Source organism: Ambystoma mexicanum, chromosome 10 (assembly GCF_040938575.1).
Source record: "Ambystoma mexicanum isolate Mex_15411 chromosome 10, UKY_AmexF1_1, whole genome shotgun sequence".
NCBI classification, from domain to species: Eukaryota; Metazoa; Chordata; class Amphibia; order Caudata; family Ambystomatidae; genus Ambystoma; species Ambystoma mexicanum.
Window position 1 is genome coordinate 1,462,823,000 of NC_090932.1, and position 72,089 is coordinate 1,462,895,088.

Sequence of the window (72,089 nt, forward strand, 5' to 3'; positions counted from 1 at the left end):
AGCAATCCACCATATGAGTCACCTACACAAAGGAGTGACAAAAACCTAGACAAGGATAAAGATAGAGATATCACCTCCAAAGTCCCGAGGGACAAGGAGAGATGCGAGAACGAGAGAAAAGACCAGGAACAAGCAAGTACATCTCTCGACACGGGGAGAGAGAAGGCAAAAGATGGAAAAGAAGTGAGGATAGAACTGATGAGATAGCATTCACACAGAACAAATGTATGGGAGGGCAGATTTTATTGAAACTTGATGGTTAAGGCATAGATGACGTGAAACAAAAAGAGAAGCTAGATGATTTACAGAGAAAAGAGAAGGAAAAAGAAAAAGGATTGAGAGATGAAAAAATAAGGAAACAAGATAGGCAAAGACGAGAACAGTTGTATCGCAAAGAGCAAGAAAGGCAACGCGATCGCAAACAGAGAGCAGCCAATGATCAGGACAGATAGGAGCAGCAAAGGATAGAAGAAGAGTAAAGGATATGGGAAAAAAGAACAAAGGGATGAAGGGATGAGGAAATCCGAAGGGCAAATGAACGTAGAGACGTAAAGAAAGAGGAAGAAGACAAGGTCAGAGAAGAAGCGAGGAAACGTAGAGAATTCGATGACGATGTAGAACGTAAGCGAAGACAGAGAGCACGCAATCTTGAATATCTGGAAAGGGAGGTTAAAAAACCTCAGCAGTAGTAAATTGGGAAGAAATAGAAGAATTATTTTCTGAGTGCGATTCAGCACCGGGCATGTCTAAGGCGAATATCGAGGATGACTTCAACACCAGAAGCATCGGAGAGACAATCGATAGAATATATGATAAAATGGGGCTAGAACAAGTACCCCAAGGGGAGGGGAAGACGAGTGCCTGGGGAGCACTCAGCTGTACGATGCTGAGGACGTCTTCCGAAGTAGTAGACATAGAGAACTGTCCCTAGATAGATTAGAAATCGGTAGGAACAAAGAGGATGCGAGAAGTTGCAGGAGTTGGGGACAGACAATGTCAGACACCGAAGGAGAGGAGCATGAGGAAAAGGAGGAAGAGAGAAGTCACGAAAAACGGCTCTCAGGAAGGAAAGGGATAAGATGGTCAGATTCTAGTGGGTCTACACCGAGGGCATCACAGTCAGCCACACAGTCAGACCGACACGAAGAAGTATCTCACGGTCAGAGGGGGGTGTTCTCACCACCCTATGTGAGCTGGCAAAGGAGATTGCCAGGTAAGTGGCGATGCAGGAATATTACTCCTGCAATAGAGAGAAGAACAATGAGAGAAGAGAGAGAAGGCCATGCATCCCAATTTCCGTTGCTCGAGAAAGGAGGAGTGAGACTACAGTATATTCCATGGGCACACATGGATCAGGAAAACCTGAAAAATAAGCTTCCAATGTTGACATCGGGAGCGGGAAAATGGATACACGAGCTAGAAAAAATGACGGGAGGGAACACGTTAGATATAGGGGATATCAAAGGTCTCTTAATCACTATACTCTGCGATAGAGCAGACGATGTGTGGACACGGGCAGGTTACCCTGGTGTGACCACAGTTAATACTGCGCATGACCGAGCTCCATTTAATAATTGCAGAGCCGAGGTATGGAAAGAATTGCGATTGCTATATCTGGATACTTCCGACATGGGAGCTATAATGACACGTAATATAAAGGAGTCAGAGGACCTGTTGCTTTACATCCAGAATTTCCAAGACGCATGGGTACTCGAGACTCGTGAATCTTAGGGGAAATCTATACCCGTGTTTTATCATATATTATGCCAAGGGCTGCCAGATCCGGTACAGAAACAGCTCAAGAAATTGGTAGGAATCGAGACCAAACCGTGGTCTGAAATACAGTTGACCATAGCACACTATTGCAGGCTGCTGCAAGAAAAGAATCACAAAAAAGAGTCTGCACCAATGGGTGAAGAGGCAAAATTAGTGCAGAAGAAATTGTCAAAATATGCCATTGAAGGGACAATGATAACTAGCACAGACGGGTCAAGCATGCAGCAAGTCAATAACCTACAACAGAATAATCAGGGCAATACTCGGTTTTATCCCGGGGGAAAAAGATTCAGAGGAAGAGGATGGCAGAGTAATCAGGGAGGTTTTCAGAGTAATCAACGAGGCTCTCAAAACATACAAAATTGAAATCAAGATATGTCAAATGGGCAAATAATTAGACCACTGCCAATATGTTGGTTGTGTGGGATGACAGGACATCTAGCACGCACATGCAGAAGTCAAGGCATGATGCAAACCGACCAAGGAACAAGAGCAAGTATGGTGAATCCACCTGTGTTTCTACAACAGGGAAGAAGTGGAGTTGCACAGAATCTGTCATGATCACTGCTTCCAAGGAGCCAGGACCAGCCCAACGTCCTTGGAAGCAGGCCCCTGACCCTAATCCTAGGCACCAGCCGGTCCCCACAGGGACCTTTTGGACCTTGTCCTGGCGCCGGTGGCACCAGGCTCATCAGAATCATCGGTCCCGGCACTGGAAGCGCCGGGCTCATCATTGGTGTGAAAGTGCTTGGGTGGACTTACCTGCGGCAGACCATACTGCTTACTTACCAGCCTCTTAGAAGCCCTCGGTGAACAGGGACTACTTTCTTACCTGGGTGGGGCCGCTCCACTCCCTGGATACAGCACTGAAACTCTTCTGGAAGCAGGAACTCTTTTCTTACCTAGGCGGGGCCGTGGAAGAAGACGCCTCATCACTCCAAGGCTATTCAAACCACACCCGATTGATGAAACATGCTTCGCGTTATTCTGCATCTGCAGCAGAACGCTCACCAAGTCTGTTCCAGCCCTTCTTCTTTTGATCCTGAACCTGCAAGAATTATACTTACCATTCCTGTACCCGATCAACATCAGCACCTGCAAAAGACCAGAAAACAACAGGTTAGCAAGACGAACTTTACACGCAGTGCTTACTCACCTGATCCATCGGCAGCGGCCGTGTCTCACGCTGCATCTTCACCTGCAAAGACAACAGCATAGTTATACTTACCGGCACGCTGTGCATTCCGGATTCTTCACGCTGCATCTTCACCTGCAAAGACAACAGCATTGTGACACTTACCGGCACGGGGCGAATTCCGGATTTCTTCATTCTGCATCGTCGCCTGTAAAGACAAAGAAAGAGACATTAAGCAGGTACTTACTCACGCCCTTCACGCTCGTCGCCATCAAATGCCTGCGAATACTCCGGCGTCTCTTCAACACGAACTAATCTGCAAGGAAAGAGACAGTTAGAGCGCTTGCCATACTTACGAATTTCCAGGCGCTTCACTGCCACGCATTAAAAGACTATAAAGACAAAAGGTGTCCAGAAACTTACCGGTCGTGCAGACAACGACGGTAACCATCCTGTGAAGTCAAGAGGCCAATGGCAACGGCACCCTGCACTAGACGCAGATGGAGAGCCCAGCATTCACCTATCTAAGGTGAGCACGTTGACCTGGGAGGGGGGCTCTACAGACAAGCTGGGAAGAGAGAGAGAGAGAGATAGGGACATTCAACAACCCAGACCTTTAATCCCCATATTCTTTCACCTGCAGAAACCTCACCCTTCGAGTTCGACACACAGTGCGAAGAGGTTCGACCCCAGAAGCCAATCGAGTCCTGCACATCACTTTTCGAGTCACAGACACCTTCCTGCCAAGACCCGCGCCTCCGTGGGAATCAGGTGAGCGTTACAGAATCACACAGTACAACAACAAATGCCAGGAGCACAGCAAAGCTTGCAACCTCAGAATTTGATGAGTTTTCCACAAGGACAGTCTCAACAGTCGCTATGCAACTGTCACAGACTGTAAGTACAGGACAGGCTGTGAACTCTGGAATGAGAGTCAAAACTGGTGATGGGGAGGTCCATTTGCACAAGGTGGGACAAAATTATACATGGACTAGGACAGCTCACTGGGAACCCTGATGTGTTCTATCCTATCAGTGACACCAGACCCTCACCAGGAACCAAGGGTGGATGTCGTTATAGGGGATAAAGAATATTCCTTCTTAGTTGACATGGATGCAACACGTTCGTGTATATGTGAAGGCAAGTTTTCCTTGTCCGGCGATGCTATAAATACTCAGAGTTTCATAGGAGCTACAAGTCGTGTTCCTTTGACAGACGCACTTCCAGCCTCTATAGGAGAATGTGATGTGAATGCACCGCTATTATATTTGCGACAAACCCCAGTAAACATCTTGGGTCGAGATCTAATGAGGAAGTTAAACATGACAATCTCGTTCAGGGAGGAGGGCATAGTATGTTCAACTCCAGGAATGCACTATTTGAATGTATGCGAAATGACTAGGGCAAACGCAGGACACACAGCTATGAGGGCTGTATCATTAGAGCCAGAAATATTTGCATATGGAGTACGCATGCTAATGGCAGGGCTGCCAGGCCTTGCTAAGAAAGCCATGAGGACCCCACACAAATTTCTATTTACGCCAATAAAACCTATGCACGAGGAAAAGGGACAAGTATTTCCCTTGATGATACACACAGCCACGATACGAGGGAAAATGGCTTTGATTGATGGTTGTGATGATGAAGGGCGACAATGGTGCACAGTAATCCCCATTGAAGAAGGGTACAGATTGACTGACGTCACTGATGACGATCTGTTTGACGAGCAAGCAGACAGTGGAGAAACATTAGTTGAGGTAAACCTCACTTTTTGGGTGAAAATTATGAAAAGAGAAGTGCCTCAGAGAGTGATGTTGGCACAGAACCATCCTGAATATTTTGAGGACGACATGGCCCAGGTACCTGTCTCAGTGTGGACCACAGGCCCCTATGACGTAGGCTTATTGAAAGGAGTTGGAGAAGTGAAAATTAAACTGAAGCCAGGAGCAATTCTACCAAAACCATGACAATATCCCATGTCCAGGGAGGCAGATGAAGGAATTTTTAAGACAATATCGGCTATGATGGAGCAGGGCATCTTAGTGACGTCAGATTCGTCTGCAACATTGTGGTTCACCCGATTAAAAAATCAAAGGGAGGATCCTGGCATTTAATTCAGGATTTACGCCCAATAAATGATATTGTTGAGGCCAAGTTCCCTTTAGTCCCTAACCCGGCTACAATCCTATGTAATATACCTGTTGAGGCAAAATATTTCACGGTGATTGACTTGAAAAATGCGTTTTTCTCAATCCCACTGCACCGAGATTCACAAGATATGACGTCCTTTACATTCAGACAAATGCATCTGAAAAGCACGAGGCTAGCCCAGGGGTACTGTGAGTCTCCTTCTGTTTTTAACAGGGTCCTGCAGATGGACCTAAGCAATATTGCATTGGAAAGTGTTGCCTTACAATATGTGGATGACATCTTAATTTGCAGTACGACAGAGGAGAGATGCAGACACGATTCTGTTCAGCTATTAACTATATTGGCTGAAAAAGGATATAAGGCTGACAAAGAAAAATTACAATATTTTCAACAAGAAGTGCTATACATAGGTCAGCTGATCTCACATGAGGGGAAAAGGGTTACCCTAGAAAGGGCTGAAGCCATTCTGAACACAGCTAAACCACACACGATAAAACAGATGCAGAGCTTTTTAGATCTTTGCAATTATGTCAGGGCATGGGTCTTCGACTACACCTCATATACCAAGCCCTTGTTACAGGCCCTAAAAAAGGCACAGGTGACGAAAGAAAAGATTGAATAGTCTGAGACCATGGAGGAAGGGTTTGCTGAACTCAAGAGAGCCATTTGCATGGCACCAGTTTTAGGGATTCCCAATTATGCAGAGGAATTCTACCTGTTTTCACACACAAATGGCAGCATTATGACGGCAGTGCTCACACAGAGAACCACATTGGCGTACACACCCCTGGCATATTATAGTGGAAATTTGGACCCAGTGATGAGAGGTCATGTCCGTTGTGAACAAAGTTTAGCTGCCGCAGCGTTCGCCATAGAGAAGGCTACAACTATTGTGATGGGATGCTCAATGACGTTGCACGTCAAGCACGCGCTATTTGCTATTCTGGAGAAACCAAAGGGTACATTGACATCCCAGAGAGCTTCGGCTTATGAAGTGATTATATCAAATCCATCGATTAAGATAATTTGATGCAAGATAGTGAACCCAGCTGTGTTCATAGCAGAACCAGTCACTGAAGGAGAGCCAATACATGACTGTGCAAATTATGAAGAATTCTATGATGAAATTCCCAGAGTAAAAGAAAATTTATTGGCAGAAGGGGAAATTGGGGGTCATTCCGAGGTTGGAGGTAAGGGAAAAATTATGCCGGTAAGTGATTACCGGCATCGTATACCGCTACGGCTCATTCCGACCAACCAGACCGCTATTTACGGCACCGCAAAGTACGATGCAGTAAATAGCGGTCTCGTGTCGCACACGCGACACACCGTGCCGATATTAGCGGCATGGCGTAAACTGGAGCTGATCACAAGGAATGCCCACACATAAATAACGGCCTCCTTAAGGCCGTTAAGTACCTTACCGGCATGGAGTACATTCAGGCATCGCAGAGAAGGAGTAAAGAACCCTGAGGAGTAGTCCCCAGAGCCACAGGTGCACATAAGCAGCACAGGTGTAGTCAATGGAGACTGCCACATCAGAAAAGGACGACACCCACACACCACACCCCCTCCCACACCAAGATGAGACCAATAGTGGTAGCAGTACATGAAGCAGGAGGCCCTGCTTGCAAGGGCACAACCACAAGAACAACACCACCAACACCAGGCCCCACCACAAAGGAGAGACAGGGGGAGAAGGAGGGTGAGACAGGCCCAGCATGCAGCACCAGTGCAGCCTCCATTACCACCCCAGCAGCCCCCATTCCCACGCATCAGGTCCGGTCCCTCAAGCGTGCCCCTCAGCAGATACACACCCTCTACCAGCTTGACTGTGACACCATCACCACTATAGTTGGCCTGACAAATTACGAGATAAGTGAGCATCATACAAATACACACTGTTATCCCTGCTCAACTGAAGGTGGTGCCTGTGCCCCACATCCATGCCAGAGGCACCTACCAGCACACAGTGGGGCCCATGCATGGCATATCACAACCGTCCATTTCACGGACGCAGAACCAAGTGCTGGGTCACCTCCTCAAGCACACAAGGGACTACACATCCCTACCATGGACTACCCAGGAGACATACGACACAAAAGTTGCTTCCCATGCATTGGCAGGCATGCCAAATTGCATGGGTGTCCCTGACTGGGTGTCCCTGACTGCACCCACGTGGATTAGGCGGACCCGCATGGCATGCAGATGGCGTATCGCAACCGCAAGCAATACCACTCCACCAACGTGCAGACGGAATGCAACGCAAGCAAGAACATCACACATGGGTGGGCCCGATATCCAAGACTAACTCATGACTGAATGGGCCAGCTGAACTCCACGCTTCCCTGCCGCATAGGGCGACATGCAGGACGACGTGCCTGGCTGCTTGGTGAGTCGACTGACGGTGTTATGCCAGTGCATTTGTGCCATGAGGTGGGTGCCTGCATAAGCAAACCGGGTTGAAATGATGACGCCAGTGCACAACGTTCACCCCACCAAACACTGTGCCACAGAGCCAGTGTAACATTAGTACAGATTCCCACATTGATGGAGTAAGGCACACACCTAACCTAAGGGCATATAGGGAGACACACTGCATATGCAGAATGTGGCTGCTTCCACCATGTGACCACACCAGAGAGTCATCCCTGGTAGTGGATCGAACTAAGGGCAGCAGGGATACCACACCACATCACCGGTTCGGCACACCCATAGGAGTGGTGGAAGTCACCATAGTACGGATCAGAGCAGTATGATGAATATGCCACTGACTACAGCCAACACACCCAATTACGGAATCACACAGTACACAGCACTTCATGGATCTAACCGCAAGACTGCTGCATGTATAAACGATGCATGTTCTACAAGATAGTTCATAGACCATCTCGAAGACGCTCCCCCCTACAGCATTCCATTGCACAGGACACATATCAGGGCCATGAATGGGGTAATACATCCATGGACATGTGCATATGGCCATTGACGACCTGCTGCCATGTAAGACAAGTTCAGTTCTCCACCATGACAGTCCAAACACTTACCTTCATTGGCTAGACATGCAGGTGTTGGTGGCTGTCCCTTGACACCATGGTATAGGACCCCTGTCAGAAACCCACAGAACAGGCCCAAGGAGCCTTACAATACTGCCCATACCTGTGCATGCGTGGAGATGAAGCAGCCACTTGGCTTGCATAAGGCACACATGAGTTGCATAAGCTGGTCTGGTGGGGGACCCATCTACTTCAATGTGTAGGTGTCCAATACCCCCATGTCATGTGTAATGCTGAACAAAATGTGCATCCCTTGGAACGTGGCCCTGTCCCCTGACATGGGACTGCCAACACCAGATGAAGATGGAGTGATGGAGGAGGAGGAAGTGGCAAGACAGCATCATGGAGCCGGTGCACGGGAGGGACATGTCGTGTGGCAAACATTGATTGGACATCAAAACGGAAACACAAGTCAGCAGAGGGTGGCATGACCTGGGCACACAGGGCACTGGGTGTGTGGATACCTGTACACCATGCACTGTCAGACATCATAATACACATGCTCAATGATGAATGTCCACACAGGTTTAACTTTGCGACACCAACGGTGTATTGTAAATTCAACTGCATAAGTGTAATCATTCCCTCCACCACCCAACCTCCCTCCCCCTACCCCCCAACTCCTCAACAAACCCTCACCCCCCTCCCCCCTCCCCAACTCCGCAACAAACCCTGCCCCCCCTCCTCACTCCACACCAACTGCAGCAAACCCTCACCCACCACCTCCCTCCCCCCCAACTCCGCACAGTAGTCCGATGGTGTCCATCAAGGCCACATGTGGCAGCTATGCCAACTACTCCATGCTCCCGGGGCCCGTGGGAGGCATGTCCCGACGGCACTGTGAACGCAGAGAACGTCGCACTGGGCTTGCCGGTGTAGGGCGACTGGATGAGGGGGTGTCCTCTTGCTGAGGCGGCTGAGTGGTATGCGCAGCATCAAGGGCATCTGCAATGCATCCAAGCACTTCGCAAAGCCGGTCGGTACCGTCCGTGACCACCTGACGCATTGCCCTCAGTTCGTCTAGCCACTCCACCCTGGCCTGGCGGTTGTCTTCAATGAACAGTGATGAGGCCAGTGAGCTGTGCCGCACGCAGAGCATCCTCTGATGTGGTTTCATCCCTGCAGGGGATGGGGCTTACATGCACTGACAGGGCCTCGACCGGGGGACTGGGCACAGGATTGGCGTCTCCCTGTGGTTTGCCACGTGTACCTCGGGCAGGTGTGTCAGGCTCCCCTGAGTCACTGCACCATACCTGGGGGACATTGCTTGGCTCTGGGGTGTGGACGGTGGGGTAGAACTCCTCCTCTGACGCCCCACGGATAGACAAGGGGCTGTCCATGGTTTCCCACCTCCCCAGCGATGCTCGACTCCTCTGACCTTGGGGTGGGCATTGTGGCAGGCGCCGATGCAGGGAGGGATGGGGGTGGTGCACCCTCCATGGGCCTTGGAGGAGCCGGGGTGGTTGTGTCCTTCGGGCTGGTATGCGGCGGACCCTGCCTTTGCCCCTGGAGGTGGTGGGATGGCTCGTCTCGGCCTCCTCATTCTCATGCGCACTGCCTGTGGGGGTAGAAGAGAGGGACGGCATGAGTGATTGTTTGAGACGCTAATTACATTAATGGCTGCATTCACATTTCAGTCATTTGGGGTTTGTGGCCTTTTGGGCGTAAAAAAATGTGTCTGATTTGTACGCAGGTGTCGGAGTCACTCATCCTGGCCTGGTACTGTGCAGTCTGACTCGCACACTGCCAACCCAGCTGCACAGTGTGCATCATGGGATGTGCCAGTTTGTGCACTATGTGTGATGTGCGTTATGTACTTGCACTTGTCACTTGCTTGGGTGGCACTTGGCTCAGCATGATTTGGATGGGGGGAGGGCACCCTGACAAGGTGCTTTGGACGGCTCTTGGGTGTGTATTTATCATGTAATTGCCATTGGCGGTGTTGACTTTGGACACTCACCTCCATCTGCAGACGACGGTGCCCCACACTCCATTTCGCCAACGCCCTCTAAGGATGCGGTCCCAATCAGTGCAGCGCATGTCTCCTCCCATTCCATGAATTTCGTGGGGGAACTTGGGCCCCCTCCGGTCTGCTGTGCCTGACTCCGGTTGGCAGAGAGGATGCTCCGCACCCTCATCCGCAAGTCATCCCACCGCTTGCGGCAGTCCCGGAGGGTGCGGGGGGTGGTGCCTCACCCTTTGGGCAACTAGTGCTCAGATGTCCTTTTTACGGAGCACCGCCTCCTGGCACATGTCCCCGCTGAACACGATGTCAGTGTGCTCCCCCAGGGTGTCGACCATGGCCTGCAGCTCTTCGGGGCTAAATCGCTGCTTGCACAGCCGGTCCTCTGACTTCTTCGGGGCTTTTGGCATTGCTACCGGGTGTGTAGGCCTTTTCCAAACTTCAGATTGCTCCCAAGGGTGCTGCCTGATGAGGATGGCAATGGATTGTGTTTTTAAAGATGGCCGCCGCGCTCCTTCCCATTCCTGTGCGATGCCGATATTTCCGGTTCCGTTATTTTGCAGTGACCGTAATTTACAGACGTCGCTGCTTCCGTGGCGGTGTTGTTAAGTACGTCTCGCATGTATGCCAGTAGAGGGTTTTACGGGCCATTTAGCGGCATGCCGGCATGGTGCAAAGCTCATGCCCGCGAGGTCGTAATGGGCCGCAATTAGCGGTCTGTCACCAGATCGGTCTCATTCTTTCCGCCATGTCAGTAAGTACCGGAACTTACCTCCAAGCTCGGAATGAGGGCCATTGGGCCTCATTACAACCTGTCAGGTTTGGACCGTGGTGATTCCGTGATGGCGGTAACAAAGTTTCCGTGTCCGCAAGGTTGCGGAAAGACCGTCCGATTACGTGCTGTCGGTAGCGCGCACCACACGGACACGGAAACGTTGTTACTGCCATCACGGAAAAAGCCACGGAAATGGACATAGCGCTGCCACAAGTAGCGCAAAACCTGTGTCCGCCTCCGTCGCCACGGACATGGAACCGGAAATACCATGATCGCCAAAACAGGAAACAGAGAGGCGGCCATCATATAAAGCAGAATCCATTGCCATCCAGAGTCAGCGCAAGCAGAATCCAGACTGTAAGAAGGCAAAAGGGACCACCAGCATGTCTGCCAGGATTCCAGCTCAGAGGCAGCGCAAACATCACTTTAGTGAGGCGGAGCTAACAGTTCTGGTGGAGCATATAAGGGAGCATGCAGAGATGCTGTTCAGTGCCGATCAACGGCGTGCCACACAGCAGCGGAGGAAGGAAGTGTGGGCGGAAGCAGCACGCAAGTGTACCGCTGTGGGCGTGACTGTGAGGAACGTCAAGGACTGCCACAAGCGGTGGGACGACCTCAGGCTGAGAGTTCGGAACCTGATCTCCACACACCGCCAACGCAGCAGTGGGACATGTGGAGGACCCCCTTCCCCACTGAGGCTGCAAGCATGGGAGGAGCGTTGCAGCAGTGTCCTCCACCTTGAGGGCATCCATGGGATCGGGGAGGCTGAGGCAGGAGTGAGCCCACCTGCAGATGCTGGTAAGTGGTGAAACATGAATGCCACATGAGAATATGTTAATGGCATGACTGGGCCAAAGGACCCATTAACACCCCCCCCAAGCAGTGCATGACTGGGCCAAAGGACCCATTAACAACCCCCCCCCCAAGCAGTGCATGACTGGGCCAAAGGACCCATTAACAACCCCCCCCCCCAAAGCAGTGCATGACTGGGCCAAAGGACCCATTAACACCCCCCCCCCCCCCAAGCAGTGCATGACTGGGCCAAAGGACCCATTAACAACCCCCTCCCCAAAGCAGTGCATGACTGGGCCAAAGGACCCATTAACAACCCCCCCCCCAAAGCAGTGCATGACTGGGCCAAAGGGCCCATTAACAACCCCCCCCCCCAAGCAGTGCATGACTGGGCCAAAGGACCCATCATGATCCGTATGGCAACCAATATCACAACAATGCATACCCCCAACAATCAGATGCATGTAACTAACACTATTGAATGATCAACCTGTATGATGCATGTGATGCACCAATCAGCCACCACCACAGCACTAATTGCATGCCCTCTGTGTCCCCACAGCCGTATCAAGTGACAGTGATACTGCACAACAGGCCAGGCAATCTGCACCGGCACATGTCCAAGCCACCGCCCCTGCACAAGAGGATGCTGCCAGCAGTTCGGCATCTCTGCCCCCAGTACCAACTGCAACAAATGTGCCGGCCACCACCACCGACATCCCCAGCGTCTCCACGCTGCCTGAGGCAACACAGGTGCCACGGGAACCCATCATGCTCACCCAAACCAACACAGAAGGCAGCTGCACTGCAGAGGAGGCGGCCTGTACCTGTAGTGACAACAGTGCCCCGGCAGAGCACTCTGATACTGGGCCACAGGGGGAGATGCCCACATTTGATGACCTGGGATCCTTCCATCAGCTGAAGTTTAGCCCCACATCACTCCGTAGTCCCATGAGGTCACCCACCCCATCTATGGCAGAGCTTAATTCCCGCATGCAGCGGATGGAGGAGCAGCAGGCTACCCTCACCCAGCTGGTGGAGAGGCAGCTCGAGGAATCTAGGCTGCAGAGGGAGTGCTACAGCACGTCAGTGCGTCGCCTATCAAGGTCCATTGGATGCTTTGCCAGCACTTTTGTCACCCTGGCACGCCATGTGCGGGAGGGTAATGACAACACCTCCAGGCTCATAGAGTCCATGTTGATTGGGCAACAGGCAAATATTGAACGTATGCCATCTACACCTGATTCTGTGCCATCTAATACCACCACCCCATCCAGCTCCACTACTGCCAGTCCAAGGAGGCGCTCGAGTCGGCTTACGGGGCTCTCGGGCAAGGATGCACAGGCACAGAAGCGCACACGGAAGTGATGGCATGTGTGTGGGGCACTGCAGGACACACATGCACTTGAAGGGTGTGAGGGGTGGGTACGTTTGGGTGGTGGGGGAGGTTGTTTTGGGTGTTTGAACATTGGGGCCTGGGTGGGGGTGGGTACATTTGGCTGGTGGGTGGGCACGGGTGTACAGCTTCCCTAACCATTGCACCTCCTTCCCTGTTGTTAATTCATCAATATATCATCATTTGAAATCAAAACATACATGTGTGGACATCTATCATTTCATTTGCAGTACAACAAATCATTTATTGTCATCACCATGTCCATGCATTGCTGTGAATGTGCTGTGTCTCAAAAGTAAATGTGAATCAGTTCATCTCGTGCTCTTTGGCCATCAAGTGGACCCTCAGGGGGAGGTGGTGCCATCCCATCCCCATCTCCATTTCCATCCTCATCCCCATATCCATCCCCATCTTCTTCATCTGCGTCTGGGGGCATTGGGATGTTCCTGCGCAGGCAGAGATTGTGCATCGTGGCACATACGAGCGTGACTTTACCCGTCTTCACTGGGCTCTACAGCAGTGATCCGCCCGATCTGCTCAAACAGCAGAACCGGGCCTTGAGCAGTCCGAATGTCCTCTCAATCATTCCACGTGTGCGGACATGTGCCCCATTGTACGCCTCTTCATGCCTGTTCCTTGGTCTCCGTACAGGTGTCATCATCCATGGCGTGAGTGCATATCCAGCATCACCTACATGGGATGTATATGGGGGGACGTGTCTATCTGTGCTATCTTGTATCATTGTTCATTCATGCATGTGTGCCATGCAGTGGTTGGAAGTGTTTATTGGCCATCACAGTGGATGTAGCCAAATGGATATTGACCTACACATTTACGTGCATGTGTACTCTGCCCTGCGGGTGACATTTGATTGTGAGTATGGCATAGTGCAGTGATGTGCACACATGGCAGAGTCACTCCACTGTAATGAAGTAGTTAATGCAGGACGTCTCATTTACAGGCATCATGTGCATTGGGAGGGCAGTGTTCCATTTGTGGGTGGGTGTTTGCAGTGGCACAAGGTGTATGGGACAGTGACAGTATCGGATGAGTGTGTCATGTGGCAGGGTGTGTACGGGCACACTGTGTTGACCTGTCATGTCTTCCTTTGTGATGTTTGGGATCCGCTGTCTATTTGGTTGATGGCAGGGGGGGTGATGCATGTGCGGTCACAGCGGCACACTCACATTGCTCATTGGCCTGGAGACACACACACCACTTCAACAAGGTTGGAGCATTGTCAGCTGTACTCACCTAATAGCCATGTGGTTTGTCCAGCATAGCGTTCCATGTACCGTGGCAACGTGGAATTCCGCAGTACCATTGGGTCATGGGTTGAGCCTGGGAAACGTGCGCAGCAGTGTGTAATCAGTAGCGTGGCATCACATACCATCTGTACATTCAACGAGTGATACTGTTTCCTATTGCGGAACACCATCTCAATTGCACGTGGTACTGTCAGCTCAATGTGGGTGCAGTCAACTGCACCTATGCAATTTGGCATGCCTGCTATGGCATGGAAGGCCAACTTGGTGGCAATGACCTCGGGGAGGGTACGGGGTAGGGCTATGTGTTCCGACACATGGCACAACAGGGCATCCAGTACCTGTACCAGGATTTTTGAAAAACAGGGTTGTGATATGCCGTGCAGCTCACCGACCGTGTGTTGATAGGTGCCAGTGCCAAGGAAATGCAGCACAGACACAACCTTCAGGAGGGGGGGGTGGCGGTGGGGGTGTCTATGTGGCTGCTGATGTTGTGCTCAATCATGGCAGTGCTGTACAGGATTGTTGGATGGTCCAGCCGGTATAGTGTGTGGATCTGTCCTGGGGTAAGGTTCCAGGGTGAGGCCCTGATGCGTGGTATTGCAGGCTGCCTGCGGGGTTGTGCCGGCTGGACAATGGGGTTTGCCATAGGTGCAGGGTTGGCTGGTTGGCGCCTGCGCCTCCTCCGCCTCCGCCTCCTCCTCCTCCTCTGCACCATTACTGCCATCATGTGTAGTGCTGCCTGTTGGTTGAGTAGGCCCAGTCCAAGTGCTATTAGAGCTGCTGCCTGCATAGTTCTGTGTTGTGTTGGGCTGGGTGTGGCCCTTTTGTAGGCTCCCAGTGTGCTGCTGGGTTCAGCTAGGCTGATTTGGTGCACCTGTGCCCTGATTCAGTTCAGCAGGCACTGTTTAACGTCATGTTCGCGGTGGCGGCGGTACCACCACCATGATCACGGTTTTAACGCCATTTTTCTGGCGGTGTTTCCGTGTCCACTCTAGTTGTGATGCTCGCGGTGTTTCGTATTGCCGGTAACAGAGGGGTTTCCGTGCAGGCGGACTTTACGGGACCCTTAACTCCGCTGTGGTGGTTAGGGGAGGTGCTATTTCCAGGGCCGTGGGTCATGATTGGGCAGACGTGGAAACGGTGCCAGTATGGTTTTACCGGCGGCGTTACTTGTAATGAGGCCCATTGTCTTTGTTGACGGTTCCTCGAGAATCGATCAAAACGATGGACAAAGATATACAGGTGCTGCTGTGATGAAGCACACAGCAAATGGAGAGTTTAGAGTGCTTCCTAGTGCACGATTACCATCTCATTATTCAGCACAAGCTGCAGAATTATGGGCATTGATACTCACACTCGAGAATCACGCAGACCAGGAAGTGACGGTGTACAGTGACTCCGCCTATGTGACATCAATAGTGCATGCAGGCTTAAGGCGCTGGAAAAGGAGGGGCTACCTCCGAGCGGATGGCACGCCAGTGCAGCACGTAGCCCTATTGGATAGGATGATTAAGGCACTACAGCTCCCAGTGGGCATAGCGGTCGTGAAATGCGCCACCCACACGAAGGGGACAGATATTATCTCACGTGGAAATCAAGCAGAAGACACGTAAGCCAAACGTATGGCATCCAAGAGCGAGACGATCATGGATGTGGAAGTCACTAATGTAAATGAAAAAATGATTGTCGCATGCAGTGAACCTGAAAGCTACAATAACATGGGACAAATGCAGTTAATGGAACTCCAAGGGGAGGCACCACAGGAGGAGAAAAATCTTTGGAAGCGGTGAGGGTGTTCTTTAAACCCCTCCGAAAGCTTATGGCGACAAGACAGCACTGGTAAACCAGTAATGCCTATAGCCCTGTTAGAAATAGCATTGGAACAGTTACACTATGAAGCGCACATGACAAAAGAGAATCTCGCGACCACACTCACTGAAGACTGGTTCATACTGAACTCAGCAGAGCACATTGCATTTTTATGGTGAACTATATAATTTGCCAACAGTTCACGGCTGGGCACACACTAAAAGTAATACAGAGCTAGATGTGATGCCCAGCCGACAAGAGAAATCTTAGGGTCTGAAATGCAAAATTACTTGAATTGCATGACATCTTGTCTTACTGTAATTTCAGCTGCAGCGACGACGAAAAGGGTGCAGGGCAGCACGGAACACAGAAGGAGATACTACTGCAGGCACAGGTCAGAGCCTACGTATTCCATCAATCTTCCCTGGGGACACTGTCCTGGAGAAGAACCACATGAGAAAAAAGTGGGACGAGCCAAGGTTTAACAGTCCCTTTACAGTGGAAGACTGCACTCCCTCTGCAGTGAAGCTGCAAGGAAGAATAGCTTGGATATTTTTGGGTGACATCAAGCCATACATCGGAGAAGGCCCCGTGCCTGCACCCCACCACAAAGAGACTACAGACGACGGGGAAGAACCACAGCATGTGCAGACGTGATCCATGACGAGGAAGAAGGACGCATGACCAGCAGCAAAGCAAAGACAAAGAACATTTGTGCAAAAGTTGTGGCTTCCCCTTGAACATTCCTCTGAGCAAAATAGAGGAGGATAGGGACACAAATACCGGACACTCTGTGCATCCTAGTTGCAGGGTGAAGAAGAAAAGTGCACTTTCACATAGTCTGTTGACTTTGAACTTTGGACTGAGGCACACTGAAGCCTTGACTTGAAAAGAATATGCCACATTTTGATTGAGGACACATAAATTGGAAGAAAATACAGTATCCAGATTCTTTCAACACAGAGGGCCTCCAGAGTTTGGAGGTAGCCATGGCGCTGCTAGAGCCATGGCTACCTCCAAAACCCTTCCGACTCCGGCCTGGTGAATGGAGTAATTACCGGTCCATTCCAAGGTCGGAGGGACATTCACCAGGGCCATTCCCTATTCCCATTTGAGCCCCCATAGGGCTCAATGGGAAGGGGGAAGGCAGCAATAATGGTACCGCAAATTGCAGTACTGTTATTGACCCCGGTGTCCCTTTGCTGGTCCCGTCCTTAACGCCTGCAAAAACCAGACGTTAAGGAAGGCCCCGCAAAGGGAACTCATAGTAGGGCGGTAAGGGATTACCGGCACCGGTGCCGGTAATCCCTTAGCGCCCACCTCGTACTGAGGCCCAGAGACTTTGCTCGGAATCACTTATGGTGTCCCACAGTAGCAACATCACCAAGGAAGTGTTAACATATTTCGATCTGGTGCTGAGATCGTACCCGTCACTGGTGGGGAGGCTCACCAGTATCACTGACTTTCTTCAAGATCCTGAAAAGGAAAAGACAATAAGGAGGCAGCTCATTGTAATTGCCGAACAGTTCCTCCTGCTTCCCGAATACAGCGAGGAAAAACCAAATGTCCCAAGCGGAGGAAGAAGCAAATAGGCTTATCAATGTACTGTTCTTTTGCCTAATTGAAGACTGTCCAGATCTTGTCGGAAGAACGATGGATGTCTTGACATTTCTTCGAGACCCAGCAAACACAGAACGCTTAAGTATAATCCTGAACGGAATAATTATCCAAGTTGCTCTCCACGCACACCGAAATTGTAGAAACTGTTCACAGTGAGTGAGGGCCAAAACAGTTCCAAACTTCAGCAAGGGCAGGACAAATGTCCCTGTCACCAGAAGACAGCAGGCTGGCGAGTAACAACTTTTTTCGCTTAATTGAGGATTTCCCAGAACTTGTGGGGAGACCCGCCGGTGTTGACGTCCTCACATTCCTAAGACACCCAGATAATTCTACGCAGATCAGCATGCTCTTGCATGGTATCGTGATGCAAGTCGAACTCTCTAACCATCAGCAAAACTATCTGAGAAGATTTTAAACTTTCTGCTGAGGGACAAATCGAGAGAATAGTGCAAGAGACTTCACCTTTTGGTATACTGACAAGGACACGACATGTCTTCGGGAATGAAGCAAATCAGAGGCACCGATTGGGAACTCATATATTTTGAACATGCACAATAAAGAGACCTGCTGAATTATTACCTGATTTTTACATCACCTCATACGTAGAAAAAGAAACTGTATCCAGAGACAATAGACAATCCATTGTTCAGGCAAAGAGGGACAATTGTTTTAGTACCTGCAACTCACAAGCAGAACCAGCAGAATCCCGAAATAATATTGTCTAAGAGTGTACTAAAAGTTAGTATCTTTCAACGGATGATTGAGATGGGGATTCAAAGCAGCAACCTTGTCCTCCCTCAGGAGGAGAGACGCTCATATTTTTCCCGAACTAAATGCTGCAGATTAACCTACAGGGGTATAATGTATTTATGCATTATATTCATCATTGTTTTACTGTCACTGACGATTAGAACTGCATTTTTTATTGGTGCACAAAGCGTTCCAATTCCAGTGGACCCACCTAATGATGCACGCATGAAGCCTACAAACGCACCCAGACCTTACACAGTCATTCCAGTCTCTAGGAGATCTGATGGTGGAATGAATGAACTTGAGATGGATGTGATCAGCAATAATACACACATACTTATGGTAACAAGGAAATTGAAAAGCCGGAGACAGGGTCAGCAGAGTATGAATGTAAAAGGGTTACTGACAACCACACGCATGCAAACAGTGAATGCACACACACCAGGCCTAGCATCAATAACTACAGAACTACAGGTCAAGAAGAGGGGAAGGTTGGAGTACCAACAATGAGAAGCTCCACAAGTAGCGAATTTAAGTGTCACGTGAAGGAAGCTGAGCTCCTGAAGAGACAAGAGGAGTTGGAGAATAAACCAACAGAGACAACATTGACAGGCACACGTGATCTAATGAAGGGGACAAGTACAAGTTCTACAGAACAGCCATATACTGGACCAATGGCAGAGTGGATATGGACATTTATAACCAAGAGAAAAAGGATGCAAGAGGAGAAGGAAAGAATTTCCAGACTTCCGCCTACTCCATCGGTACAGATGAAGAGGCCTGCACCATGGACCAGGATACCTGAGAATCCTCCATCAAGAAGAAGCCATACGGATACATTCAGGGATGTAGTTGTAGCGAACTACATGAAAACCTTAAGAATCAAGAGAAGCATACAAGGAGACGACAGTGAACTAAACAATTGCTTGGAAAGCACAGCACATTTGGGCAACAACATCTCGTACCAACACATGAAAGAAGTTGGAAGACGGAGTTCAGAGGGGAATGCTTTGTTTGTGCACTCCTACCTTACAGCATGGGGAACGCAAAGATCTTTGTAGCTGCAAAAATTGATGTCCAGACAGCACACTGTCTATCACATGTAGCAATGTGCAAGACCAGAGGCCAGTTCATGGGAAGTGATGTTTCACTAAAATGGGCAACTGAAGCAACCAATCCTATTGAAGATGATTATGTCCAGGACATAAAAACAAGAAACAATGGAAAAATGAAACACATTGTGATCAGATATGAGAAGCCTGGAGTTAAAGGAGTGGAAATCAGAAGAGAAGCGAACCAGAAGCTAAATGTCCAAGGAAAAACTCCAAAAGAAGCTCGAAGATGGAAGAATAGAGGCCAAATACAAATTTGGGGAACAGTGCTTTCACCAGACGGATGGGAGAAAGGAGTAGTGATCTGCAGAGCATGTATGGTCTTCGGTCACTACGAGCCCACCATCAACAAAGTGCGAAATGGATGCAAGCCATTATGGCCAAAACTTGCAAAGCTGCTAACATGGGTCGAGGACATCGGAGGAACCTTACAGATAGTTACTTTGGAAAGCCCAAAATTCTGCTTCAGGAATAATGGCACTAGGAAGATGGGAGAGAATCAGAACTGTGGACGAGTCTTTGATGCTCCAGGAATGGTACATGGAACTGCAGTGATCATGGATCATTATTGGGCATGTGGATCCAAAGCATATATCAGACTGCCGAGAAATTGGGGAGGTATATGCACAATAGTCCACGTTCCGGCTTTGGTGATCCCGAAAAGTGACCTGAATATTGACAGTTTTCTGAAAGCAGATGCTCACCAGAGAAAGAAGAGATCTGTAGAATTAATGAACAGAATGAAGAGAGAAAATTACTTTTTTGCCAAATCAGAAGAAGCTTTTCATGCAATCCCATATGAACACAGGCTGTTCAGACTCACTTCATCAATGTTCACGACAATCTTCATGCAAAGATTTCAAGTTGGAGCAAATACTAAATGGTTGCAGATAACCAGATGTGAGTTACTGCAAACCATCAACACGACTATAAAAGGTTTCAATGCAATTAAAGAAGGGTTAAGGGCAATCCGACTGATGACTCTCCAGAACAGATATGTACTTGATATGATCACAGCTATGGATGGAGGTGTTTGTGCAAAAATTGGAGAATCATGTTGCTCATTTATACCTTCTCATGACGAAGAAAATGGAACCTTAACAGAAGCCATCTGTATGCTGACAAAACTACAGAATCAAAAGATTGATGAAACTGACGAAGTGGACAACGACAGTTGTTTTGGATCACTTTTTTCATGGGTTCCACAAATTCCCAGGAGCCCTGCTAGTGATGATATTGCTCGGATTTTGTGTTATCAAGTTAATGATCTCTCAGTGTCAGAAAACGGTGAAAAAAAGCCATAGGGATGAAGATCATGATTGATGTTGAACCAGGATGGAAGCCCATGGACCTGACTGATGAGGAAATAAGAGACTTTGTGAAGGCCAGCATTCATGCACCAGAAGGATCAAAGTTTCTATACCCCAGGAAGCATAGAAAGTATGTGGGAAGATGGGTTTACTGCAGCCCAAATGGACAACGTCAACTGATGACGTGGAACAAGGACGAACACGTGAGAATAGCAGGACGTTTAAAAGGAGTCATAAAAATATGGACCCCAAAGAGACATTTCTTCAGACCATCATGTACAGACCCAGAAGATGAAGAAAGAATGGACCCAAGCAATAAAGCATAAGGGAATATAAAGGAACCAAAGAAGATGGATTCAAAGAAAGAGGTGAAAGTGGTCGATGAATCGCCCAGTGGGGGGAGTGTAGAGGAGGTCCCAAGTATAGCCCACACTCCAACCATCCATTTTGAAGTATCAGGAACGTTCACGCTGAAATATGTGATGTATGATGAGCAAATAAACCAGCAGAGAGCCGCAGTGGGGCCTGTCCAGTACCTATCAGAAGAGCAACACCTATTGAAATACCTATACCTAAGAAAGCATGGTCAGTAAGGTACACATTGAGAAAACCATATCAACAAATGAAACGAAACAAAGATTGTTTGAGTACAATCCCTGAAGAAACCAAAAAGGTCTTTATGGAAGACAAATGGTGATGACACAAGAACCCGGACTGACTCACATATAGAAGAGATGACGACCAGAGAATGACGTAAAGAGACGAAACACCATGGACAAGGGACATCGTGGACCTAAAGTGAAAGGACGATGTCAAATGTAGGAAGCTTAAGTTATAATTATAAGCATGACGAAGATGTTCAACCAGTTTACACATGTACATATGCATGTAACCGCAAGAAAGCTAAGGAAATCGTGCGGCTTGCTATGCTTAGTAGAAAAATAGAGTGCGGCAAGCGCCACCTATACATATCTACCTCAAAAGAAGCACGTTATATAAGTATACTTCCACTTTGCACAAGAAGCAGAATTAACCAAAGGTTACTAGAGGCCACACAAGGAGAGCTTCATATTTAACAAATCGAGAATAAAAGGAAGAACGAAACTCAGCAGAGGCAAATCGTGCTAGAAAAACCTAGGACATGTCAGCTGAAATAGATGAACAGTAGCTACAATTAATGAAGCAAGTGTTACGCTCACCTGGTATCCATGGGGTGCCACACAATACTGGATGGAGGTCTAAGCACTGTCCCAGACCACTCTCTGCTTGGTTATGTGCCAGACGTTGGGTAGCACCTTAGGTTTTTGTGCATTGAACTCTCCGTCCTGCGTCTCTGTGCAAGCGAGCGTGATTGGTACGGGCGTTCCATGGACCTAGTTGCTTCACTGGTCCGTGTGCCCTTTTGTTGGGTCCAGACCGGCTGTGACTCCGACTCTGCTTGCTGTCTTCCAGGTGAGTTATAATGTCTTTTCCGTCTTTATTCTGTCTCTTTCTTTCCGTCTGTTTTCTCTGTCTTCTCGCCGTCTTGCTCCACTACGCTGTTCCCTAACAATGTCTCTTTTTGTTTTTACAGGGATGGTTGTGATCTCGGAGTTGCTGCGCCAATGGCGAAGACCACAGTGAGTTATTGATGCGCGGAGCGCTGCGCTGTTTATTGGTGTTAATTGCTAACCTGTGTTCTCTTCCCTTCTTTGTACAGGTTGCAGTGATGTTCCGGAGTGATGAGCAATCAAAGCGCTGCTTGCCCAGGTAAGTGCTTTGTTAACGCTGACCTTGTTCCTTCTCCCTTGCAGGTTCTGGTGAAACCCGGAGATGGGCGAGGTAAGAGAAGCGCAGGGTGCTGCCAGGACTTGCTGCTTGCCCAGGTAAGAATTGTTATTAATGCGGTCCTTGTTTCTTTACCTTTGCAGGTTGCAGCGAACTCCGGAGATAGGCGAGCTAAGAGAAGCGAAGGATGCATTCAAGACCGGTTACTTCACAGGTAAGTGTTCTTGCTCGCTAATGCTGTTCTTGTTCTTCCAGGTTATTAATGGAATCCAGATCTAGGGCTTCAGGATCGGGCCGCCGGAGAAGAAGATGAGAAGGAGCTGGACACGGTGAGCGGTACGCGGCACGAGTGCAGAATAACGCGAAGCGTGTTCTGCTGTTTGGGTGTGGTTTAAATAGCCCAGGTAAAGTAGTTCCAGGCCAAGTAGTTCCAGGCCCAGCCACACCCAAAACACTAGACCGCATGGCTTGGTTCTAAAGAACTGAGCTGTGTAATAGGCCTCCATGTTGGATTAAGGTCCAAAACTGGTATTGCTTTATTCCTGATAATGAGCCTAGCACCATGTATGTTTCTGATGGAGTTTTAAGGCCCTTGGGGCCAGTGTGAAGGGCTTTAGCTTCACTGCTGCCAGGGGGCTATTATACCTGAGGGGGTCAGCGGCATGGATTGTGACAGCACTCCCCCCCCCCAAAGGCCCCTCTCAAGGTATTTCCTCCGTCCGGCCCTGGTTTGGTCAGATGGTTCAGATGAAATCGTCTTACCAGGCGTGGCGCATGGACATGCTCGCTAGGCTCCCATGTCCTGTCCTGAGGGCCGTATCCCTTCTAGCCCACTAAGTAATATAACTTGGACCTGGTGAGCTTAGAACCTAGGATGTCCTTGACTTCGAATTCGGGTTCTCCGTTAACCAGTACCAGATTTGGTGGTGTTTTGACCCGAGTTCCAGGCTGAACAGGTTTTAAGAGTGACACGTGGAATACGGGATGGATCTGCATATTTGGTGGTAAAGCTAGTTTTACTGCCACAGAATGTATAATATCCTTGATGGTATAGGGCCCTAGATATCTGGGATGAAATGTTCGAGTTCCTCTTATGGGCACGTGCCGAGACGCCAACCAGACTTCATCTCCGAGTTGGTAGTCTGGGGCTTTTCTTCGGTGTTGATCAGAGAATCTTTTCTGTCTTTCTTTGGCTTGGATCAAGTGTTCTGCTGCTTTTTTGAAGGCTTGAGTGATAGTCGTATGTAAAGTCTTCACCGCGGGCATTTCCAAGGTCATGGGGGTATCTAATTCGGAAGTACATGGGTGCCTTCCATATATGGTATAGAATGGACTCTGTCCCGTACTGGTGTGTAGCGAGTTGTTGTAGGCATATTCGGCTATCCACAGCACATCCTTCCACTTGATGTAACATGCAGCGTAGGTATTGCTCTAGTGTCTGATTCGTCCACTCCGTTTGGCCATCAGTTTGGGGATGGTGACTAGTGGACAGACGAATATTGATTTGGGCAATTGCACAACTCTTCCTCCAGAAGTTAGATACAAACTGACTCCCTCGGTCAGAAATCAGGACAGAGGGGAAACGATCTAATCGTACGATTTGCTCTAAAAACACGTTTGCCAGACTGGATGCGTTCGGTAGACCCTTAAGCGGAATTAAATGTGCCGTTTTAGAGAATAGGTCAATAACCACTAGGATAGTGTTGAGCCCTTGACAGGGAGGCAGATCTGTGATGAAATCGAGGGAGTGTGTGTGCCAAGGTGCAGGTGGAATTTCCAGGGGTTGAAGAAGGCCTGCAGGTCTTTGTTTCTGGGATTTATTCTGTGTCACGTGACAGGATAAACTGCATAATCGACTTCGGTGACATGGAACTCGACTTCGGTGACATGGAAGGAGCATTTTTAAAGTTTGGCGTATAGCTGGTGCTGTCGGAGTTTTGCAAGGACGGAGCAAACGTGCCTGACATGGTCCTGTTTAGAAGAGGAGTACACCAAGATGTTGTCGATGTAAACTAGGGCACATACGTCGATCAATTACCGTAGTACATCATTCATGAAGTACTGGAACGCGGCGGGAGCGTTGCAAAGCCCAAAGGGCATCACCTGATATTCGTACAGCCCTTACTTAGTACGAAAGGCGGTCTTCCTTTCGTCTCCTTTCTTTACACGCACAAGATGGTATGCCCCTCTGAGGTCCAATTTGGTGTAAATCTGGGCATCTTTGACTTGGTCCAGCATTTTTGTGAAAGGGGTAGAGGATAACGGTTTTTAACTATTACCTGGTTTGGTGCGTGGTAGTTGATGCACATTCTCAAGTCCCCCTCCTTCTTGGGTACGAAGAATAGGGGCGAGGCTGCCGGGGATTTGGACGGGCGGATAAAACCGTTTGCCAGGTATTGGTCCAGATATGATTTCAAATGGAGATTTTCAGGTTCGGTGAGTGCATAAATTCAACTACACGGGATTTGTGCACCAGGTACAAGGTCTATCTGACAGTCATATGGCCTGTGAGGGGGTAAGGTATTAGCCTGTTCTTTTTGGAAAACATCTTGAAAATCGTGGTATTCGCTTGGTAGTGTACTTGTTACACCTAGTACCAATGCCTCTTTATCTTGGGCAGTTGTCTCTAGGTCAAACGATGGCATTTCCACTTGGTAGCACGCATGAGCACACTCATTGGAGAAGAAGGCAAATTGTTTGGCTCGCCAGTCGATGTTAGGATTGTGAGCCACCAACCACGGCATCCCTAGAATCGCCCGGAACTGAGGGGCCTTTATAACGTCGAAGACAATGGCTTCCCGATGTCCGTCTTGGCACAGAAGGGTCAATTCTGCTGTGCGTTGAGTTACAGGACCAGAAGCTAACTCCATGCCGTCGACAGTGGTGACCTTCTCAGTTGTCATTTTCTGACAGAGGGGAAGCCCCATCCTTGTTGCCAGGCCTTGGTCAATGTAGTTACCAACGGCTCCGCTGTCTATGTATGCCTCCACAGCATGCATCCGAGATTGTTGGTGACTTATCAAAATCACAGGCAGGGCAAGGTGTGAGGTCTGTAGCTGTTTTCCTTCGCTTGACAAACGGACCTCTATGCTTGCAGGGCCTGGAAGTTTTGTGACTCTTGTTCTCCTCCTTCTTTCTCTGTAGCTCCAACTGTTCTCCTAGAGGGTTTTACGGGATATTCTCTGAGGAAGTGACCTGATTTCCCGCAGAACAGGCATAATTGCTGTTGTCTCCTTTTGTCTCTTTCGGCCTTGGTTAAAGGGCTCCGTACCCCCCCAATTTGCATGGGTTCTGAAGTGTTTTCTGATGAACGCAGAATGTTCTCCTTTGAGCATACATACACAGTCCGATTCTCCGTTCTGGCTCGATCTGTCCTTCGATCTTGCAGCCTATGGTCTAGCTGCACCACTAGGTTGATGAACTCTGCACAGTCTTTTGGTGGGTTTACCATCTGAGCTAGGACGTCTTTCAATTCCCCCCGTAATCCTCGATGGAATAACGTTGTTCGTTTCTCCTCAGGCCACCCAGTTTCAACGACAAGTCTGTTAAAAGTGGCAATATAGGGGGGCGTGGCCTGGAGCGTCGATGATGCGGCTGCTCTCCTTATGGCCTCCGTGGGTTGCCCATTGTGGCTCGCATTTTAGGGTGATTCTACCAAGCTATTTCACAAACAAACCATTGGTGACTGTGCCTGAAGATATGAGGCTCCTGCCGGCACACTATTAGGAACCTGAGGCCGGGAGAGGCAAGGTATGAGCGTGCTTGACTCCGCGGCTCCTCCGCCACACTACCCAAAAAGGCGAGCGGGACGCGAAGCCCAGGGTATGCCGAGAGAGGGAGAGAGAGAAGCCCGTGGCTCCATTGAGCCCCACCAAAGAATTTCATCGGCGATTTGCTCCCCCCCGGGCGCTACTAAGATCATTGGCGCCCCGCTGAGACTGCGCCATTGAATGCCTGAAGAGGGGTGTTGTGGAGCCTCCCAACAGCGTCCTCCTGCCCCTGCTGCCATCTGTGGTCCACATCAGAAAGCCACAACCTTGAGCCGGTGGCTGCGACTGAGCTCTCGGAGGCGCTCAGAGGTAGGAGGACTCACATAGTGGGAGTCCGGGGTACCGCCCTGGACGCAGCGGAACCCCGACCCCACCGGTCTCTGATGGATGGTCCCCTCCGGTGGCCCTGGTGGACCCCCTGACCCTCGCCCGGACTATCATTGCTCTGCCACACGAACCTGGCCCGCCCGAGGGCTGCATCGGGTGCCTCGCTCCCACATCTGGGACTGCTCATTTCAAGATGCTGCATACAGGGTAATCCTCCCCCTGACCACTCTCCCGGCCCGAGATATGGGGTCCGCTTCTGCTGCTGACAGAGGAGACCCATGTGGGACCTTTCTCTGCCCTGTAGGAGGGACCCTGCTGGAGCCTGTCTTGGAGGTGATGGAGGGGAAGCCCCCCTTTTTTAACCAACCTCCACTTGCACACTACGGGTGGGCGGCCACCTATTGGCAGTGAGACCTGCTCCATTCAGGAGGACCCGGAGGTCCCACCACCAACAGAGAGACTTTCACAGCCGCTGCCCACCCCCCGCAGTGCTAAGTGGGGTCAATTCACATAAACTCCACTCAAAACCCGTACCCTCCTTGGCCTCTCCCGGGGGTGGTGGCTCAGCCCACCCCCTCGATCATCTCCTGGGGCACCCCAGCCCACTTGCCATTCTTGAGGAGGAACCATGACGTGAGAATTCTCTCCACAGCTGCTCTCCTTAGCATCTCTAGAGCGGGTCAAGCGACTCGGAAGGAACCTGCTGGAGCCCTGCCTCAGGGACACTATTGACCCAAGGCAATGGAGTGCCCGACCCCACAGCCACCAGGTGAGCCCTCACTCCCACTGAAACCCCGGATTGAGTGAAGTAGGGCAACGCACACAGACGGCCCCGGAGGGAGCCATTTGGCATTAATTCTCCTTTTTGCCTAGCCTGCACAGCAACTTTCCCTCCCCCTCTCTCTGGATCATCTCCTGGGGCACCCCGCCCACACATCAACTCCCCCCACCTCCTCTGCCTGCCTAAAAGAGGCCCCCCTATCGCCACTCACAATGTGAGATTTTGAACAACTTTACCTCCTGCAGCCTTACAATCTGCATCAGCGAATCATCATTTCCCTGAGTGGGCAGAGCCATACAACACCCAGCTACCCTTAGTTTTTACTGGGACAACAACCTATCGCCTTATACACCATGGCCAAACAAGCTAAATCCAGTAGGAACCCGGACATTGCTGCAATGCTATTATCAGCTGACAAAAGCAAGAAGCAGGACCACCCCGCAGAAAGCCCCGGAAGGCAAAGAGACCCTTGCAACCAACGGTGATATCCTAGAATTCATGGCCGACATTAAATCTGAATTCAGGTCTTGCATGACCGAATTTACCACAAAACTGGAACGTACTGACCAAAGAATGACGGAGACTGAACAGAGATTGGGAGAGGTCGAAGATTGCACCCAGGACCACTCAGCCACCTTGGACGACATTCAATGCTCGATTAGGACCCTACAGGATAAATGCAAAATTTTGGAATTCAAGCAGGAAGACCTCGAGAATAGAGCATGAAGTAACAACCTCCGAATTCGAGGTATTCTAACCTCGGTCCCAGACAAAAACCTGGCGGAATACGTGGGTGACCTCTTCCAGTCATTGCTTCCACAATTAGATAAGTCTCAGCTCCTCCTGGATTGCACCCACAGGTTATGCCAGCATCGTGGGATCGAAACTGACTCCCCTCCTGACGTCATTACCGGGGTCCCACTTCTTCACAACAAAGGAGGCTATTTCATCGATCACCCGCACTAGGGACGAATTAACCTTCCAGGGCACTCCCCTTCAGATCTACCAAGATTTATCTCTTCTCACTCTCCAAAAGAGGAGATCCCTCCGGCCCTGGCTCTCTTCCTCCAAGACCAACAGATTCGATATAGATGGCTTTTTCCGACGGCCCTACAGTTCACCTACAAGGGCACCCTAAGGAAAATTAGTCACCCCGAGGATGCAGAGAGAATTATGCATGCAACTTCGCCTGAGAACCCCTCACCCTCGGAAAAGGCAACTGATAAAGAGCACCTCCACCAATACCAAAACAAAACTCCTGGTCGAAGGTCCTGAGATTCAGGAAAAGGAAATGATCCAAAACAGTCACGAAACGCATAAACTGACAACATCTAAATTCTCAAATTCCTGGGAACCCGAGACATGTCTCCTGTGGCACCTTTTCTGCCAATAGCCTCCTCGGCACTATTCCTCTTCTGTTGACCCCAGAACTTTTCCTTCACCCAATGGAGCCCCACCATGTACGTAAATACAGATGAACCTTACAACCTCCACGGCGGGCTCCCCATCCGCGGCCCATGCCTGTTTCCAAGGTACAATCCACCTATGAGTCCTTGGAATGATCTATCAAGTTTGCTTTTCGTTCTAGCCACGTTGGCTGAAAGTACTTGTTTGGCCCTGTTGGCCAAGGACGGTGCCAGATTTATAATTCTGGCCCCTTCCTTACTTACATTTTGGCCCTCCTGTTGGAGGCCCAATCAAAAACCTCAGGTGCAGGGCGACAAGCGGTTACGGACTCTTCAAGATGTTGGCTGGCCTACACCCATCTCACGCCCCCCATCCACAGCAAGCGGAGGCCTCGCCCTCCACCCAGGAACATTGTACCCTTAGATTTGTTTCCTTGAATGTCAAAGGATTAAACTCCTCCGCTAAACGCAAATCCATCTGCAAAAACTCCAGGATGAAAACGCAGCAGTTGCCATGCTTCAGGAAACACACCTTCTACCAGCAAACTTTGGACAGCTACGTTTGCAGCATTTTCCAAAACAATTCCTCGGCTCTGGAGGCACTAAAAAAGGGGGCACAACGATTCTCTTCAGGAAGGGATTAAATCCCCAGATTCTGGACACAAAACTTTGCCCAGACAGCTCATTTATGGCAGTAAAATGCCTATTGTAGGGACAGCTATATTCCTTTGTTGTGGTGTACACCCCAAACATGGGCCAGGTCACCTTCTACGAGAGGTTGAGCTCCACTCTTTCTCCTTTTCTAGAAGGCCAGATAGTAATTGGAGGTGACTTCAACAGGGTTCCTGACCCCGTAAAGGACAAATCACACCCACCTTCCTCCGGAGACTTTACCCTGGCACTGGCACTCCTACATCTATTTAGCTCCCTGGAAGTGGTGAAGTCTTGGCGGGTTCTCCACCCCTCAGAGAGAGACTTCTCCTTCTACTCATACGTCCACAGAACATTCTCCAGAATAGACCTTCTCCTGGCATCCCCGCAAATGCTTGCTTACACCAACGACGTAACCAAAGGCACAAGGATACTGTCAGACCATGCCCCGGTGACCCTGGAGATACGAGTACACAAGCCCTCTCCTGCTGCCCAATGCAGATGGACGCTGTATGACCCAATACTCAACGAGAGGCTGTTAAGAGACTCAATAGCAAAATCCATCAAAAACTTCTTTAAAGAAAATCCTAGCAAGGACACTTCCCTGGCTAACACTTGGAACGCTATGAAAGCGGTAATACGTGGGGAGCTGATAGCCCAGGGAGTAGCTTTCCACAAAAACAGGCGACAAGCTCGACTGATCCTCGAGGATGAACTCCAGAAGGCAGAGAAGGTGCATAAAGAAAAAGGTTGGTCCCCAAAGACGCAATGAGCTATTCGTACTCCGCAGAAAAAGATCAAGGTTCACTATGCTGAAAATACGGCGCACCTATTAACGAAAGCCAAACAGTTCTACTATGTAAACAGCAATAAAGCAAACAAACCTCTGGTGGCGAAACTTGCCAAGGCGAAACGATGCAACACTATAGCTGGACTACAGGACCCACAAGGCAAAATACACTACGCTGAGCACGAAAAACAATGGCTGGCAGCAGACCACCTGACAAAGGTGATGACCTCGCCGGCATGGAATCTGCAGGAGCAAATAGAATATCTACGGACGGCAGCTCTTCCAGGACTCTGGGACTCAGCCCGGGACACCCAGGATGCCCTGATCTCAGGTGAGGAAGTAGAGGAAGCCATAAAATCCCTTAAATCTCGAGCCCCGGGCCCCGACGGCTACACCACTAGATCCTATAAGGTTTTTAAACCCTAGCTCCTCGCTCCACTAGCACAGTTGTTCAACTCCTTCAGAGATACGGGGACAATAACCCCCTCCATGCAAGAATCAATTACCGTTCTTATACCCAAACCCAGAGGGGACCCAATGAACCCTGCTTCCTATAGACCAATCGCCCTGTTGAATATTGACACCAACATATATTCCAAGATCCTGGCGACATGCTTATCCCACATTCTGCCCGAGATAATTCATCCTGACAAAACGGGGTTCATCAAGAATAGATCGACAGGTGACAATATTCGTAGAGCCTTGAACTTGGTGGATCTGACTTCCCAGGATACCCAGGGATTAGTGCTCATGGTCCTCGACGCAACCAAAGCGTGGACTGGACCTTCATGAGGCTCACTCTGGAGGCCTTTGGATTTGGCCCAGAGTTCCGAACCATGGTCCTGGCTAACTACAAATCGCCTAAGACCCTCCTCAGGATCAATGGCACCCTCTCTCCTCCAATAACCCTAACTAGTGGAACCAGACAGGGCTGCCCGCTGTCCCCACTACTATTTGCTATAATCATGGAACCCTTTGCCCAAGAAATTAGGCTGAATAATTTGATGAAGGGCCTCTGGGTTGGCCCATCACAGCATAAACTTGCGCTATATGCAGACGACGTCCTTCTCACCATTTAAGAACCCTGCTCCTCACTGGCGCATGCTTTAGCGGAAATACACAATTATGGAAAGGTTACTGGCTTCTCCATCAATTTCGACAAGTCAACGGCTCTGGGGGTGGGGATCACCCCAAGGGAACGAGAAGCCTTGATCCCCATGTGCCCTATTCAATGGAGGACGAGAGACATCCCTTACATAGGGGTTCAGGTCCCGGCCAATCCAAGGAACGTGTACCACGTGAACTTCCCCCCGCTCTTCAAAGAACTGGAAACGGACTTGAAGCGCTGGGCGCCCCAAGAGATATCATTAGTGGGCCGGATTACAGCCTGCAAGATGAACCTGCTCCCCAGATTTCTGTATGCATGCACATCCCTCCCGGTCACGATTACGGCACCGGCCCTTCGGAACCTGGAGAGGAAGATGCTACAGTTCATCTGTAGGGGGAAAAAAGCCAGGATTCCCAAAGGAACAATGCTGGGCAACGCAAGACTCGGTGGCCTGGGCGTCCCAGACCTCCAGGGATACCAGATGGCAGCACAATTGGCATGCGTCCAGGTGTGGCAAATACTCTTGGATCGCCCCAGATGGGTGGAGCTGGAACATGGGCGCCTCCCTCTTCCTCTACGCTTCCTCCGACACATCTTGCCCCTGATGCGGCAGCAGTGGCAAGGACTACTGTCATCCACCAAACATACTGTAAACACTTGGGACAGAGCCCTGAAATTGAAGGGGGTCCCAAGAGGACTTAGCCCTTCATCTCCAGTGTTCTTGAACCCGGCTTTTGCACTGGGGGCTAGCCCCCAAAACTTCTGAACCTGGATTGCAGGGGGGCTGTAGACCTTGGGACAGCTCTTTGAGGGAGGGCTCTCTCGCACCTTCGAACAATGCAAGGAAACCTACCGACTTCATGAGAAGGATAGATTCACCTGTATACAGCTGCGCCACTGGTGCTCCCACCATCAAACCCGCCAAGCAGCAACTCGCCCCCTACGGCCCTACAACTAACCCTAAAAGATCTCTCGACCCGAGGTAAGATTTCTACCCTGAATAAGCGCCGCCAGAAGGGTCCTCTTACTCTAAAAACCTGCTCCATGGCACAATGGGAGGCATACCTAAGTCACCCAATGGAGGACTAGGCCTGGGTGGACATTTGGACCCGCGCCCACTCATCATCAGCCTGCATCACCAACAGAGAATGCACCTACAAAACCCTGCTACGCTGGTATTATTCCCCGCTGAGGCTCCATCATATGAATCACACTCTTGACCCGGCCTGCTTCAGACAATGTGGTCAGGTAGGGACCTTCTTCCACATGTGGTGGACCTGCCCAAAGGCCCAAATCTTTTGGAAGCAATGCTTAGCTGAAATTGCGGAGATCACCCAGACAATGTTCCCACTGGAACCTGAACACATTCTCCTGGGCTCCCCTGTCCCAGGGATCTACCCAAGGTCCGGAGCTAAAGCTAAGTTACTAACTCAATGCCTCCTGGCAGGTAGAATAGTCGTCGCCCTTTCATGGAAATCCGTGAATTGTCCCCTCCTGCCCCTGTGGTGGGTGAAAATATGGGATGTATTGGTCGCGGAAAAAGTCACGGCGGTCAGGGCAGGCCAACACCACTGTTTTCGAAACATTTGGGGCCCAATCCTGGATTATGACCGAGAATTCCCGGCCCTGACCTATAAACCTCAATTGGCCCAGAGAGTCTTGGACAATGAGGGCGTTCCCCGGGAACAGGAACAATGAACCTGGACATCCGCTACCCAACCATGTTCGGTAGACGTGGGAGAGGGGGGATGGGACATGATCTTAATGTGATGTATAACATGCTTCAATGTAAATCTGTGCTGTTGCCACCCTGCCCTGTTCAAAAATAAAATATAAAAAAAAAAAGTGGCAATAGATGTTAACAAATCTTGGCTGCCTTGGCGGAGGGACAGAAGTTCGTTATCCAGAGCCTGGCCCTGGGTATGTCGAGCGAACAGCTTCTCCATATCCTGTTGAAACCCCCAGCAATCCTGCAGGAGTGGGTCATCCTGGCTTACTAACAGTATGGACCAATCCGCGGCACTGCCACTCAGATATGACAGAACGAAGGAAACCTGCCACTGATCGTTAGGAAAGGCTCCAGGTCTACAAAGAAAATGGAGGCGGCACTGGTTCATGAATACTGCATATTTTTTTGGGTCCCCTGTAAAACGTTCCGGTGGGGCCAAAGGAACTGCTCCAGGGAGGACCACCTGCACTGGATTGATGGATGTGGCTGGAACCAACGGAATACTTCCTGGCAACGGAGCTGGCCCAGCCTGTGTTTGGAGAAATTGTCTGGCCAAATCATCGGTGCGGTCCTTGGTGACAATCAACTCCCTCCTAAGGGTGTTGGTTTCTTGCTGGGCGGAGTGCACCTCGGCCCGTAATTCTCCCAGCAACTGGGCTAGTTGGTCGGTCTCTGATGTTTCCATGATGCCCAGGTGGATGTTTTTAATTGAGTCTTTGCGTTCTGTTACGTTCACCTGGTATCCACGGGGGTGCCACACGATACTGGATGGAGGTCTAAGCGCTATCCCGGACCCCTCTCTGCTTGGTCATGTGCCAGACATTGGGTAGCGCCTTAGGTTTTTGTGCGTTGAACTCTCCGTCCTGCGTCTCTGTGCAGGGGCGCATGGTTGGTGCGGGCGTTCCATGGACTTAGTTGCTTCACTGGTCTGTGTGCCCTTATGTGGGGTCCAGACCGGCTGTGACTCCGACTCTGCTTGCTGTCTTTCAGGTGAGTTATAATGTCTTTTCCGTCTTTATTCTGTCTCTTTCTTTCCCTCTGTTTTCTCTGTCTTCTCTGCGTCTTGCTCCACTACACTGTTCCCTAACAATATCTCTTTTTGTTTTTCACAGGGATGGTTGCGATCTCGGAGTTGCCACGCCGATGGCGAAGACCACAGTGAGTTATTGATGTGCAGAGTGCTGCGCTGTTTATTGGTGTTAATTGCTAACCTGTGTTCTCTTCCCTTCTTTGTACAGGTTGCGGTGATGTTCCGGAGTGATGAGCGATCGAAGCGCTGCTTGCCCAGGTAAGTGCTTTGTTGATGCTGGCCTTGTTCCTTCTCCCTTGCAGGATGCGGTGAAACCCGGAGATGGGCGAGGTAAGAGAAGAGCAGGGTGCTGCCAGGACTCGCTGCTTGCCCAGGTAAGAATTGTTATTAATGCTGTCCTTGTTTCTAAACCTTTGCAGGTTATGGCGAACTCCGGAGATGGGCGAGGTAAGCGAAGCGCAGGATGGATTCAAGACCGGTTACTTCACAGGTAAGTGTTCTTGCTCGCTAATGCTGTTCTTGTCCTTCCAGGTTATTAATTGAATCCAGATCTAGGGCTTCAGGATCGGGACGCCGGAGAAGCAGATGACCAGGAGCTGGACTCGGTGAGCGTGTTCTGCTTTTTGGATGTGGTTTAAATAGCCCAGATAAAGTAGTGCCAGGCCAAGTAGTTCCAGGCCCAGCCACACCCAAAACACTAGACCGCATGGCTTGGTTCTAAAGAACTGAGCTGTGTAATAGGCCTCCATGTTGGATCAAGGTCCAAAACTGGTATTGCTTTATTCCTGATAATGAGTCTGGCACCAAAGGACTAACTCCATGTATTTTTCTGATGGAGTTTTAAGGCCCTTGGGCCAGTGTGAAGGGCTTTAGCCCCACTGCTGCCAGGGGGCTGTTATACCTGAGGGGGTCAGGGGCATAGATCGTGACAGCAAGGAATAGAATATCCTGCTTTGAAAGGTCAAGATAAGAAACTGAAGGCAGGTGGTGGGTAAAGTGAAAATCAAATACACGAATTACATGAAGAAGAGGCAAATCAATGGTGTCTGAATCACATGACCAGCACAGCGGGAAGAAGTGAGACTTTCACGCCTACGCCTGACGGATTGCCATGCAAAGATATCAGAACTTTTCCAGACAGAGATGCAGTCTCGAGGTCAACAACAGTGAAATAATTGACACATGGCCACTAAAGTGATGGTTGATTGTAACAATATTTGGAGGAAGGCCTGGGGAACTGGAGGGCACCCTGCACCTGGCCGACCAATCTGCATGCTGCTAGAAAAAAGTGTAAAAGTATGAGTGGGGTTGGTGCCAACCCAATCATAGTGGACCTAGTAATCTAGGGTCCTATATTTAATAGAACCAATGGGACGTTGTACTTGTCGTGACATCCACAGTAGCCATTTTTAAGGTAGGGCTTAGATGTCCCACCTGACAGTGTTTACCCAATAACCTTACTCCGTTACCATATACAGATATAGTACCTATATTAAAGTTACCTTTCTAGAACCAATAGAATTGCATGCCAACTTTTAAGCATTAAACGTCAGTAATGATGAGTTTTTAGTATAAATGATGTGTTTTTTGTGAAGTTTGTTGGAGTTGTGAAGCGAGAGAGAAGATCACGCATCTGCTGATTTTCATGAGACTCCCGGTTTTTTGTACTTGTCATTAAACTGACTACCTTTGCCAAACCGTTGAGTTGTCATTATTGATTTGGTGTTGGAGTATTAATCTGCACCCCCATCCATCTCACGGGTGCTGCTATTGGGCAAACCCCAGCTCTATGGGCCGGTTGGAGGTCCCAGTGTACACTAGGGTGACAGAATGCCTGAAGTCCAGGATCCAAATGGCACTAAATAAGGAAGTTAGGGGCTGCCTGATAGCGGAATTCCCCCAACCAGGAATAAAAGGCAAGGTCTCTGTGATTCTGGAGCTAGATGCCAAGATGTCAAAAAGCGTCAAGGACCATAAGAAACAAATCGGAACAACGTGGCAAGCATACCAGGATAAGCTGCTAGATGTAGCAGGTCCACTCACAAAGATCTTGGGCCTGGCAGAGAGAGCGATAGATACAAAGACTCAGATCGATCCTCAAGCACTGGCAGAATGGGTGCAGAGGACGTTATGCCTGTTAGCAAATGCAAATTACACCATTTTAGCCGATGACACATTGTCTGCTCTTTGAGGACCCCTTTGCAAAGGAGCTAGCCAAGTTTGTAAGAACCCACAATGTGCTTGAAAAGGTGCAGACATCAATCAGGAGGGTGTTTTCATCAAAGGCTTTCCCCAGAGTCGGAGAGGCAGGGGCCGTTCCTCCGGCAGTATCCACCGGATCGCAGGTCCCAGACTAACAGGGCAGCTCTACAGTACTGTCAGGAGCAGAAAGCCGACACAATCTTCCCAACAAGGGGATGTGGAGGAAGAGGCCATAGCTGGACGAGGGCACCAAGACAACCGTCCCAGGCATTGGGCAGGTTGCGATAAGCACAGCGCACATTTCAACATTGGGAGGCAGGACAGAGATATGTACACAAGCTTGGGACACCTTATCAGGAGATGCTTGGGTGAGGCAGGCTGTTAGGGGTTTCACCTCAAATATTTCACTGAGTCTTGCCAAGCAGCAGAGCCAACACCCATGCGTTTGTCAGCAGGGACCACAAGATTTTAAATGTAGAAATAGCATAGCTGGCAAGGAAAAAGGCGATAGCACCAGCAACTCAACCACAAGGAGGCTTTGTAAGCAATCTCTTTCTCGTAAAAAGGAAGTTGAAGATGAGGCCGGCCAACAACCTGAGGAAGCTCAACAGCTTTATACTGTATAGACACTTTAAGATGGAGGGATTCACATGCTGCGAGATATCATCCTGCCAAGAGACTGAATGGTGTGCTTCGATCTAAAGGATGTGTACCTACAAGTGCCAATATTCCCACCTCATGACATTGGAGTGGAGGGGACAATAATGGGAATTCACAAGCCTGCCATTCAGGCTTTCTTCTACACCTTGGTCTTTTACCAAGGTCATGAAACCAGTGGCCGCAAAGCTCAAGGAAGGGGGTTATTGTCTCATTCTGTATCTAGATGGCATGATCACATTGGCGCAAGACAGAGAAGTTTTGCAATGGCAGGCCCAGACAGGGTATCTAGTATATCCATTAATGGACTTTCCATCAAATTAATTTGCATCGAGGGATTTGCATCGAAAAAATATGCATCGAATGTATGTTTTTGAGGGGTAAAGGTTTAAAAAGATGTGAGGGTTTTAAAGGGTAAAAAAACATGCGGGTTGAGGGGGGATCCCCCATTAAAAAATAAAAAAAATTAAAAATGCATTGGATGCTAATTATTTCGATGCAAAGAATTTGATGGAAATGTCCCTTGATGCAAGAAATTCAATGGAAAGAACATAGACCCCCAGACAGCCATAGACCACTTGCAGAGTCTAGGGTTTCTCATAAATTGGAGAAATCAGTTGTGAAGCTTTCTCAGGAGTTTACAGTGGAAACCATTGTGGATTGTCTTTGGCTGCCGATGCTTAATGCGTGCACAATCAAGAAAGAGATCCAGAGTGTACTGGACAAGGACCGGTTCTCAGGGAGAGAGAGAGAGAGAGATAGAGCTAGCTTGGGTGGTAGGCCTATTGTCATCATTGATACAGGCCATCTTACTAGGCCCCTTGCAATACAGAGCTCTACAGAGGCTGAAAGTGACTCTCCTGAGGTAGAACGTATCTCACACTCAGCAGGTCTCTCTCTCGGAGGAAGCAAGAGTGGATCTTCTATGGTGGTGGGACCACATGGAAGCTTAGAAAGGCAGAGCCAAATTTGGGTCACTGCTGGATCTGATCATAGAATCAGATGCCAGCCGAGAGGGCTGGAGCTTTTGATCTGGTCAACCACCAAATACTCTGCCAGCATCTCAAATCCGCAGCCCACTTCTCCGACTCTGCCAATGCCTGGATCCACTCATTCCTGAGCAATAGATCCATGAGGGTCTTCTCACCGCTGGCATCAGCGGATCCCTCCCCTATTCACTGTGGCGTTCCTCAAGGCTCGTGTGTATCCCCTACGTTGTATAACCTATTCACCAAGCCCCTCTTCGATGTGCTTGACTATCTGGGTGTCTCCTACACTAAATACGCGGACGACACCCAGATACTCATCCCTATCACAGGAGACTACACAGCTGACACCAAAGCCCTTAACGATGTTTACTCGGTCATCCAGGCCTGGATGGCAAGCACGAACTTTGCCTTAACGATGATAAGACTGAGCTCTTACTTTTAGGATCAAATCATCGGCTCACAAACAAGACCAAACCTACAAGTCCTTCATTATTGACGGCAATGACATTAAAGTCTACAAAGATACTAAGATGCTAGGGGTCTATCTTGACTCCTCGCTTTCTCTGAACCGACAAATAAATGCAGTTAGGTCAGCTTCGGCCTATACCTGCAAACTTATCACTGCCTGTAGACCCTTCCTGAGCTCCACCAACTGTATCACACTCGCCAGAACTCTTGTTATGACTTTTATCGACTACTGTAGTGCTCTCTACCTAGGGACCAGTCAGTCTAACCTTAATAAATTGCAAACTGTGCAAAATAATGCCTTAAGGGCAGCCTTAAACATCCCGAGACGCTCTCATTTCTCCTCCGTCAGATCGGACTTACGCTGGCTCCCGGTAAAACAGAGAATTGCCCTGAAAACCCTAGCTTTGACCCACAAATGTCTGAGCAATAACGCCCCACCTTACCTGTCCACTCGGTTCTCACGCCACACCTCCACTCGACCTACCAGAGCAGCCCAAACTCACAGCCTCATCGTGCCTAGATGCAAACTCCAAAAAGCTGGTGGGGTGAGCTTCCCCGTCCTGGCCTCCAAACTCTGGAACACCTTGCCCACACCTATCAGAATTGAACCATCATTCCACTCCTTCAAGAACAATGCTAAAACATGGCTGCTCTCCCAAGACTCATGAGACCTTGACACAGTCCAGACTCCATGTGGGGTACAGGACTGAATATACATTTTCTCTCTGCTCTGTCCCTGTATTATACGCTGCTAATGGTAGCCTTCGGTACATGTATATATGCTGTATATTTTTGTAACTCACTGTAACTACTGCTTTTTGTAACATGTTTAAGAGTATGTACATGTATATATACTGCATATTTTTGTAACTTCTGTAACTACTGCTTTTTGTAACATGTTTAAGAGTATGCTCACGGTTGCCCCTGGTTTTTTGCGCTTTATAAATAAAATCAAATCAAAATCAAATCAAAACCAGGTGTGGAGACCTAGCCACAGGAGGGAAGTGGTTACCTCAGGAACTGAGCCTACACATACATTGCTTAGAGCTCTTAATGGGCTCCTTTGAAGGGCAGATGTTTGCAAAAGACAAGGTGAGCTGTTGTATTCTGCTCAAGATGGACAATATCTCAGCAGTGAGATGCATCAATCATCTAAGCGGGACAAAGCCGAGGATGCTAGCGGAAATACCCAAGGATTTTGGGCATTACTGATTAAGCAGGAAGATATCCATTACAGTAGAGTATCTTCCCGTGCATGCCCAATGTAAGGGCAGAGCTGGAATTCAAAATACCTCTGAGACAGCAGTGACTGGAGGTTACACAAAGGAGTTTTCTCCAGTCTCCTATGTCGGTGGGGTCTGCTGCAGACATATCTCTTTGCGTCTCGAATCAATACTCAGCTACCCAGGATTTTCAGCTGGAGACCCAACCCAGAAGTGGCAGCCTCAGAAGTGTTTCTTCAGTCCTGGGCGACAGGCACAAATTACGCATTTCCCACAGTTCATCCTCATAGCCAGAGCTCTTGCAAAAATTTGACAGGAATTAGCGGAAGTGGTGCTGTAAGCCACATTCTGGACCTCTCAAGTTTGGATTCCAGTTCTTCTAGAACTTTCCTAGGATTCTCCAATCCTTCTTCCCCAGCGTCTCAGTCTTCTGAGGAATCTTAAGGGGGAGGTCCATGGATTAATAGTCAAAGGTTCTCTGAAGCTGGCAGATTGGAGGATTTCAGGGCATGCTGGGACGTGGAAGGACTTTCAGAGATGGCTACCAACCTAATCAGGGGCAGCTGGGCGCCATCTACTGCCAAATGTTATGCAGCATCTTTGGCCGTCTGGAGTTGCTGGTGTGTGGAACGTCACCTCCATCCATTTTCAGCCCCTGTAGTGGACATAGTAAATTTACTAACCTTGTTGGCAGAGGATGGAAAGTGAGCGTCTACTGTTCAGTGATCTCATTGAGTCACAACCTAGTGGAAGGCACCCCATTGGGGGAGCATCTTTTAATTTGCTGCATGCTTAAAGGCCTTAGATAAGGGAAGACTCCACCAGCAAGTTATGAGGTGCTTTGGTAAGTAAATGTGGTTGTAAGGTTTCTCCAGACTTGATCAGATAATGAAAAGCTGTCGCACATGGCTTTGCCTAGTAGACTTACAGCACTACTGAGCTTACTATCATGCAAACGATTATTGGGCATTCGTGCCTTGGATCTAGGAGGCAGATCCAGGGGAGTTGCTAGGTCTGGAAAAGACCCGGGGCTAAGCTGATGTCAGAACTGTTGGGACTGGGGGCTAGCAAGCCTTTTGGCTGAAGCTCCTGGGATTCTATCCGGGGCTACAACCAAAAGATCAGGGGCTATAGCCCCCTTAGCCCCCCCCTAGCAACGCCCCTGGGCAGATCATACTCTCCTGGTGGAGTGATTTTCCACATATCAAGGTGTACTAAGACAAACACCAGAGTGGTGATGTACCCTTATTTTCCAGGGCACCCCAAGTTGTGCAGGGTAACATGCCTAAAAGCATATGAAGGAGTCACATTACATCTCAGAGAAAAGCATAGAGGTCCTTTGCTGATAGCAGTCAGGAAGCTGCACAAGCCAGTCACGTGGCCTACCTTTGCGCTAGGTGTGCCGGATGTTGGCACAGGTACGTATAGATTTGGGGCACACTTTGTGAGGGGAGCAGGGCCTCTAAAGCTTTTCAAGTAGGGGTATGTCTGGAAGACATTATAAAGATGGTCGATTGGTCCGGTAAATCGGTATTTAGATATTTCTGTCTCAAGCTCATTGAACAGCCTGCTTTGTTGGTGGTGAGTTCGCAAATCTCTCAAAACATGACTCTTTCAACAACACCTGACTGTGTACTAATTCCAATGGATGCACATACTGATGCACAGACCTCACCGTACTGCGCTACTGTTAAAAGATGTCAGCCCAAAGGCTGGCTGCTCACACTCTGTACATCGTCCTGCTGCTCTTGAGCTAGGTCTGTGCTTTTAACAATAAAATAAATATATAAAAAATAAGCTTTAAATAAGCACAATGCTTGTTTTCTGTCTTGAGATAGATGGAAGATTTTTCAAGATAGCGTAATGGAAGGTCTTGCTTCTATTAAAGACATGGAGATGAGCATTATCCCACCCATCATGCACAATAATTTGCTTGTCTCAATGAAGCTGTAAAGTTGGCGAATGTGTTTTTTGGAAATTGATGATCACTTTTAAGATGATTTTTAATTAGCCTTGTCCGGGACAAAGAATATGATGGGAGAAATGCTAATTATGTTATTATGTTACAGTGGGTTAGGATTTGTTATGTGTGCATCCAAATAGGTTGGTTGTTGGTCAAACCCCACTCAATGTGAAAAGGAAAGTTTTCAGTTGCTTCCTTAAGGACCAGTATGATTGGTTTGCCCTTAAGGCTAAAGGTAATGAATTCCAGTTTTTGGCCAGAATGACAAGAAAGCTCTGGCCACCAGATCTTTTCTTCCTGAATCTGGGACTTGTGAGTTGGTTGCAGTAGGTGAAGCGGGTAGGTTTGGCCAAGTGAACTTTTTTTATTTTTTGAGAGAGGTATCTCGGGGCAGTGTCCGACAGACATTTATGTGTAAAGGTCATTGTATTGAAGATAACTCTTTCTCTGATAGGTAGCCAATATTCCTTCTTTCTGGCAGCAGAGATGGGATGCCTCTTGGGGATGTTTAGAGCTGCTCTAAGGGCATTGTTTTGGATGACCCGAAGTTTCTTGATGATTAGTGGGGGGGAGCCAGCAAATAGAACATTACAATAGTCTAGCCTGGAGAGCATATTAGTGCCCTGGCTAGAGTCATACAACTGTCTGTGGAGAGGAACAGTCTGCAGCCGTTGATCAGGTTAGATGTGTGTGCCACAGAAGAGGCAATGGCATTCACTTGTCTAGTAAGGGATAGGGTGGCATCTAGGTGAACTCCTAGTGTCTTGAGAGATTTGGATGCTGGGATTGTGTTGCCTTCAATGTGGAAGGATTTGTAGGCTTGGTCAAGTTTGTTGAGGGCATGGTTTATGTCGATGAGGAGGATCTCCGTTTTATCATTGTTTAGACAAAGAAGATGTTAAGCCATCCAGTCTTGTATCTTCTGGAAGACTGATTGTAGAGAACGTGTAGAGGTCAGTAGAATAGTTTACAGCAAGTGGGAAGAAGGATCTGTGTGTCGTCCGCATAGTTTGTGTGCAACGAGTGCTTTAAGTGGGCCAGGACCAGCTCGGCCCCCCCGGTCCCAGCACAACATTAGCAGGACACATTATCCCGCCGCAGCCACAACGGGAGATGAGCCCGCCACTGAGTCAGGCAAGCTGACAGAAGTGGCAGTCAGCCGCAGCGTCGCTGTGGCTGGCTGGCACTTCTATCAGTCACTGTCCATTCCTCTGGAGACCCCACATGCGATGGGTCACCAGAGGAAGTTACTGTCCCTTTGTTACCCCAGGTCGCTAAGGCGTCTTTAACCTTCGAAGAACCTGGGGATCCCTTGACGTATCTGAAGGTTTATAAAAGATGGCTTGGAAAGTACACAACTCAAGACATCTTTTATAAAGCCTTGCCGACAGACAAAGACGCCTCGGCCTTTATCCGCCGGGAAAGCTTCATAAAACATGGATTGAATTGTGTACTTTTCAAGCCATCGTTTATAAACCTAAAAATGTTTTTAAAAGATGGCTTGAAAAGTACGCAAACCATAAGATATGCACACAAATATATGAATGTTATATATTTGTGCGCCCACCATCCTATGGTTTGTGTACTTTTCAAGCCATCTTGATGTACACAAACCATAGTAAGGCACACAAACAAATATATAAATGTAAGCATTTATATATTTATGTCCGTTCCTTACTATTGTTTGTGTTTGTGTACTTTTCATGTCATCTTTTATAAACATAGAAAGATTTTAAATATTTCTATGTTTATAAAGATGGCTTGCATATTACACAAACCATAGTAAGGTATGCATACAAATATATAAATGCTTACATGCATTTATATATTTGTTTGCGTACCTCACTATGTTTTGTATACTTTTTTAGGCCATGCCCATCACACAAGCCATGCCCCCAAATGAGCCCCCAAATTTCTTACCCCACTTAAAGCCCTGTGAGTAATATACCAGAGGAGTCCAGCAGATCAAATAGAGGCATTGTAAAGATGTTGTACAGTGTGGGGGAAACACAATATCCTTTAGGGATGCCACACCATACTTCGGTAGGGGGTGCTGAGGCTGAGAACACCGCTCATTGATCTGCCTGACAGGAAGGAGGAAATCCAACAGATAACCTCTGGAAAGAAATGGGCTTCTGAGGCAAGGTGTTGGCAGAGGATTTGGTGATCAACCAGATCGACGGCAGCAGATAGGTCGAGGAGAAGGAGAGGAGCTACTTTTGCAGAGTCTTTGGGGGTCATTACGACCCAGGCGCTAATTGCGCCAACTTTACCACCATGGTGTAAACTATGTTTACACCATAGTGGATGGCGGATTTACCGCCCCATTCCAAGGTGAGTGGGGCGGTAAATCCCCATTTCCCATTTTCCCTTCCCCATTCCCATTTTTGCCCCATAGGGCATAATGGGAGTGGGGAAGGCGCTAATTACGCCACCGTAAATTACGGTGGCGTAATTAGCACCAAGGCGGTTTAGCGCCATGGATTCTAACGGCTGCTAAGAGCAGCCGTTAAAATCAGAATAGGCGTTAAGGGTTAACGACGGCGTTAACCCTTAACGCCTGGGTCGTAATGAGGCCCTTTGATTTCTTCCATTTGGTTTTTTAAGTCCAATAGGGCTGTTTCAGTGCTGTGGCCTGGCCTGAAACCAGAATGACGTAGTCTTAGCAGGTTAATGGATTCCAAGAAAGACTGGATCTGTACGTATTCTACGCGGTCCAGGATTTTTAATAGGAAGGGAACTGTTGTGACAGGCCTGCAGTTAGTAGGTATGTCCGGGTCTAAGGACGGTTTTATTAGTAGAGTAGGCATTGATGGGCACAGTGATAAAAGGAGTGAGGGGCTCAGCGCACTCTTTGATGACTTTGTCTGGGCAAATGTCACTTTGACAGTGGGATGGTTTGAGGATTGTGATGATTTCTAGGAACTCCTTTTCAGCAACAGGTTCTAAGTGGAAGAGGGGTGCAGTTCAGCTTGTAGTTGTGTTTTCCCTGGTAGGTAGGGCTGTTTGGCATCAGTGTTCAGTGAGTGAAGTTTAACTAGAATCGTCTTATGGAGCAAGTCTATTTTCCCTAACATGGCATTTTGGATGTTGGAGCACCAGGCCATATCCGTGATGCAAGTAGATGGGGGGCAGGTGGGTGTTTCTAATTAACACACGATTGTGAAAAGCTCACATGAGCTTGATTTTGCATTCTATTCTTGTAGGTAGTACTTTTTGTCATTAATATCTTGTTTTTGTGGGCAATAGCTGCGGCTGAGAAGCTGGCTTCCTTGCCTGTTGATGGGTGGTTTAACCATTTGGTTTCTGCTGCCCTTGTTTTAAGTCTGAGGAGGGCCTTTAGTGATCATGTTGTTTCCGTCATCAAGAAAAGAACAGCAAAAGTGGTCATGGTCATCTCTTAAATGTAAATTATCTTGATTTTAAACCATAACAGCTGTATTTGTGTGTGAAAATCACAATTGAGCAGGTGAAATTTGTTTCAACTGAACCCAGCTGCAGCACATGAGTTTTGGAAGTTGGACCAATGTAACAAAGACCGATCACTTAAGATGGGTGATGGGATTAGGGTGACCATGGGGCCCGGGTGCCACCACCTACTCCATGATGTAGGGCCCACAAGAGGATGACAGAGGATACTCCAGTTTCACCAGACCTTCACAAGCCTTGAGAAAAATACTGACTCAGTGAACACTAGGGGACCCCAAGATAAGACAGGACCTGGCACTGGTTAGGAAACCCAAAGCAAGGTAAATCTGGTGTAGAAAGCAGGGTTCCAAAGGTTCAGCAATTTAGGACCATATGGTAAAGACATCAGGGATGCTGACATTGGCACAGGAGTGCATTCTTGGGGAAATTAAGCCCAATGGTTATTCCCTGTGACTACAGCCCAAAGTCCTCTCGGAAAGCATACCAAACTCTCACCACTATATACCCCTGCAATGAGAGTGATTGCTGTATTATCCCCCGCCTCAAATTATCCTACATTCAGACGTTCGGGTGAGGTATTGCTTTGTATTTTTGTATTTGTATTTTATTTATATAGCACACCAAGCCCTTAGACATCTGGGCGCATGTTCCCTGTTCCCTGATTGGTGAGGTCATAGCTCTGAGAGGGGCAGATGCGAAAGGGGCTACGTCGGTCTGCAGATGTTGTGTCATGTGAGATGCTAACCAGCACCAGGGACTCCAGAAACTGTACTTAAAACGTTAGTGAACATGAAGGACTGGGAATTGCACATTGTGATGGCAGTAGCCACTGTAAGGGCAGTGAGCGTGGATCCCTGTGGACTTGTCACTAATGAAATCCAACATTGGTTTTCCCTAAGAAAATATCAGGCAGTGGTTGCTGTGTCTGGCGTGTGTGCCCACGAGCCAAAAGGCAGGGAGATTGTGTACAGTGAACCCTTAGGTGGCCCCTTAAATCAGTAACACGTCATACTCAGGATGGGATGCAGAATAACTCTTACACCAAATAATAAGACCGACTCAGGAAGTTGGCAAAAAGTCCCCTCTGACTGTTTAATTTTCAATTTTCTAAAACGGGGAGTTACAACTGACATCAACAGACGTTGCACAGCATCATCTTAGTGAATTTCACATAAAAACATCCTTTTATTAAAAAAATACATCCGACGTTATGTCATACTATGTGGCAAACTAAGAAAACCAAAAGGGAGTTGTGATTGGCTTAAGGGGAACATCTAAGTATACTTTCTTTAAGGGATTGGGTTGTGATTGTGTCTCTACAGTTAGGTGGACAACTTATGCCCACCCTTAGTGCAAGTCATCTTCATCAGTTACTAGATACATGGTACACCATTGGCTCTCCAACCTTCGTTATATGGCCCTCTACTATTGGTTGGCACACTTTTTTTTTTAACAATCTGTATTAGTTTTATTTCAACAAACAACACAAACCAAACTTGCAGTGCATATAATAGCATTTTAAATTTTCATCACACCTTCTATGTCCACTGCTTCCCCCGTTCCCTCCTCCCCAATCGAGCCTACTCTTCCTCATGTTCTATTCTCTCATCTTGCAGTAGGGTTTCCTCTTCCATGGTCCCTGTTGGGTCCGACTCTATTGGGTCCCAATCACTCGATCGGTCTTGCAGGGGCCCTTCAGGGTTCCAGCCTCCTCCTCCCCCCCAGAGCCGCTGGCTTCCTGCAATACTGTAGTTTCAGAGTCGGCCCATTTTTGTAAATCTTTCCACTATACTTCTATTCTTTGTCTATGGCATGCCTTCGACCGCATAGCAATTGTTTGCTTTGCGAGTACATACGCCAGATCTTTCAGTTTGCCTACATGCTTGAGTTTACGTGGTCTAGAAAACTCTCCTATCAGGCAAGCCCACACTGTATCCACCACTATTTTAATCCCTTTCTCTTCCAGCGTATGTGCTACTTCTCCCCAAAACCTTTCAATTACTGGACATGCCCAGAACATATGCACCATTCCAGCATTTTCTTTGTCACATTAGGGGCATGCTTGTCGTCCTGCGTTTTTAAATGTAGCTATCCTTTGGGGTGTCATATACGCCCTGTGGGTTATATATAACTGTATCTGTTGTAATCTTGCATTCCTTGACACTTTCTTATGATACCCTTGGGCTCGCACCCACATCCCATCACTCATTGGGGCACCCACTTCTTCTTCCCAGTACTGTCTCAGTTGTACCACCTCCTTTCCCGCTTTAGACATCATCAGCTCATATATCCTAGATATCTCATGTCCTCCTTCTGGTATGTCATATATTGTATCTATGGTGGCATCTGGTTGGTCTTCTAGTACCACTTCGGACCATGTCTCTTTGATTCGCTGCACCATCCTATGATATGTGATATATTGTCCTGTTTGTAGCCCCATCTCCTCCTCTAGAATCTCAAAGTCTTTTATTTCCCCCTCCTGCCATATGTTTCCCATTGTAGATATCCCGACTGGTTCCCAGTGCTTCCTAATAGTCATACGTAATTGCTTTTCTATTCCTGTCAATGCAACCAGTGGCACTTGCGGGGAACACAAGGATGAGTTCTCCCTCATCTGGCAGGTCCTACGCCATATCTCCCACCCTAGCAACATCATCTTTGAGCGCCCTTCCATCTCCGGTCTGGGCAACCACATCATTTATTTTAAATAGTATGGGGCGCAGTCCAGTCGAAACATTCTGGACTCTGAGGCTGGTTCTTCAGAGAGCCATTTCGCTACGTATTGTAGCTGGATTGCTATATAGTAAATCTCATAATTTGGCAGTCTTATACCCCCTTTCTCGTGTGGATTTTGTAATTTCCAAAGGGCCACTCTGTTCCTCGTCCCATGCCAGAGGAATTCCCTGCATACGTTATGTATCCTAGCAAAGAATCGCCTTGGTATCAGGTATGGGATGTTCCCAAAGTAATGCAATAGTCTTGGCAGGACCACCATTTTCAGCGTTGCCCCTCGTCTCATCATTGCCAGAGGGAGCTTCACCCAGAACTTCCTACAATTCTCAATACTCTTAATCGCCTTCTCAGTGTTATTCTGGTGTTCTGCCTCCACCGTATGGTATATGCCTATCCCAAGGTATCAAAGCTTACTGACCTCCCATGGTATCTGCAAGACAGGTAACTGGTCTAACGGGATCCCTTTGTATCTGCCCAGTGGAAATATACAGGACTTTTTAGGATTCACAGCTATGCCTGACAGCCTTGCAAATCGCTCCATCACTTCCAGAACATACTGGAGGTTTTCTTCTGGGTAGCGTAGATACAACAGCATATCATCTGCGTACAGGGAGATCAGGTGCAGTTCTCCTTTTATGATGATGCCTATTATGTCATACTGTTGCCTCAGGTATATCGCATGGGGCTCTAGGGCTAAGATATACAGCATGGGGGACCACGGGCATCCCTGTCTAGTACCTCTGCTAAATTGCCACCTCTCTGATATTACTGTTCCCGTTTTGACTCTGGCCAGCGGCGCGCTATATAATAGTTTGGCCCATTTAAGATACCCAGGTCCTATTCCATAATTGGTCAGGGCCGCAATCAACCAAGGCCATTTGACAGAGTCAAAGGCCTTTATTGCGTCCAGCGATACTATTGCCATCTCACCTGCATCCCCATTCGCATGCTCAATGACTCGGTGGAGTCGTCTGAGATGATTGGATATATTCCTATTAGGGACATAGCCAGTCTGGTCAGGGTGTATTAATTTATCAATGATCTTCCTCATTCTATTTGCCAAGAACGCCGTTAGTATTTTACTGTCCTGATTTAGCATTGAGAGCGGTCTATATGAGCCGCAATCATTGCCAGGCTTATTGGGTTTAGGGAGTGGTATGATAATCGCCTCTCTTAGGGACTCTGATAGTCTTCCCACTTCGTATGCCTCATTTAGCATCTCTAAAAGTGGGGGGAGCACCTCATTCTTGTACCTTTTATAAAATTCACTAGGGAGTCCGTCCGCCCCTGGAGTCTTGCTGGTGGGTAGCTACACCACTACCTCTTCCAGTTCTTCTAGAGTAATCGGAGCATCCAGCTCCTCTCGCTCTTCTGCGCTAATTTGCGGCAACCCAATATCTTCCAATGTTTCTCTTATTTCTGTGCAATCACTCCCCTCTTCATCCCCGTACAGGAGTCGATAATAGTCTGCAAATTCCTGTTTAACGCCTTCTTGGGTGTCCTCTATGCTCCTATCCTCCTTCATTATCGTTCTAATTGTGGGTCTAGGGGTCTCGCTCTTATATAACCATGCCAGGCCCCTTCCCGGTTTGTCCCCTCCTGCATGCTGCCTCTCTATATACTTTTTATAATTGAGATTGCACAGTCTCTCCCAGTGCCCAGCGCATTTTTGTTGCAGCCTGAGTATTGCTTCATTATCCTATCTGGTATTACTTCCCCTTTTTAACGCTATTTCTAGATCTGTTTCCGCGCCTCTTTCTGCTAAAATCCCTCCTTGTAGTCCCTTGGATTTTGCTATGACTATCCCCCTCACTACCAATTTGAAGGCTTCCCAGAGCATACCCGCTGTCTCTACACTGCCAGTATTAGTCTCAAAATAGTTTACTATTTCCTCTCTCAGATCCTCCCTGAAAATAGTATCTTTCAACGCCTCTGCTCTGATGCACCATGTCGGTATCCTTGCTCTCAGGGGTCGGTATTGCCATACCAGTATCAATGGCGAGTGGTCTGAAAGGACCCTCGCTTTATATTCTGTCTGTGCTATTTCTTTCATTAGCTCCTGTGTGACAAACAAATAGTCCAGCCTGGTATGTAGGTTTTGTGGAGCTGAATAATACGAGTATTGCCTGTCCTGTAGGTGGCATGACCTCCATGCATCCTCGAACCCTAAGTCCATTAACAGTGACTGCAATGTCCTAACGGCTGGAGTTGGTCTATCTATTTTGCTGTCTGATCTATCTATTTTCGGGTTTAGTGCACAGTTAAAGTCTCCTCACCAAATCACCGCCGCCCCTAAGCACACGCTGAGTTTATCGTATAGAGTCCTGAAGTATGCAGCCGTATCCTGGTTCGGGGCATATGTGTTTATAATGTTTATTTCCCTTGTTTTCCACCAGTCCTCTTATTATAACCATTCTCCCGTCTGCCTCAACTGTGGATTCCAGTAGCTGAAACGGGACATGTGGTGCCACCCAGGTAATAACCCCTCGAGCATAGGCGGAATATGTTGCGCCTACCACGGTCCCCCTCCACTTCTTCCGGATCACCTCCAGCTTTTCTTGTGTGAGTCGGGTCTCTTGTATTAAGGCTATGTCTATTTTCTATCTACGCAGGTACAGCATAACCTTATTCCTTTTTTAGATAGCTATTGAGCCCTCTAACGTTCCAAGTAATTACTTTTAGGTCCTCCATAATGTATTAGGTTTCCACTCCTCCTTCCGCAAGTACAGTCCATGTTTAGATTTTTCCCCATTTGCACGTAGGCTCGTTCCCCAATATAAACTTCCCCTAACTATAAACACTTCCACTTCACCACCCTTACTTTCCCAAACGCAACACTCTCCCCAACCTCCCCCCTCCCCCTTCTCCTCTCACCCCAACTTACCCTTCAACAACCCCCTTTTATTCCTACCCTTCCCCAACTGTTGGCCAGCTCCATCCCTGGATCTCAGGCACCCCCGCATCTAGCCCTTTTCCAGCAATTGCCTTACTCACGGCCCAGCATGGAGATAACGCCGTAGTGGCGGTCCTACTACTCTAACTCCCGGGGGTAAGTTGTCTTCGTTTTGTGGCTCCTATTTTACTCATCATGCTAAGCGCGCTTGACTTCACCCATTTTACTTTTTACAATCTATATTCCAGTTCAACATGTTCAGGTGTCACGAACTACAGTTTCCCATTACTATCTCTGCTAGCAGCTCCATTATTATTTGTTCTACAGTCTCTGCCCTTGGCCCTCCCCTCCCGCCTCTTATCATGCATGGCATTGAAATAACTTATCGTGTCCCTCTCGGTCTTGTTCCTCATCTCGCTCCGTGCAGCCTTTTGCGCCCAACCATGTTGCCACATCCTCTGGGGTGTCAAAAAAGTGTGCTTTGCCTTTGTGTAAAATTTTGAGCTTTGCGGGATACAAGAGCATGTATTTGAATCCGGCTGTGCGCAGTCTCTTTCTTGATCACCACATAGCTATAGCGCTGTCTCTGCACCAGCATGGTGTAGTCGGGGTATGCAGTGATGGTCGCAGATGCCCTTGTTATCGTCCCTCCTTTCCGAAAGAATTCCAAGATCTTCTCTCTGTCCCTGTAGTTCAGGATCTTTGCTATAATTGCTCGAGGGGGGGCGCCGGGTTGCGGTTTCCTCATCAGGGCCCTGTGTCCGCGTTCGATTGAGAACCCTTGGGAGAGCTTACTAGCTCCTATTTCCTGTATAATCATGTTCTCTACATAGTCCGTGGGTCTTGTCCTTCCTCCCCCTCTGGCAGGCCGACCACGCGTATCTTTTAGTGTTGCGCTCTTCCTTCGGCCTCCTCCGCACGGTTCTCCAGGTTGGCTACCTGTTGCTTCAGTATATGGACTTTATTGGCATTGTTTGTGCTGGTATCCTTGTTGATTTTCACCGCACTCTCTAGGCCACTCGTTCTTTCCGCAAGCGCTCTCACATCTTGTCTCAGCAGGTTGAACTCTATCCCCACTGCATCTATTTTGGTTTCCAGTGCGGTTCTCAGGTCTGCCTGTGTCAAGTGTTCCTCTCTTGGCCAGGTCGCATCTGCGGGTGCAGCAACTATACCTTGTGCTGGTGTGGTGGGAGGGTAGCTGTGGCTTAGCAAAGATGTCCATCGTGGGCTGCTTGCCCTTGGTTTTACCTCCCCTCGCAGACATTGTTCAACCCCGTCTTCACCTCAGGATCCGCACCAGTAGCGTGTGGATTTTTTGCCCCCTTGCAGCTTTTTGTCCCCGTGGGTGCAGGTCTACTATAGCGCTACCCGTCCTGCACTCACTTGCATACTGTTCCAGTCAGCCTCGCGGGGGGTTTGCGGCTCTCACTTACTATATGCCTCGTGCAGGTTAGCCAATGTCGGTATTATCTTGGGACACGTATTCACTGGGTCACTCCTTCCTTCTCTCCATGACCAGCTCTCCCACCTTCATCCCCTTGTTGTGGGTATCAGTGCCTCTTAGTAATCAGTTTTCGCGCAATCCACTTACTCTGGTGCTCTGCTGGCTTTGTACCTGTCCTGGTGTGCTTCTCTGTGCTTTACAGTCGTGTCAGGGGTATGTGCCTCCGTAGCGCACTCTTCCTTGTGGTGTAGTCCACATTGAACCACTCCGCATATAATCTGCAAGTATTACTTCTTCAATGGCCATCCCTTACCGTGTCCGACTCGCTCCCTGGGTGTCTCTGCTTCATGCACTAGGGCTAGTCCCTTCCCTTGTCCATGCACAACTGTTTCCTCCTCTGTTTTACCATCCACTATTTACACCCATGTTTCCCATTAGGGTCCATATGTTGGGCGTGCAGTTCTTGTAGGAGGCTTCTAGCAAGTTGCTAACAAGTTCACTGCTGTTTAGGCTTATTTTATTTCCTCTGTATCTTGCTAAGTGCCAACCCGGTAATTAATAGATTGTCTTTTTCTTAGAAAAAGGTTGAAAACCTGTCTAATTGCGCCCTAAGCATGCTGATTTGTTGAAAATAAAAAGAGGAATCCAAATGGTATTGTTACAAATTACCCAATTAAATTTTCAAGATAGTCTGTGACCAGATTGTAGCATGAAGAGTGGCTTACATAGCGTTTTCGCAAAGTTTCCCCTGCTTCTTTTAAATTTTTCTGTTTATGAAAGCACTTGTATTATACCAGTACGATGCGTTTCTGCTTCAATGCAGCTGGCCTTTCGGATGCGGGATCTGCCGGCCTGATAGCCTCCTGGCACTCAGCGTGTCCCCTCACAGCTTCTGAGCAGGCGGCGGGTGCTCATGCTGCCATCTTACTATTCGTCCGAGCGCTGCCGTCCTGTCCGAGTGTTTGACCCGCTTGCATTCACTCGCTGTCGGTCGTGTGTGTCCACGACCTTCTTGGTACCTCCCCAGTATCCCGCTGCTTTTCTCGTGGGGGGGGCCTCCTGCTGCGCTTCAGTCCTTTACGGGCTGTGCGCCCCTCCTCCTCCGTTGCAGGAGGGGAAAAGGGGGTCCCAGGCCCCGCGACACTGGTGTCTCCGCTCCCCCACCAGGGCGCGCGTGCAGGACCTCTGCACTTCTAGAGGGGCCACCTCAGCCTCCCTCCTGCGCGTGCTCCGGCGCCCGATTCTCCGCTCCTCTGCTCTTTCTGCACCCGCACTGGGTGTGCTGTCTGGCCACGCACGGCTCCTTCCTCGGGGTTGCAGGCTTCACCGATCACCACGCCTCGCTCTTCTTCCTCAGTTCTGCCCTCACCGTCTGGGGCTCCTTTGTCTTGGGGACACCGCCATCTTGGTTTCGGCTCCGCAACGCACCCTTCTTACTGTCAGGGCCCGTAACTTCTGGCCTGCGCTGACAGTCTTCCCAGCTCTTCCTTCATTGCATGCCGCTTACTTTAATATTGCCGCGATGGTCATTTCTCCCTTGTTTTCATTGTTTGTAGGCGTGCGCCTATGCGGATCAGTGAAAGGATCCAGGAGCCCACACAAAGTGCAGCCTGTTCCATGGCCGCCAAGCCACGCCCCCCTTGGTTGGCACACTTATACCCTTCTGGAACATTCGATTCACTAGTAGCACGTAAGCTGGTACCCCAGGTGCCAGTGGGTGGACTTGACCGTGTCTCCCCACCCAACTAGCCCAATATCACTCATCGCTCATGCCGTCTGCCGTTTATATTGTCTTTGAACTTGTCCTTGCACAGTATCACTGCTCCTGAGAATAAAAGGGAGTGTAGGCACATTCATATCTCAATTTCAGGTCTGTACGCCCAACTCCTATTTCCATACTTGACTCACGTGACAGGAGACCTAATTTCGGCCTGTTTTGCAGCATTTAATTGTCTTCAATTAATACACTTGGCACTCATGTTGTTCTTTCTTGCACCTTAAAAAGTGCTGATTCAGCTTCTCACGTTTACTGTTCTTCAATATATATATATATATTTTTTTTTAATTTCTTTATTTTTTGCATATAGCATTTCACAGTTTACATGTATACATATCTTAGTTCCTCTACTGTATCTACATTTAACTTATTCCAACATAACTCTCCCCCAACCTGCCTCCCCATCCCTATAACAAGCCACAATATAAGTTTTATCCAACGTCCCTCTGTTTCCTTTTCTTCTTCCCCAATTTGTCTCCCAGCATTCTTACCCTTCCCTTTTTCTTCCTATTTTGGTTAAATAGAGTTAGTGTGAGGGCAGTCCACTGCAGCATATCTTCTCCAGGGTGTAGTTTTTACTTCATGATCGCCCGTGTCCACACTCCCATTTCAGCTGTTGTCCATTTTCGTAAGTCTTCCCACCATTTTCCAGCACTCACCCCCTTCTCTGATTTCCAGTTCATGGCAATACTACATTTGGCCAGCACATATATCAGATCTTTAATCTTCCCTCGAGCTTTCTTTTTTGTTCCCCTTTTGAAGAGACCCAGCATGCATGCATCCGGGGTATGTATACTTTAAGTTATGCCTCCCTTGTCAACCTTATTTGCGATCTCCCTCAAAATTTCCTGTATAGAGTTACATTGCCAAAACATATGTACCATACACACTTTTTCCAGTTTACATTCCGGGCACTCCTGTCTACCTGCCCTCTTGAATTTGGCCGTTACTACTGGGGTAAGGTAAGCCCTCTGTGTTAAATAGAATTGTATTAGCTGCAATCTAGCATTCCTGGAGACTTTCTTATGATATGCAGTCACCTTGCACCAATCCTTATCGCCAAAGTGCTTCCCAAGTTCTGTCCCCCACCTCCGTTTGCTTTTCATCTCCTCTCTGGATTGGTGCCCTATCAACACATCATGTAGTCTCGATATGGTGTGCCCACCTTCTAAGATAGCTATTATTGTTTCTATTTATTCACTGGATATTTCTTCCTCTCCTATAGTCGGCCATCTATGCTTCGTGGGGTTTAGCATGGAGCTGTGTAGAAAGAATTGCCCTCTATGTATGCCTGCTGTTTCTTGCAGTTCCTGGAAGTTCAATAGTTTATTTTCTCCCTTCAGGTCACCTATTGTGATGATCCCACAAATCTCCCAGTGTGGGCGTACACCAGTTCCTAGTCCTCTACCATCTGCCATTACTGCTGCTAGAGGTATCTGAGGTGATATTGGGTCTTTAATTCCTAGTGTTTTACAGGCCCTCCGCCATATTTGCATCCCCAATTTCACTAGGTGCGGGTATCCTCGCGGTTCTGGTGGTACAACCCAAATCAATTCCTTCAAGTGTAGGTATTTTATTGCAGGTTGTAGGAGTGCTGTGTCTACCGTGGGGTTGTCTGCTAGCCAACCCACCACGTATTGCATCTGGAAAGCCAGGTAGTACAGTTCGGGATCCTCAACCTCCTTTTCTCATACAATCTTTGTAAGATCTGAAGTGCAACTCTATGTCTCCCGCCTTGCCATAGGAAGCTTCTTCACTCTGTTTCCAATTCAGTGAAAAATTGTTTTGGAACGTTGTATGGTATATTCCCAAAGCAATGCAGCAGTCTTGGCAGCGCCACCATTTTTAATAGTGCCGCCCTCCCATTACTGATAAGGGCAACTTCCCCCAGAATTGCATTGACTTCCTGAGCCCTTCCTTTATCTTTATGGTGTTGTGTACATGCTCTTGTTTCGGGTTGTGGTAAATATCTAGTCCCAGGTATCTGAAGGAGTGCTTGTTCCATGGTAGTTGCCAGTGCCATCAAATCTGCCTTGTCCACTACTGCCAGTTTTCCCAGCGGGATTAAACAGGATTTGCTGCTGTTGATTACTATTCCAGACAAGCTGCTGAAATTGTCCAGCACGTCTAAAACGTATTGTACATTCTCTTCCGGGTTTGTAGGTATAGCAGCATGTCATCTGCATGCATTGACACTATATGTCTCATCCCATCTATTTCTATTCCTGCTTCCTTGTATTCCTGTCATAGAAATGCCGCTATTGGCTCCCTTGCAAGAATGTACAGCATCAGAGATAATGGGCAGTCTTGTCTGGTGCCCTTCTGTAATTCCCATTTCTCCAAAAAGACAACTTCCCTTTCTTACTCTTGCCATGGGTTTCATATATATCAGTTTAACCCATCTGATGACATGTTGTTCAAACCCCAATTTGGTCAATGTGGTGTAAAGCCAGTCCCAATGTACTGAGTCAAATGCTTTTGTGGCAACTAATGAGGCTACCGTGCTGTGCTCCTCTCTGCCCTTGGTGCTATTGATAACATGGTGCAACCTTCTTACGTTGCAGGAGATATTTCTACCTGGTACGTATCCAGTTTGGTCTGGGTGTATGAGTCCTGCGAATACTCTTCTAAGTCTGTCTGTCAGCACTGAGGTGAGGATTTTTCTATCCTGGTAAAGAAGGGACAGGGGTCTATAAAATCCACAGTCTTCTGTGTTTTTGTTGAGTTTTGGAAGAGGGATAATTACTTCCTCCCCCATGCTTTCAGGGAGCAGACCAGTTTCGATTGCCTCATTATACACTCTCGTCAGTATCGGTGCTAGACTATCAGCGTATGCCTTATAATATTCACTCAGCAGCCCATCCATGACTGGTGCTTTTCCCATGGGCAGTGCCCTAATTACAGCCTCAACCTCCTCTGCTGTTAAGGTCCCTTGGAACTGTTGTACTTGTTGATTATCTAGGTGTGGCAAGACAATGAGATCTAGTGACTCTAGTAGTTCCTCATTTCTGCCTACGTGGGTGTCCCTCTATAGATCCCTATAGCATTCATGAAATGCCTTATTCACTCTCACCTGTGTGTTACTTATATTCCCTTCATCGCTTTGGTGCGCGTGTATTATCGTTTTCTTATTGTTACTCTTCTACAAGCAGGCAAGCATGTTACAAGGTTTATCTCCTAGCTCGTGGGATTTTTCTAGGTGTTGCACGTAACTGAATTTGCTCAGCCTATCTCATTGTGTAAGGCATTGCTGTCTTAGTTTAATTTCAGCATTCAGTTGTTCTTCTCCCTCTCCATTCTTCGTCTCTATCTCTTCCAGTTCTTGCTCTAATTTATGTATTACCGAGGTAATGGCTGTCTGTACCCCCCTTGCTGTGGCTATCATCTCCCCTATGGTCACAACCTTGTACGTTTCACATATTGTACACACTTTGTCTACACTGCCGTTGTTAACCTTAAAGAACTCAGACGTATGTTTTCTAATGTGTTCCTTGAATGCTACATCCAGTAATGCCTCACTTCTGATTCTCCAAGTTGGGATTGGTGGTCTAGGAGCTGTAATAACCCATTTCAGTGCTAACAGGGCATAGTCCGACATTACTCTTGCTTTATATTCTGCCTCTTCAAATTCCCTCATGTCTTCTTCCCCCGTGAACAGATAGTCTAGTCTTGTATGTAATTTATGTGAGGCGGAGTAATGAGAATAGCCTCTCTCTCTAGTGTGCAGAGTCCTTCATATGTCAAGCAGGTTGAAGTGGTGTAAGAGGGTGTTCAGGACCTTTGCAGGCGGGGCCGACCTTCTGAACCTGTCAACTGATCTGTCTCATTTTCGGTACTGTCCCAGCCTAGCGTATAAGGACCTGAAGTATGAGGTGGCGTCGTGATTGGGTGTGTATGTGTTTACAATACACATTTCCCTATTCTCCAGCATGCCATGTATTAGCACCATCCTGCCTTTATTTTCAGCTTTTGAGTGTAGGATTGTCAAAGGTACAGTTGGGGCACCCACATGAGGACTCCCCTGGCATACGCTGAGTATGTGGATCCTGCCATCTCTCCTCCCCATTTAAGCGCCATTTCATCTTGCCTGGGTTTGTCAAGGTGTGTCTCTTGTAATAGGGTGATTCCTATACTCTGTCTGCGCAGGTATGTAATTACTCTCTGCCTCTTTAAATAGTTGTTCATACCTCTAACATCCCAGGTCATTACTTTAATACTCCGGGCCATCGTTTATTTACTTGTGTGGGCTATACAGTTGCATCTAGTATACGTCACACAGGGCTGGAGGACTTGTCTTTTGGCTTGCCGGGACTCCACACTTCCGTATCAGGCTTTCCCTCCTTCCCCTTCCCCAACTTTCCCTCCCCCCTTTTATTCAACCAACTATTCCCCAACTTCAACTGTCCAGTCATGCAGTGCATGCTTAGAATTCCCTGCTTCTGCGGCCTCTCCTTACCAGTGTCTAGGCCAGGCGTTCAGTGCCCAACGGGGGGGTGATTAGTATCGTACCCTAAGTATGTGGGGTAGAAGGAGCTCACCTCCGTTCTTTTTCTCTCCTACCAAGCAGTTAGTGGTTCTCCTGTCGTCTTCCTGTTTCTTAACATATTTCCTATCAGCATATGTAATGTGTCATCCATTTGGTTACCTTAATAATATAAGTCAATTTGATGCGCATTCTGTTCTATCCGCTTCGGTTCCCTGTCATATGTCTATATGTTCCTCCCCGTTATTATGAAGGATATGGATTTGCTTTCTGCACATATGATGGCCAGTCTTCTTCCCTCGTTAGTAAGTTTGCACTGTCCATGCAGTCTTGTTCCTCCACCGGGCTCTCAAAAAACAGAGTTCTGCCATTGTGTATTATCTTTAATGTGGCTGGCTAGATTAGCAAGCACTTCAGTCCCGCTTTTTTCACCCTCTCTTTTGCGGCTATGAATTGGGCTCTCCTCTTTTGCACCTGGAAGGTGTAGTCGGGATATATTGCCAGTTTCACAGATGCCCTTTGTATAGTGCCTCCCATTCTGGAAAATGCCAAAAGCATTTCCTGATCCTTGTAATTGAACAATTTGGCGATGATAGGCCTCGCAGGGGCTCTCGGTGGTGGTTTCCTGACAAGTTATCAATGTGCGCGCTCAATAGTAAAACGTTGCGTGAGGTTCCCGGGTCCCAGTTCTTGTAGCAGCATATTTTCTACATAATTAATTGAATTGGATCCCTCCATGTCTTCCGCTAGTCCCAGGATTCTGATGGTGTTCCTTTGTGCGTGTCGTTGTGCGTCTTTTGCTCGTTCTACTAGTAGTTTGACCCTCTGCTTTAGTATGTTGACATCTGACGATGCTTGCAATGCTTCTTTGGTGTTCTCTTGCATATTCTCTTCCAGTTGCCCTGTGCTCTCCAACACCGCTCTCACGTCCAGCCTCAATAGCCCTACATCAATCCGCACTGCATCTATTCTTGCTGCTGTGGCATCCAATATTTGCTAGTTTCCTCTTACGGTTCGTCTTCTGTGCCAAAGGCTGACCCAGCACTCTTTCCGCTGTGGGGAATATCCTGACCCTTTGTGAATGCCTCCATTGTAGTCTGTTTCACCTTGGCTTTGGTTCCTTTGGCCACGATTCACTATCTTAGCTTGCAGCTTGCGCATATTTAAATCTTTGGTTGGCTTCAACAGTCCTCTCATATCTTTACCTTCCGTGCTGTAGCTCCCCGTGCTGTTTCTTTGGAGTTCGGTCAACCTTCACGGTTACTCTGCTCTGCTGAGTTGGAGGAGCCCTTATTTCTCGTCATGTGTTTATTTTAGCCCATAGGCCTCCCGGCTGCTGCTCATTTCCTGTCTCATTTATTGTGCATAGACAGTCTCTTAGGACTTTGATTATTGCCCACTGTGTGTTCATGGGTCTTTCAAAGGCTGATCATACATGAGCTATTGTACTCCCTGCAGTGTATTCACTATGTATAGCCAGCCTTTAAGATGACTTAGTCTATATGCGTTACTGTATCTGTACAATTATAAAATGGCTTGCATTTTCTGCAGTGCTCTTCACACATGCAATCTTCATTCTGTATATGAAAGTCTACTCGATTCTTTACATCTTCATCAGATTGTATAAGGTCTATGCATCTTCTTCTTTGACCATTCTTTTCAGTGCATCACACTTGCGTCTTGTGACACCACCAACTCCATTTTCTTTAATCTTCATATTCCTTCGGAGATCTCCTCCAAGAGATTGTCATCTCTACGGGGGTACATCATATAGGGTTTTCTCAATGGATACCTTTTCTCAAAGTCTCTTTGTGGAATTGGCACAATCACTCGTGTTGTGCATGTCACAATTTCTGGATTCCAACATATAGGAAGAATGGGGGCGGAACTTCCTGCAGAGGTATTTAGCTGCTCCTCTACACTCCACCCTCCGGTTGATTCATCGACCACTCGTTCATCAATCTTCACATCTTGGTATCCTCTCTTGAAGAAGTGCTTTTTTGGAGTCCAGACCTTTACTACTCCCTTCAGAGATCCTGCTGATATTACGCGTTCATCAACACTCCAGGTCATATAGCTGCATTGTCCATTCTGATTACTGTAAACCCATCCTTCCACATACTTCCTGTGACAATGCTGGTCTCTATATATTTTCTGATCTCTTCATCTGTCAATTCCCTGGGTCCAAACTATGCTTCGACATCGATCATGATCTTCATTCCTACTGCTTTCTTTGCTGTCTTCTTGCACTGTATAATTATTATGCTAATCACACAGAATCCAAACATTATCATCACCAATACTGCTCCAAGAAGCATGAAGATGTTCGCCATCCACTGTGGAACCCATGAGAAGATAGACGTAAACCAGCTGTCATCTGAATTATCTTCATTCCTACTGCTTTCTTTGCTGTCTTCTTGCACTGTATAATTATTATCCTAATCACACAGAATCCAAACATTATCATCACCAATAGTGTTCCAAGAAGCTTGAAGATGTTCGCCATCCACTGTGGAACCCATGAGAAGATAGACGTAAACCTGCTGTCATCTGCAATATCTTCTGTCTCGTCTTCCATTGTGTTGTGTAAATTTGTCAGCAACGTTATAGCCTCTGTCAAGGTCCCATTCTCGTCATCATGAGAAGATATGAACGTGCAACATGATGGCCCAATTTTGGCACAAACTCCTCCTTCCATTGCTGTGATCATATCAAGTACATATCTGTTCTGGAGGGTCATCAAACTTATGGCCCTCAGTTCTTCTCTGATAGCATTGAATCCCTTTATGGTGGTGTTGATTGTCTCCAGGAGCTCTGAGCGACTGATTTGCAACCACTTTGCATTGGCCATTGTCTGGATCTCTGGCATAAAGATAGTCGTGAAGATTGAAGCAGTTATTCTGAACAGCCTGTTCTCATATGGAATAGCTCCAAAGGCTTCAATTGATTTTACTGAAAAATAATTCTCCCTCTTAGTTCGATTGAGGAATTCGAGAGATCTTCTCCTCCTCAAATGGGCATCTGCTTTTGGAAACTCTTCAATGTTCAGGTCCCTTTGAGGAATCACTAACGTTGGAATGTAAATGAGTAATAGGGAACACTTTTCCCAACTACAAGAGTTCCTGGAGTGGGGAAAATTAAAGGTACTTTTGCCTTTTTTTAGATCAAAAGTATAAAAAAGGCGAATCATGAGAAACAAAAAGACATAAAGCATAACTGTGCATATGTATATCGCTAACCAACATAATAGTCCCCACCACTTATGCATTCTGGAACTTCTTGAGCACCCTCTTTCTCTGAAATCGTGTTATCTTCAACATTTCTCATCTTTACTGCAATTTAAGGAAGGGAAATACTTTACTCAGGTAACTGTAATAGATTAAGTACTTGCAGTAATTCCTCTACTATTGCTACGAGCAGCCTTCTGATTACAGGGCCATTCTTAGGATCCTGTAAAAAAAATGTGGATGTTCACATCTCTTCTAACAAGAGCCGGATAAGCTTGAAGAATAAACACAATAATAGTAAGCACAAGTCAATGCACATCAATTTCTAGAAGAACCATAAATCAATCAAACAAATATTCAGTCAAAATGAATTGTGGTACTGTTCACGTTTCCAATTCTTAACCAAATGTTGTTGTTTAAGCACAATCGGGTTATATATCAGCATTTCTCTGAAGTTCATTTTCAAGATTACTGTGGCTCAAGCAAAAGAGTTGCACGCCTGCTATAAGATCTATAAGGAGTGTTCAAGGGGAGCCACAGTCCAAATGCAAATCTGCATTTATCAGTCAGTTTGTAGAGTTATCGTCCTTCTTCTTTGTCATCGATCGAGTCTGCACACGCTGAAATTCTTCTTCTTGTCTTGCTTCTGGATCAATGGTTGGTGGTGCTACGGCCTCGTCGATGAATAACTTGACGTCGTTCAGGTGGATCCACGCTTGTCTGCCTTGAACCTTTACTGCTAAGGGAGTAATATTCTCTACAACATATGGGCCATCAAATCTTTGCTTGTGCCACTTCTTAGTGAAGTTTTTAATCGACACGGTATCACCAGCAAAGAGCCTTGGCACTGATAAAAGTTCTGAAGATCTGGTTGCTGAATGGTTTTCATCTGTGTTTTGAGACCGACTCCCCTGGCACTTGAGTTGATCTGAAATGAGAGAGATACTAGCGGGCATACATGCCAAATAATCACTTAACTCATTTCCTAACAATTTTGCTGTAATCTGGGCATCACTTCTACTCCTCGATGGAGGAGTTAAAGGTGTTTTCATACGCCTTCGTGTCACAAGTTCGTGGTGTGTGAGGTGATGGCCTGAGCCGGGCTGATTCCTTAGGGCATATAAAGCTAAGGGCAGGCAATATAGTCATCCCTTTTTCAGTGTCAATTTAAGATTGGCAATTCTTTCTTTAATGAGGCTGTTCAGTCTCTCACATATCCTGTTCGCTTGCAAGTGATAAGTAGAAGAAAACTTGTGTTTAATGCTCATCAATAGTCCTATCTGTTCAAACACTGCATTGACAAAATGTGGCCCATTATCGGATCTCAGCACTTCACACACTAAAAATTGTCGCGATTCAAACATCCATGTGACAGAAATCAGAACACATACAGGACACTAGGACAGAGTCCACATGACCCGATTAATGACTCTTTACCTCAAGGTGAAATAGATGGTCTACTAGTGGGACACAGCGCTTTTGCAGCGACTTGTCCCACTTGAGCCCACAATCATGTAAATATTTATAGCATAGTAATGTAGTGTTTTTACACACATATCTTTGAAAGAATGATGGGCAACAGCATCTGGCCCACTTATGATTCCCAGGTTGGTGCATTGGTGCTAATTAAACTTTATCACAGCTAACTAACAAGATATACAGTTAGAGTTAATAGAGTTAATATACCTAAATAGTCTAATTCTTATTTTTACAAAAAAATATTTACCCCCGATATCTGTACCTGAACAAGGATGAAAGAGCCCGAAACGCATGGTAGCTGATAGGAGACACCCATTGGTGTAACCAAAACAATCCCTATCGAGATATCTGGACTGACAAGAATTTAATTTCTTTGTATTTTTGAAAAACTGTATCCAATATGTAGAAAATCTCTATGATCAATATGAAATACTTGTGAATGAGATAATGTGGAATAACAGCAAATTGTTTGACCCAACACACATAGTAATGCCACTAATTAATGTGAATGAATAATTATCTTGACATCAAGCCAATTTTTAAGATTGTATGAATTGAAATCATTAAGATACATTTTTTTTTACAAAAAAGAACCGTTTAGTGTGGTAAAGAATTGTAATAACTTTAACAATTACATTGTACAGAGTGTGCCCTTGTTTGCCCCTCATTCATGAGGGACCTGTTCTCCATTCAGCTAGAAAGGTGGCAGGGTTCACTATTTTACATCTGACGATTTTAATCGCTGGGTTTGAAATGATCACGTCGTCAGCAGAAGCTCTCTGGGATGTCAAGGTACCTTTGGGTTTCTCTAATATGGCAAACAAAGCATGTTCCACAAAAAGCGTTATAGAGGAGCCCATTACAATGCGTGTAGACCTCTCAATTGCGAACGTGGTGGCTGCCAATGACTAGTCACAAGGAATGTGTCCTTTCATGACTGGGTCTAGAATCCCACTGTAATATGCTAGAGGCTTATACCCCAATGTAGTCCTCTGTGTAAGCACTGCAGTCATGACTGTCCCATTTGTGTGCAAAAATAAGAAAAACTTCTCAGCATAATTGGGAATTCCTAAAACAGGGGCTGTACAAATTGCTTTCTTCAACTCTTCAAAACCCCCCTCCATTTCCTCAGTTCATTCTATTTTCTCCTTGTTTGCCCGTGCTTTCTTTAAAGCCTGAAAAAGGTGTCTTGTGTACGAACCATAGTCAAACACCCAGGCTCTTACATAATTACTTAGTCCCAAAAAACGGTTGCATCTGCTTTACCGTGTGCAGTTTTGCAGTCTTCATAATCGCCTCAGCTCTTTCAGGTGTCACTCTCTTTCCCTCATGTGAAATCAACTGGCCTATGTATAACACCTCTTCTTGACAGTACTGTAGGTTCTCTTTGTCTACCTTATGTCTGCTAGGATAGTCATCATCTGAATCGAGTTCTGTCGGCACTCATCTTCTGTGGTGCTACAAATTGAAATGTCATCTACGTACTGTATCACATCGCTCTTCAAATCAATATTGCCTAGGTCCATCTGTAGGACTCTCTTAAAGATCGATGGAGACTCACAGTACCCTTGGGGCAGCCTAGTGTGTTTCAGACGAGTCTGATGAAACATAAATCAAGTCAAGTCTTGTGAGTCCTTGTGCAAAGGGATTGAGAAAAATTTATTTTTCAAATCAATCACTGTGAAATATGGAGCTTCTACTGGGATACTGCATAGTATCGTTGTTGGGTTAGGAACTAAAGGAAACTCTGCATCTACAATCTGGTTAATCGGTCTCATGTCCTGTATGAATCTCCATGATCCTCCCTTTGATTTTTTCACAGGATACACTGCGGTGTTGCACAATGATTCTGACGGCACCAGGATACCTTGTTCCATTAATGCTCATACCCTCATCCAACTCTCGAGACATTGGGTATTGTCTTGCTCGAGGTAAAATCACTCCTGGTTTCAGCTTTATTTTAACTTCCCCTATCCCCTTCAATAGGCGTACGTCATAAGGGCCTGTAGTCCATAAGGCGCTTGGCGCCTTCTCTAAGTCTTCGTCAAAAAATGCTGGGTGCTGCTGCATTATCACCATTCGCTGTGGGATCTCCCTTTTCTCTATTCTAATCCAATATGTGGTACTTCATCATCTGTTGGGTCATCTGTAAACATGTCATCATCAGTCAACCTACACCCTTCTTCAATAACTATCACTGTTCTCCATGGTCTACCCTCGTCATCCATTCCTTCGAGCATTGCCATTTCCCCTCCTACTATGGCTGCATCTAATTCTATAGGGATCGTCTGGTCCCCCTCTTCGTCCATGAGTATTTGTGGTCTAAGCAAAAATTATCAGGTATTCTCATAGTTTTCCCTACTAAGCCGGGAAGCCATGTCAACAGAATGCTTATGCCATAAAGAAAAACCTCTGGCTCTATTGGAACGCCTCGCAGAGCCACTTGCCCTGTGAATGCCAATATGAATTCACCCACATTCATGTAATGTATTCCAGGAGTGGAACACACTATCCTTTCATCAGTAAAAGAAATAGTTATGTTCAGTTTTGTCCTCAAATCTCTTTCCAAAATGTTAACCGGTGCCTGCCGTGAATTTAACAATGGAACAGACATGTCGCACTCTGCTGTAAAGACTGATAATTCATCAGTAAAAGGAACTCGACTCGTAGCTCCAGAGAACCCTTGAGCATTCATGGCATTTCCGGACATTGTATGTTTTCCCTTTCGTACACATGAACGAGTAGCCCCAGTGTCTACTAAAAAAGAAAAAGATTTGCCTCGTATAGTCATATCGACCCTTGGTTCCTCTTGGGGGTCTAGTGTCACTGATTGTACTTAACGCATCAAGTCACCCTATGAGCTGTCCTATTGTGGGTACTTGCATACCCCTGTACCCGTGAAAGGATTTCCTCCCACCAGAGTGACACCTCCTATTCTAGGTGCCAATAACTGTACTGTATTTGCATTCTGCTGTATCTGCATAGGGGCACGCAACGATTGCCCTTGTGATGGATTCATTTGTGCTTGCTGTAATTACTGTGGTTGCTGTGCCTGTTGCATTTGTGGTGTCTGTGTCTGATACACTGTCTGATCTTGGGCGAACCCTTCCCTAGCTTGTGAGCTATATTCTGGAGTATAAGCTGTCCCCCCTCTTGAGAATTGACCATTCTGTACATACCCTTGGCTCCCGCATACACGCACAATGTGCCCTGTCATCCCACAAGTCCAACATACAGGAGGAGCCCTTCTAATTAGTCCCCCTTGGTTGAACCTTCCTTGCACATTCTGATTCTCATTCTGTGCATTCTGGTTGTTTTGGAATCTACCCCTTTCTCTGTATCTCATGCCTCTACCTTGTGATACAAACCCATTCCCTCTTTGGTCCATCGGGCGCTGATTATTCGCCTGCGATGTACCCTCTGCTTGCTGTACTCCTAGTCCTACTCCACTTGTCAATACCGCCCCTTCTAGGGAATATTTTGACAATTTATTCTGAACTAGTTTAGCTTCCTCAGGTTTCCTAGCCTTGTGTCTCTTCTTATTTTTCTCCTGCAACAGCCGACAGTGATGCACTATTGTCAACTGTATTTCTGTCCATGGCTTTGCTTCCATTCCCACTTGCTTTTTCATTTGCCTCTGCACTTGCTTGGGCAGTCCTTGACATAGAATGTGGTACAATAATGCCACCATTTTTTCCCACTATTCCCTCGTTTCAAGAGTCCAGCACTCTTGAATGTCCTGAATGTAAGCAAGAGGATCTTCATTTTCTTTCATCTTACGTGTCATGATTGCACCCATGTCTGATGTGTTTCCTCCTGTCATTTTTTCCAATTCATAAATCAATTTTCCCACACCCGATGTCAAACTTGGGAGCTTAGATCTTAAATTATCCTTAGCCATCTGCGGCCATGGAATATACTGTGGTCTTGCTCCCCCTTTTTCCAATAAAGGAAACTGTGTGAACCCTAACCCGCAATCGGCTCCCATCGTCTGCCTATCCATAGTAGGGACAATGGTTCCTGACCGGCTTCTCCCTGGAAACGATCGTAACCTGCTCACATATGGCGATGATTCCCCCTTCCCACTATACGATCATCCTTTGGGGCACTCTGGGTATGCTATGGGATCTTGTGTTCTATCCTTTGGTTGCTCTAGATCATACCATCTTACTTCCTTGTCCACCTGCTGGCTTCCCTCGGGGGCACATGCACCTCCTCCCTCTTCCCCACGAAAGGATTCTCTTTCTTCATCTGACATATCTAGTCCCCAACTAGTGTGACTCTTGTCCCCTTCACTCTTATCTAAGGTCAGTCTGCTTGAGGATAAGGCTCTATGCTCAAGACTGAATGGATTTTTTTCTTCACTTTGTGATTGGAAGACTAGGGTTTGATCTCCCTTCCCTCGGCTTACTGATTTACTACCTTCCCTTAATTCCTGATAAGCCTTATCAAGCCTGTCTCTGATACTTCCTATGTCAAAGTTGTCTTCTAAGGCTACTCTAGATGGTCCTGATGTTGCTCCCTGTAACGGGAGGAACTCTTCTATACTGCCCCATTGTTTTGATGTACTTGGTTCCATTAGCTCCTTTTGAATGTGGCTAATATTGCAGTCCCGCGGTCTTCTCTTTCGTTCTAATTCTTCCTCTAGTTCTTTTTGCTTTTGCGCCGCCCATCTAACTCTCTCCTCTTCCTGTCTTATCCCCTGCTCTCCGTTCTTTCTCTTCATCTTTGTATTCTTCCTTTAGTTTCTGCACTTCCTCCTCTTCTCTTTTCCTTTCTTGCCTATTCCATTCTTCTATTGCTCCCTGCCTGTTGTCATGCTCCCTTTGCTCCTCTGCCTTTCTTCTTTCTTTTGTTGCTCCTCCTGATACATCTGTTCTCGCCACTGTCTGCTCTTTCTTTTATGCTCATCTTCTTTCTTGTTCCCCGTCTTTTCTATCCTGTTCGTCCTGATCTTCTCTTTGCCTTACTTCCTCGATGCTTTTTCCATCTAATTTGAGCAATATCTGTCCTCCCATCCATTCATTCTGTACGAGTGTTACCTCGTCAGCTTTAACCTTCTCTCCTTTCCATCGCTTAATCTCTCGTTCTATTTCTGTCGATATATTCGATCACTCACTTTTCTCCCCTCTGTCCTGCAAGATCTTGAAGAGCTCCTCTTTTCTCTTACTCTCCTCTGGACTGTAGTCACTGGTATAAGTATGCGGTTTCTATATCGGATTACTATACCCTGTCACCGCTTTCAGTTCATTTAACGGATACAAGCCCATTTCTTCTGTACTTTCGCCGTCAACTTCTGGTGAGGTAAGGGGAGTTGAGGGCTCAAGCCCATCCTCCTTACACTAATTAAGCACCCACTCTGCTTTTCTCTCTCTTCCTGGTACATCTTCCATAGCTCTAAAATAGCTAACCTTTTCTCTAACTTCTTTCCTGTGTACGAAGCATGCAAGTATGTGGTCATGTGTCGCAATACTGCTTTTGATAGTGATCCCCCTTGTGGCCATGGCATGAACATCTTATCTCCTGTGCCTTTCAACCATTCCGCACTATACTGTTTGAGCTAGGGCATATGCTTTGGTAATGTCTTACATAAATGCATCAGAGGAGCAATGTCTCCCATTGTGACGAGTCTCAATTGACTATCGCTTTTTGATTCTTAAAGGAATAGTTCGTTCAGAAATATTATTGGCCAAAAAGATGGCCAATAATAAAACAAATACCTAAAATATATATTTTTTTTTAGTCCCTATGCAAAGTTTCGAGCAAATGAAGTTCAAACTTTGAAATTGCAAGCACTAGGGGGCATCCATTTTGTGAAATGGATGCCGCCTGTGCTTGCGTTTGCAGCACTAATGAAGCAAAAGCCAGCCAGCTGTAGTAAACAAAAGCTACCACTGGGTGGCTTTTGCTTCATTGGTGCCAGACTCGGAGGACGGGGACCAGAGACTACAGGCAGGAAAGCTGCAGTTGCATCTCGGTAAGTGCTATTTTATTTTTTAAAATAAGCACTAGCTGCAGTTTCTTTTCTAGGTTTTCCGGGCTGGAGGAGCCCGGAAAACTTAGAAATAAAACCGCAGCTTTTAAAATGTTGTATTTATCTTTGCGGTAGCTTCAGCTTGGAGTCCAACTGAAGCTACCACAAACATAAATACAACGTTGTTGTATTTCAAAAAGGCTGCGTTTTTTCTTTCTAAGCTTCTCGCGCTCCTCCAAGCCGGAGGAAAGAAAAACCGCAGCGTTTTTTAAACACAACCGTGTTGTGTTTCTGCCCGCCGTGGCTATCACTTTGGGTCTCCGGTGCTCCCACAGGGAAGCACCGGAGACCCAAAGTGAAAGCCAAGGCAGGCAGAAACACAACGCGGTTGTGTTTCCATGCCGCAGTGTTTCTGCCTTCAGCGGCTTTCACTATGGAGCTCTCAGGCTCTCCGTGGGGAGCCCAAGAGCTCCAAAGTGAAAGCCGCTGGAGGCAGAAACACAACGCAGATGTATAGAAATGGCGCTGTGTTTCTGTCTCCAGCAGCTTTCACTTTGAGGCTCTCGGTCTCCCCCTGGGGAGCCCGAGAGCTTCAAAGTGAAATCTGCTGGAGGCAGGAACACAACGCGGTTGTGTTTCCGTGCTGCGGTGTTTAGAAATACAACGTTTTTGTATTTGTAAATGCTGCAGTATTCACAAATCCAAAAACGTTGTTATTCTGAATGCTGCAGCTTTCGCTGAGAGTCTCCTGGACTCCCTCAGGGTTGGGGGAGCCCAGGAGACTCCCAGCAAAAGCTGCAGCATTCAGAAGAACAACATTGTTGTATTTGTGATTGCCGTGGTTTTCCAACCATGGCAATAACAAATACAACAACGTTATATTTTTAATTGGTGCGCCTCGGCTTTTTGCCTTCATTTTACATTTTCTGTGCTTCCCTGGGCTTGGGGAGCACAGAAAACGTAAAATTAAAGTGAAGGCAGCCTCCTCAGCTCTGCTTAGGCTGCAGTAAGCAAAAGCTCCCAGTAGGGGGCTTTTGCTGCTTGTTTAGTGCTGCAAAGGCAGAGCCGAGGAGGCTGCCTGAATTCACAAAATGGATGCCCCCTAGAGCTTGCAATTTTAAAGTTTGAGCTTCATTTGCTCGAAACTTTGCATAGGGACTTAAAAAATATATATTTTAGGTATTCGTTTTATTATTGGCCATCTTTTTGGCCAATAATATTTTCTGACCGAACCATTCCTTTAAAACAATAAATATGAGAGCGCTCCAACAACCGTCGCTCAAAACCTTTATCTCTCCAATTTTCCCTGTTTACCTCTAGATTGATACCAACCACTTCCCTAGGTAAATAGTATAACTTTTTAACCTCGTTTCAGTTCTCATGCAATCAGTTTGTGTTGCTCGACACCTTAATTTGACACAAATACAAATACAGACAGACAAGTCGACTCTTTACAAAAAAAAACTCAGTGATCACTCCTCTTCTCTGCCCCTAATTAATACCATGATTTACAGAGTTTCAATTGTCACTTTCTGCAGACCTGTCCTGCACATAGCCTGTTTTACTCCGGTTGGAGCGTGAGACAACCTCATCTAAAACTCCTTGGGATAGGACTCTCGGGCCTTCTTTATCTCCTTATCTCTCTTTTTACACAAAGAAAATCTCCCGTTACTCCTGTTACTTTTTGTTACTTCTCGTTATTTTTCATTACTTCTTAAATTATCACAACCCCATCCCCTCAGTTTGCCATTCCCCTTAGTCTAGTCACCATTCGTTCGTTTGGCTCGAAGCCTTCGGTATTATATCATCCTCCAATCGACCACTTTCACCTTCCAGCCGCAAAGCGCCTGTGGAAACCAGGTAGCGGTTTCGTCAAAGAGGGACACTGCCCACCATCCCGATTCTACTTACAAGTTTTCTAATCGGCTACTCTCCACAGGAAACCCCACGAACTTCCTGCTAGTTGGCGAAGGATATCTGATCGTCCGAAGCTTTGGAGTCAACAGGTGGATGGGTCTGAACCATCCGACAATGCTACCACGTGAACCCTTAGGGGGCCCTTTAAATCAGTAACAAGTCATACTTAGGATGGGATGCAGAATAAACCTTACACCAAATAATAAGACAGACTCAGGAAGTTGGCAAAATGTCCCCTCCGACTGTTTTATTTTCAATTGTCTAAAACAAGGAGTTACAACGGACATCAACAGACGTCGCACCGCATCATCTCAGTGAATTTCACATAAAAACATCCTTTTATACAAAATAAACATCAGACGTGAGATCATACTACGTGGCAAACTAAGAAAACCTACGGGGAATTGTGATTGGCTTAGGGGGAACATCTAAGTATACTTTCTTTAAGGGATCGGGTTGTGATTGGGTCTCTACAGTCAGGTGGACAACGGATGCCCACCCCTAGTGCAAGTAATGTTCATCAGTTACTATATACACGGTACACCATTGGCTCTCAAACTATAAGGCCCTTCATTATATGACCTTCTACTATTGGTTGGCACGCTTGTACCCTTCTGGAACATTTGATTCACTATCAGCATGTAAGCTGGTACCCCAGGTGCCAGTGGGTGGACGTGACTGAGCCTCTCCACCCATTTAGCCCAACATCTCTCATCGCTCACGCTGTCTGCCAATCAGATTGTCTTTGAACTTGTCCTTGCAAAGTATCACTGCTCCTGAGAATAAAAGGGAATATAGGCACACTCTTATCTAAGTTTCAGGTCTGTACACCCAACTCCTATTGCCATCCTTGATTTACGTGACAGGTGACGGTATTTTGGCCCGTTTTGCAGTATTTAATTGTCTTGCATTAATAAACTTGCCACTCATGGTGTTCTTTCTTGCACCTTAACAAGGGC